General features: G+C 37.7%; 3 protein-coding genes and 1 non-coding gene across 8 annotated transcripts; 2 read left to right on the plus strand and 2 right to left on the minus strand.

The window, feature by feature from the left end:
* Positions 1–10,356: 10,356 nt before the first annotated feature.
* Positions 10,357–10,447, minus strand: trnar-ucu (transfer RNA arginine (anticodon UCU)). The gene is given in 2 exon segments: positions 10,357–10,392; positions 10,411–10,447. It is a non-coding gene; the product is annotated as a tRNA-Arg (tRNA).
* A 226-nt stretch (positions 10,448–10,673) lies between these two features.
* On the plus strand, positions 10,674–23,113 carry alpk1 (alpha-kinase 1). Of its 2 annotated transcripts, XM_056764281.1 has the most exons (14): positions 10,674–10,885; positions 15,487–15,584; positions 15,897–16,051; positions 16,121–16,319; positions 16,424–16,483; positions 16,552–16,638; positions 16,727–16,803; positions 16,899–16,994; positions 17,073–17,180; positions 19,315–20,875; positions 20,940–21,087; positions 21,160–21,322; positions 22,066–22,252; positions 22,442–23,113. In XM_056764281.1, exons 2-14 carry the CDS (start codon positions 15,488–15,490, stop codon positions 22,636–22,638), a joined length of 3,135 nt encoding a protein of 1,044 aa, XP_056620259.1. In that variant the 5' UTR covers positions 10,674–10,885; position 15,487; the 3' UTR covers positions 22,639–23,113. The 2 variants fall into 2 exon arrangements, with proteins under 2 accessions (XP_056620259.1, XP_056620346.1); XM_056764368.1 differs by lacking the exon at positions 10,674–10,885 and having other exon boundaries at positions 15,525–15,609.
* Positions 23,114–24,036: 923 nt separating this feature from the next.
* On the plus strand, positions 24,037–28,154 carry epdl1 (ependymin-like 1). Its single transcript, XM_056768389.1, has 6 exons — positions 24,037–24,195; positions 24,357–24,391; positions 25,277–25,411; positions 27,018–27,204; positions 27,660–27,747; positions 27,820–28,154. The coding sequence occupies exons 1-6, from the start codon at positions 24,120–24,122 to the stop codon at positions 27,932–27,934; spliced, it is 636 nt and encodes a 211-aa protein (XP_056624367.1). The 5' UTR covers positions 24,037–24,119; the 3' UTR covers positions 27,935–28,154.
* An 860-nt stretch (positions 28,155–29,014) lies between these two features.
* On the minus strand, positions 29,015–51,966 carry dctn1a (dynactin 1a). 4 transcript variants are annotated; one of them, XM_056763865.1, is made up of 29 exons: positions 51,793–51,966; positions 48,219–48,470; positions 47,315–47,396; positions 47,201–47,232; positions 46,009–46,026; positions 42,862–42,885; positions 40,859–41,008; positions 40,388–40,585; positions 38,825–39,029; positions 38,662–38,740; positions 38,398–38,557; positions 38,198–38,302; positions 37,868–38,059; positions 37,681–37,791; positions 37,450–37,602; positions 36,273–36,433; positions 35,933–36,101; positions 35,218–35,286; positions 34,929–35,141; positions 34,676–34,837; positions 34,461–34,592; positions 34,256–34,381; positions 33,930–34,072; positions 33,579–33,742; positions 33,347–33,444; positions 33,020–33,209; positions 29,971–30,044; positions 29,812–29,901; positions 29,015–29,734 (listed from the first exon to the last, which is right to left on the minus strand). In XM_056763865.1, the coding sequence occupies exons 2-29, from the start codon at positions 48,444–48,446 to the stop codon at positions 29,597–29,599; spliced, it is 3,666 nt and encodes a 1,221-aa protein (XP_056619843.1). In that variant the 5' UTR covers positions 48,447–48,470; positions 51,793–51,966; the 3' UTR covers positions 29,015–29,596. The 4 variants fall into 4 exon arrangements, with proteins under 4 accessions (XP_056619843.1, XP_056619696.1, XP_056619615.1 ...); XM_056763718.1 differs by lacking the exon at positions 51,793–51,966 and having other exon boundaries at positions 47,201–47,234; positions 47,316–47,396; positions 48,219–48,425; XM_056763637.1 differs by lacking the exons at positions 42,862–42,885; positions 46,009–46,026 and having other exon boundaries at positions 51,793–51,953.
* Between the last annotated feature and the right edge of the window lie 20,123 nt (positions 51,967–72,089).

The following is a 72,089-nucleotide window of genomic DNA, read 5'->3' on the forward strand; positions in this document are numbered from 1 at the left end:
TTTAAACCATCAATGTAATTTTTAAGCAAAAGTTGATTTAAATAAAACAACCCAGCATGTTGGGTCAAAGATTTAACCCAACTGGCTGGGTTAAAATAACCCAACGCTGGGTTTGTCCATATTTGACCCAATGTTGGGTTACCAAAATAACCCAAATTGGGTTATTTTAACCCAGCCTTTTTTTAGAGTGTAATAATAATAAAAAACAATACATTTTGTTTTATTTTACTGAAAAATATAAAAAAACTGCCCGAAAATTAAAGACATAATTCTGAACAAGTTTGTTTCAAATTTCAAGCTGATTTCACAAACAATTTGTTTCCTCGTTACACCAACAACTGCCACTAGGTGTCTTGTAAGCTCCAATGGTTTACAGCATACAAATGACAAATTAATTTATTATTGTATAAAAGACAGACTTTTTTTACCTTTACAGTAATATCAAAGTTTTTTGGATTTATTTTTAAATTTACAATAAAATATGATTATGAAAATGTAATATTTATAAAAGCACCAAATGGGCCCTCATGTAGGTCAGTGACATTTGAGAAAATTGCTTTTACTTTACTTATAAAATATACAATATAAAAACAACTTTCTTAGAGCTTTCCACTCATATATATTACCCTGGACAACAAAATCCGTCTCATGGGTTAAGTTTTCGAAATTGAGATGTTTACATAATCTGAAAGCTGAATAAATAAGATTTCTATTGATGCATGAGTTGTTAGAATAGGACTGTATCTGGTATACAACCGTTTAAGACAAAAAAATATGTCTTTGGTGGCAGGCCAACCACTCCCAAAAATAAAGTTTTGATATATTTAAGGTAGGACAATTTACAAAATATCTTCATGGAACATGATCTTTACTAATGATATTTGGCATAAAAGAAAAATGTATAATTCTATACCCCACAATGTATTTTTGTCTTTTACTAAAAATATTCCCATGTACTTAAGACTGGTTTTGTGATCCAGGTCACATATAGTTTGTAAGGATTACAATTTGATTATATTGCACAACTTCAGTGTTCCACTCGAACAGTTACGTTTAGCAGCATTTAACAATTTATATGCTCATTCTTGTCATAAACGAATATATAACTACTCCTACATAATTTATTTTTGTAAAACACTGGTCAAATATGTATTCTAGAGATCATTTCTAATGAAATAAAGTTTGTTGCGATTGGATAAAATTTTAGGTGTGAAATATTAAAGTAAACTTACACAGTAAACCCGGATAATTTGGCAATGCTAAATTTTTTTTGTTTAAGAGGTTCTTGGTTTAAGTATGCAGAACTTTCAAATTGTTGGTTTGAATTAACAATTGTTTAAATATGTTTTTTCCTTTTTATTAAAATAAGTAGACAGAACTAAAATAAATAATTTTAAGTTTACTAAACTAAATTCTTTCAGTTTCTTTTTTCCACATATTTCTTAGTTTTAATATGCATACATCAAGCACCTTGACATATGTAATCCAAAATAAGCAAGAAGAGACTGATCTCACATCTGGCATTAGCACAGTTAAGCGCAAGCTATAGTCGTGAGTATGAGCTAGACGCAGGAGCCTCTACACCACAGGTGTCTAACTCCGTTCCTAAAGAGCCGCAGCTCTGCACAGTTTAGCTCCAACCCTAATCAAACACACCTGATTCAGCTAATCATCTTCAGGATTAGTAAAAACTTCCAAGCAGGTGTGGTTTAGAGCTGGTTGGAGCTAAACTGTGCAGAGCTGCGGCACTCCAGGAGCTGAGTTTGACACCCCTGCAGTCTACACCGTAGGTTACGTATCGGTTTTCAGTTCTGCATATGCTACGCCATAGGTTTCGGAGTAGGTCATACGCACGTCTATATCTTGCGCTTTACAGCTCACTGGTGACATAACACATGTAACAAGTGAACTGAAGCTTCGCCGACCCTAAGCACATGCACCTCTCTTCTAAACAATGGTAACCACAAAACTGAAAAACATTCAAACTCTTCTAAAAATCTAAGAGAAGTGAACATTAAACACTAACAAGTCTTTAACTTCACTAAAAACATATAAAATTATCATATTTTTCGAATTTACTCTCCTAATGCAGTCTGACGCAAAGCATTCAATAAATTGAAAACCCTTCTCGACCAATTGTGTTGAATTTAGTAAATTGAATAAGGTCTTTGTCTAACTCAAACTTCACGGATCACTTACTTTCAAATTGAAATTTACTATTTTTTACAGCATAGATGGTCAAGTATGAAGAGACTGGTGGGCTCTGTTAGCATTAGCACAGTAACTGCTTGGTAAAATAAATAACACACTTATAACACACAAATAACACACTTCATTACTGATATTGCGCACGAGGCACAAGGACCTCTCTTCTGAACAACGGTAACAATAAAAAAAATAAAAAATAATAAAAAATAATGACAAAGCTCTCCAAAATCTCAAAGATAAATCAACACAAAACACAAAGAAGTCTTTCTTATTTCTGAAAAACGCTTAAAATGACAAGTTTGACAAAAAAGGACAGAAAAACTTTCGTACTAAAATGTATTCTAAATATAAGAGAAAAGATAGGAACAGTTGAAATAACACGTACGCCAAAATCACCAGTCTCTTTCTTTCCTTCTCTCTCTCCTCTCTCTCTCTCTCTCTCTATCTTTCTCTAGGACACAATGCATGTCAGGTGGCCAAGACCGCAAATGTAGTCTCAACACAAAATAAGTAGGTAAACTTAATTTGACCTTAAAATAAAAAAAATTAAGATGGATTTAGTTAATAATTTGTTCAATTAAAATTACTCTAACGAAGTATTTAAGTTTTATTCCCAAGATTTTTACATTATTTTAAAAAAAAGTTTTTGGTTAAAAACAGGAACATAATTATATTAGGTATATTTTAATAATTTCTTTTCCTAAAATCTACAAAGGCAAAAGTTTTTTTCAGTGTACATCTGAGAAGTACATCAAAAGTGTACTTTAAGTTAAAAAGAATTGAATAAGGCTTCACTCACCGAGCAGAATCTGGATCTGAATCATCGTCAACGTCATATCTTCTGGTGGTTCTTCACTGAAATCTAGGCTGTAGTCTCAATTAAAATCTTATATGTGAACGATACATCGTAACCTTACATATCTGAACCATTACAGACACAATGTGCCTCTAAATGAAATCGTTTCAGTCAAAAGTGATTGAATATTTTGATTACATTTCACAAGTGACAACAATCCCTTAAATATTCTCCTGCAATACTCTACTAGAAACCATTTTGAGCTTCAAAAAACACCCAGTCATGAGATATTATACACTAAAGTAAATCCTTTACCTGCAACGATAAACAGAGCTGGAGCTTCAGACAGACGCCCGATATGTTGTTCCTCTTTGCAAACTCACTTTTGACTCCACATATATTTGTTTGACTTGCATTAAGAGTTGCGCAGGTATCACATTTTATGCAAAACCTTTTGTGTGGTATATGTGAGACAGAGACTGATTTACATTTCTTAGTTTACTGGTAACGTGAGCCTTTTTACTCAAATGTCATTTTTTAAACAAAAAATATTTGATCAAATTATGTTTCGAAATGATGGAAATGATCACAGATTTCCCATCTCCTGCAGGATTTGATGCACTTCGGTCAATAAGTCAAGCCCGCGAGTGAAATTGTCAGTTGTCATTTGTCAATTTGACAAATGTTTAAGGTTCGCCAGTGTTATGGAAATGTTTGGAACCGGAGACCACTGAGAAAAACAAAGATGACCTCACCTCAAACCGACCCGCCATTACCATTCAAAGCAACTTATGAACTGTGATTGACTGTATACGCAACAAATACTTTTATTTTGAAAACCGTCAGAAAAAAACTGTTTGCTGGGCAGTTCTAACTAGTTGAACCTTGACCCCTTGGATTTGACTCGGTTCTTATGTTTAGCATGACCACTTAAGTCACGTTTCCCTGAACTTTTGCATAAGCAAGAAAATATTTGTGTAACACCATTTATCACCATTATACAAATAATTCTCCAATGGGGTGGAAGTAAATTGTTTAGATAGTGCTATGCAGCAAATTATAGGCTATGCCAATTTGAGAAAACGGTGTAAATGAGAACTGTATTGAATTGTAAAAGCACCAAAAGTCAAAATGATTAACTTAAATAAATAACATTATAGGCGAGGCAAGGCAAAGCAAGTTTATTTATATAGCACATTTCATACACAAGGGCAATTCAAAGTGCTTCACATAAAATGATTGACAGAAAGAAATAAAACGTATCTTTAAAATGCAAATGATTTAAGATCACAAATACTTAAGATGTTAAGAAACAATAAAACAGCAATAAAATGTATTAAAAATGTGAGTGTATATATAAAAAGAATAAGAGCAAATAAAAATAAATTAGAAATAGAAGTGCAGTTGATGTAAACCAGCACAGTGCTCAGGTTGTGAATGCACAGCTAAACAAGTGTGTTTTTAATCTGGATTTAGAAGTAGCTGCTGTTGGTGAACATCTGATGTCTTCTGGAAGCAGATTCCAGCTACAGGTGGTGTAATGACTAAACGCTGACTCGCCCTGTTTTGAGTGAACCCTTGTTATCTCTAACTGACTTGATCCTGATGATCTGAGAAGTCTGTTTGGTTTATATTCAATGAGCATATCTGAGATGTATTTGGGTCCAAGACCATTAAGCGATTTATAGACAATTAATAATAATTTGAAGTTGATTCTAAAAGTAACTGGTAACCAGTGTAAGGACCTGAGGATTGGAGTGATATGTTCAGATTTTTTGGTTCTGGTCAGAATCCTGGCAGCAGCGTTCTGTATGAGCTGCAGCTGTCTGATGGTCTTTTTGGGAAGACCTGTAAAGAGTCCATTACAGTAATCCACCCTGCTGGTGATGAAAGCATGGAGTAGTTTCTCTAAATCTTGGCTTGAGATAAAACATCTGATTCTGGCTATGTTTCTGAGATGGCAGTATGCTGATTTGCTTATTGCTTTGACATGACTGATGAAACTAAGGTCAGACTCTATAATGACACCAAGATTTTTTACCTTACTTTGTGTCTTTAGACCTCTTAAGTCAAGGTATGTGTTTACCTTGTTAGTTTCATCTTTGTTACCAAAAACAATGACTTCAGTTTTGTTTTTATTTAACTGAAGGAAGTTTTGACACATCCAGCTGTTAATTTTATCAATGCATTGGCAAAGAGAGTCAATAGGCATGTAGTCATTGGGTGAGAGGGCTAGGTAGATCTGAGTGTCGTCTGCATAGCTGTGGTAGGCAATTTGGTACTTTTTGATTATTTGGCCAAGTGGGAGCATATATAAATTGAAGAGGAGCGGAGCAAGAATTGAGCAATGGTCATGGTCATGGGTGTCCAGTCAGATTCGTGGTTCCTTATGCTCACATAGTAACCTCTCCCTTTAAGGTATGACCCAAACCAATTAAGTACCAATCCAGAAAGCCCTACCCAGTTTTCCAGCCTATGTAGGAGTATAGTGTGATCTACCGTGTCAAAAGCAGCACTGAGATCTAGTAAAACCAGAACTGATATTTTGCCTGAATCAGAATTCAATGGAATATCATTAATTATCTTTATGAGCACTGTCTCTGTGCTATGATGCTGACGGAAACCAGACTGATAATTGTCCAGGTAACCATTTGAGTTCAAAAATTTGGTCAGCTGATTGAAGACAACCTTTTCAATGATATTGCCTATAAAAGGAAGATTTGATATTGGTCTGTAGTTTGACAGTAAGGTTTTGTCTAGATTGCCCTTTTTAGAAGAGGTTTGACAACTGCATTTTTTAGGGACTCTGGGAAAGTTCCTGAGAGCAGTGAGGTATCAACTATTTTTAGGAGATCTGCTTCCAAACAGTTAAACACTCTTTTGAAAAAGGATGTGGGAAGTGTGTCAAGGCTGCAAGGTGACGCCTTAAGATGCTGTACTGTTTCCTCCAGGGTTTTGAGATCAATTGTCTGAAATTCAGACAAAGTTACTAATTTCTGATGTACTGTAGTCAGACTGACCTGACTGCCGCATGGAGCTTTGCTGATTTCCATTCTGATATTACTGATCTTTTGAAGGAAACAAGTTGCAAACTCATTGCATTTGTCATCAGACACCATTTCTCTTGGAACTTGACTAGGGGGATTTGTTAGTCTCTCTACAGTTGCAAAAAGGGTGCGAGTGTTATTTATTTTGCAGTTTATAATGTTAGAGAAAAGTTCTCTCTAGCTTTGCCTTGGTCAACATTGAAGGCATGCAGACTGTCTTTATAGATGTTATAGTGAACTTCAAGTTTGGTTTTTCACCACATACGCTCAGCTTTTCTGCATGTTCTTTTCATGCTTTGTACTGCTGGTGTGTTTCTCCAGGGTTTTTCTGTCTTGTCTACATGAATATTAAAATCTCCAGCAATAACAAAGCAGTCAAATTCTGAGGAAATAGCTGATAGCAGTTCTGAAAAATCATCAACAAAGACTGAGGAGTATTTGGGAGGTCTGTAAATAATTGTAATGTAACCGGAACGCTCCGCACCGCTCTAAGCGGGCCTCGAATCGGGTCGGTCCGGCATGAGAGTCGGCGCTCTAGCGAGGAGGCTAAAGACCGCAGTCTCTAGCGTCTGTCGCTAGAGCGTCCTTGAGGCCGGGGAGTGAGGTTTACATACTGCACAGTACTTCACTAGCTTGCCTCCGTTACACTAAACAGAATGCGTGGTGCACCTTTTAAAGCAATACTCAAGTATTCAAAGGACAGGTAGTCACCAAGTAAAACTTGCTTGCGGTCAAAGAGATCTTTAAATAGAGCAGCTATTCCTCCACCTCTCCTTACAGCTCTGCAAACATTTATAAAAGTAAAGTTTAGGGGGGCAGATTCATTGAGGATTGTAGCACTACAACTATCATCTAACCAAGTTTCATTTAGAAACATGAAGTCCAGTTTGTTACTGGTGATGAGGTCATTGACCAAAAAGGATTTGTTTTTTAGTGAACGGATGTTTAAAAGTGCTAATTGAATAGTAACTGTTTTTAGTTTTTTACCCCTGTCATTTTCAGAATGACGTCTAAAAGGTATTAGATTAGATAGCTTTGCCATACGACTGAAAGGGCATTAGTTTTGCGTTCACTTATCAGGACAGATATAGGGAGAAATAAAGGAACACTGGGTTCTCACTTGTTCTGTAAATATTTGAGATTGTTGCTGTTATCATAGCAGGGACACAATTCATATAATTTACCAGTCCTCTTTGCAGTCTTGTTTAGTCCATCTCCAGCAGATGGGGGTTTGTTTGATCCCTGGTGTTGTGGCAGAGGCCGGAGAGCTCTTTCAGAGGGAAAAGGCTGCCCAGGTTGACCCGGTGGCTGTGGGGTCCGTCGCTTTTTAGTTGAAACCTGTGGACTCGCGACAATAGAGTGGGAGAGTTTTGTTCCATCAAATACTAGTTCCTCCATTTTCTCTGAGAAGCTCAAAAGAGATGATGTAGTAGAGAGGGAGAAAGTGTGTAGTGAGAAGGGCGAGTCTGGCGTTTCTGGAGACTGAAGTATGTTGTTTTGGCTCTCCCGGTTGTTACCCACAGAAACGTCCTTGGGTGTCGAGTCCTCATCATCGTCCAACTGATGTGATGTCACTGGGCAGGGTACAGCCTGAGTGGTGTTATCCAAATGTCCATCCAACTGCTGAGGTGGGTCACTATTGCCAGGTGTATGTGTGCCATTTAGGAGTGGAGTGGCACACTCTACTGATGGGTGAAAGAGGGAGAAGAGGATATTGTCCTTTAGCACTCCTGAACCAAGTTTGTTTGGGTGGAGGCCATCTGTTGTAAAAAGGTGTCTTTGACTCCAAAAGAGATTAAAGTTGTCAACGAAGTTCAGTCCTCTCATGTTGCAGGTGTTTTGCAGCCATATGTTCAGACTGAGTAGCCGAGAGAACATATTCGTTCCCCGAGCTGGGAGAGGTCCACTGATGAATGACTGAACTTTTAGCTTTCCAAGCATTTCAAAGAGTTCATTAAAATCCCTTTTTAGGAGCTCTGACTGCTCTTTTCGAGTATCATTTTTCCCCACATGTATGACAATCCGATTTACAGATTTATGTTGTTTCAGGATGTTTGAGAGTTCCTTGCTTACTTCAGCAATCATTGCTTGAGGGAAATAGTATGTACGTATAGCCCTGCTACGAATGTTTCTGATAATAGAGTCCCCCACTATCAGAGTATTTGGCTCGGCTGCTTTCTGAGCAGAGTGCCGTTGCCTGTTTGACACAGAGCGTCTGCCAACTGTAGTGTCCACTTTTGATTTTTGCCTGACCACATTTGGGGATTCTTCACCCATATTCAGTAGTGCCTCAAATCTATTTTCAAGATGTATAGGGGGTGGCAGAGTACCAACATTGTCTAGTCGAGTCCTAGTCATATCTGGGGTAGATGAAGCTAATGCGGCAATTTGTGAAACTCTTGACAGTCTGATATTACGAGCATCTTTAGGTCTTGCGCCCTTTTTCTGACAACGGTTTGTGTCCTCAGCTACCTTTGTTTGCATCTGTACAGGTTTGTCTGAGCTAATTATAATCTGATGAGAAGTGCTGGGTTCACAGAACTCACCGGCTGTATGCTGAGGGGGTCCACAGTGAGTATCAGCTGTGTGTTCTTGCAGGGAAAGCAATATTGTGAGTAGCTTTGTTTCGAGAACTGCAATCTTTTGTAGAAGTTTGTGTCACTTTGAGCAGCAGGTGGTTGTTGATCCAAAAGAAGGCATTTTCACACCAGTTTGAAAGTGGGCAACGGAGTTATCCTTAAGAGTTTCAATTGTCCGCAGTAAGCTGGTAGACCACTATCCTAAAAGAAATCCTGGTTGCTTATCAAAGTTTTTAGTCTGAGCACTGTACTGAACTGCTGGTGTTTAAATAAGATAAAGCATAAAAGCAGAAGCGCAAAGCACGGAGCGCTAGTAAATAGGTCCGATCAGTATAGCAAAGCCGGAAGCAAAAAAAAAAAAAATCTTATACATCTTAACATTTTCATATATTAACATTTAACGTTAATATCTGAAATGGCACTGTCATACAAATTAAACATTCATGTGTTACTGCTAAAGTTACAGCAAAAATAAATAGGCTAGCAATCAAAAGCAGTAAAACAGTGGTTCCCAAAGTGGGGGTCGCGAGATGATTTACAGAAACTTAGTAAAAAAAAATTGTATATGTTAAAAAAGGTTGTAATGATGCGAGTATAAATTTAGGATAATTAAAATAAACTGGAAATAAAACTTCCCGACCAATATGACTGGATAAGGTCACCATTTAATCTAAACACGGAAAATAATCTGGCGTCAGATATGGAAGATGCGCTGATAGAACTTTCATCCGATCGAATCCTGAGGCTGGCATTTGACAGCAAGACGCTGGATGAGTTCTGGGTTTCTGTCGCGCTGGAATATCCACAGTCGTCGAAAGCCGCGTTGGATGTACTCATGCAAATTGGCTCAACGTATTTATGCGAAGAGACATTCTCCGCGCTGATTTACATTAAGAATAAACACAGTTCACGGCTTAACGTGGAATATGATCTGCGGGTGGAATATGATCTGCGGGTGGCGATCTGCTTTGCTCCGCGCACAGCGCCCATCCATCACATTAGGCGGTTTTTTCTGAATACAAAGTCATTGTTGTATGCGTGTTACAGGCAGCTTGTTCGTATTCTGTCTTTATTTCACAGTTATGGGATGTATTTGTTTTTGTCCATAATTTGTTAATAAAATAGCCTGGTTTAGAGATTGTGTTCCTTTTTGTTTTAGCTCTGTCAGTATGTAACCAACATAAAACACAAAGAGGAGAAAGGAGGGGGAGGAGGGGGGGGTTCGCGGGTCGTCAGCAGTCCAATATTGGGGGTCGTGGTCTGAAAAGTTTGGGAACCCCTGCAGTAAAACACAAATTCTAAATATGTCTGATACGGCTAAATAACGTTCGGAATAAGTGACATTTTTTGCAAACTCTGACAATCCTGAAAACAAGACGAATAAACAACTGCTATAACCTTCAAATATCAGCTTTTCTGAGGAAAAAAAATCAAGTAGCGAGGCATGACGAAAAAAAAATATATGTTGACTGTGAGGTTTGGAAAAATGGCCGAGAATACGTTGATGAAATCCTTAAAACACTTGAAACATTCATTTATTAGCCGTTAGCTCATCTCTCCGAGTCGGACGGATGTACGTTTTCATTTCATGTGCTATATTGAAGAGAGTGTGACAGATTCTCCTTCCTTTAAGATTTCAGTTTAAACAAACACTTGAATCTGTTACATATACTAGCGATATATTTGCTAGAAACTGAGCAAAATTGCTATGCAAGAGAGAAAAGTACGACTCCGGTGGGACTCGAACCCACAACCTTTGAATCACAACGCTAGATGTGCCTAGAAGTCCAATGCGCTATCCATTGCGCCACGGAGCCACCTGTTGATTTTCATTGAATATTACATATATAACCAAAAAATCACATTTTATTTTCAATGAGTAGCGTTGTTTATATATAGAAAATGAACATATAAATACAAACGACGATTACTATATTATTTTTGCTTCGCGTTGTTAGCTTTCAATCGTATGTTGATTTTACTTCAGCTGGCGAGTGTCGTACGCGATTCAGGGATTGGCTGAGACCATCTGACGCGCGTGACGCCACACGGAAGCGAAAAGAAATCCAAACATGTTTCTGTAACTTCTTCAAACACATTTAACGTTTAATGACTAACGTGACATAACATCATAAAATCACATGCGGAAGTATTTTGCTCACAGCATTTCTGCAAAGCTTTAAAGGACTTCCAGAGGAAAGGCGGATTACCAGACTTCTGTTTTTATTGTGTTTTAGTTTGCCAGAGTTCATCAGGTACAGACAATTTTACATTCCACTTATTACCACGTCTGTTAATCTATATTTAGTTTAAGGTAACGTTCAATGTAAGGAAGTAACGGCTTGTGCGGTTTTCGCCCTGTTTACCATGGTAACGTTAAGTGTTTTCACAAAGAAATCAAAAAATCACGTCATGGTCTCAGTCTATACACTGTGATTATATCAAAACTGTGTAAATATAAATGATAATTATCTACCAGAATCACGGTTACTAGGGAGCCGCAGAGATGACGTATTTTTCTACGCAAACCCCGGAAGCGAGTTAGCATTTAATGAGTAGAACGTCTCTGTAAGAAATATATTTTTTTCTATCAGATACAGACATACACAAAGTATAAACAAACAATCTTCTTTTATCAAAGATGAATACAATATTAAAGACATCATGAACAATAAAATAAAACAAATGGTCGTGGGAACCCTGCAGCGCTAACTTCCGGGTTGGCATAAACAAACTGCATTTTCCAAACGGCATTTATGCGCCCTTCGCTTCTGCCATACTGATCTTGATTTTTATTTTAAAACCATATTAAAAATAAAAACACAGAATAAGAAACTTGGGGGAAAATTAATTAAATGCCCTTTGTTTTATTTTTTATTTGTTTGTATTTTCTTTCTTCTTATATATTTTGTATTATTATTTAATTCGTATGTTGTTATTCATCTTTCTCTTGTATTATGTATTTTTTTGTTTATATTGTATAATTACTGTGCTTTTGATACTTGTATTGATCTTAAATAAAAAAATATTATGAGGGTTCATGCCATGGTCACTTCAAGCAGGTGAGTTTCGTTTGTGATCACGTGATCTTGGATTAGGAGTTCTGGGGCCCGTTTCAATAAGGAAATTCAACCAACACCGATTTAAAATCTGAACTCTGAGTTGATTTACTCAGAGAATCTCTACTCTCAGTTTTTAGTTTCAGAACAGCTGATTTGAGTTCAATCCACTCTGAGTAAGTTCACTCTAGGTTACGCGCGTGCAGCATGGCGATGAAAAGCCATCATCAATTGAGTGAAGATAGCACGATTCACCATGGCAACGGCACGTGACAAGAAGAGCTCTGTTCAGTTCTCGCAAATCGAATTGAAGGAACTGTTACAAGTGTACAGTGAATATGACACATATTCATATAAAGAGCAACACAGCCACAGCAGCAAAAGAAAGAGAGTTAGCGTGAGAGAAAAGTGCTTCACGTGTTAATGCGCATGTTTATATGTCAATCACTTTTATATTTATTTTGTTGAAACTGTGGAAAAAACTCTCTCGCTCTCATGTAGGTGATATCCTTCTGCAATAGAAAGATCTTGGCAGCAGCTGAATATGAAATATACGACGGGGTTGAAAAAAAAAAAAAAGATTTCGAGAATAAAGTCGAAATATAAAGTCGAAATGTTAGATCGTAACAGTCGAAATATAAAGTCGAAATGTTACGAGAATAAAGTCGAAATGTTACGAGAATAAAGTCGAAATGTTACGAGAATAAAGTCGAAATGTTACGAGAATAAAGTCGAAATGTAAAAAACACGTAATATTTTGAGAAAAATCACAGAATTGCTAGAAACAATGGCTGTGGAGGATTTGGTTAAATCCTACTTTAGATTATGATTTAGCAATAAGGAAAGTCTTTGTCTTTTGGCGCATCATCACGGAGTTATAATAGTAAAAGGACACTGCAGCAGTTATGAAGAAACTGAATTTATTCAGAATAAAAAATCTGACATGAACTAAGAACTAACTCACTGATTCAGATGACGTGCTTAAACAAAACTTAAACTCTTAAACTACAACTTTCACGAAAATAAAATACGTATTACGACGAGTTTATTCTCGTAACATTTCAATTTTATTCTCGAAACATTTAGACTTTAATCTCGAAACATTTAGACTTTAATCTCGTAACATTTCGACTTTATTCTCGAAACATTTCGACTTTATTCTCGAAACATTTAGAATTTAATCTCGTAACATTTCGACTTTATTCTCGAAACATTTCGACTTTATTCTCGTAACATTTCGACTTTATTCTCGTAACATTTCGATTTTAATCTCGTAACATTTCGACTTTATTCTCGAAACATTTCGACTTTATTCTCGAAACATTTCGACTTTATTCTCGTAACATTTCGACTTTAATCTCGTAACATTTCGACTTTAATCTCGTAACATTTCAACTTTATTCTCTTAACATTTCGAATTTAATCTCGTAACATTTCGACTTTATTCTCGTAACATTTTGACTTTATTCTCGTAACATTTCGACTTTATTCTCGTAACATTTCGACTTTATTCTCGTATCATTTCGACTTTAATCTCGTAACATTTCGACTTTATTCTCGTAACATTTCGACTTTATTCTCGTAACATTTCGACTTTATTCTCGTAACATTTCGACTTTATTCTCGTAACATTTCGACTTTAATCTCGTAACATTTTGACTTTATTCTCGTAACATTTCGACTTTATTCTCGTAACATTTCGACTTTAATCTCGTAACATTTCGACTTTAATCTCGTAACATTTCAACTTTATTCTCTTAACATTTCGACTTTATTCTCGTAACATTTCGACTTTATTCTCGTAACATTTCGACTTTATTCTCGTAACATTTAGAATTTAATCTCGTAACATTTCGACTTTATTCTCGTAAAATTTCGACTTTATTCTCGAAACATTTAGACTTTAATCTCGAAACATTTAGACTTTAATCTCGTAACATTTAGAATTTAATCTCGTAACATTTAGAATTTAATCTCATAACATTTCGACTTTATTCTCGAAACATTTCGACTTTAATCTCGAAACATTTCGACTTTAATCTCGTAACATTTCGACTTTATTCTCGTAACATTTCGACTTTATTCTCGAAACATTTAGAATTTACTCTCGTAACATTTCGACTTTATTCTCGAAACATTTCGACTTTATTCTCGTAATATTTAGACTTTATTCTCGTAAAATTTTGACTTTAATCTCGTAACATTTAGACTTTATTCTCGTAACATTTAGACTTTAATCTCGTAACATTTCGACTTTAATCTCGTAACATTTCGACTTTATTCTCGTAACATTTTGACTTTATTCTCGTACCATTTCGACTTTATTCTCGTAACATTTCGACTTTATTCTCGTAACATTTAGACTTTATTCTCGTAACATTTAGACTTTATTCTCGTAACATTTCGACTTTATTCTCGTAACATTTAGACTTTAATCTCGAAACATTTCGACTTTATTCTCGTAACATTTCGACTTTATTCTCGAAACATATGACTTTATTTTATTTTTAACGGGGTACTTAAACGCCGTCGTAGAAATACAATAACATCATTCATTCAGGAAAGTTTAAATAAATAAAATGCTCTTGCTAGTAGGATGCCTGATTGGGAAATGTTAAATACTTAAACTGGCCTTAAAAGTTAAGATAAACGTCCAAACGGGGCCTCACAATTCTCTACCGACATAAATATAATACTCTGCGAATTAATTCAGCTTCCTCATCTATGGGTTCCTGAATAAACGAACATGACATTTTAAATTCTGTGTGACTAAATAGATCGCGATTAGGAACACGAATCAATAAACAAATGACAAATGCAATGTAAACACCGCTCGCGCTTCGAAAAGGGGGCGGAGATTGTAACAAACCCTGGGTTTGCGGAATAAAACCTGCTCCAGAACAGGTTAGGTTCACTGAGTGTGTTATTCTGGTTACTCACTCGGAGTATAAAATACCTCGATTTCTGAAATGGGCTTGACTTACTCTGAGTTTGCACTTACTCTGCTTTCTGAAACGGGCCCCTGGCAGACATTATGAAACAACTATTGTGCGGGATTTAGACGTTACCTACAAATATGATCACAATCAATTAGTTTGTATTTGTTTTAGACTATTTTTGTCAGTGATAAATAAGATTTAATATGTTTATAATACCATATAAAATCATTCTGTTTATAGGAAAATATGTTTAAAATAGCTACTTAGGTTTCTTTTATCATACACTTCCTTTATTAATACCAAGCGGAGTGAACACTAAACACTTCACCAAAACGTTGAAATAAGACATAATTACTCAATACTTAACAAGAAGTTTAACTGTTTTTATTTTATTTTCAACATACAAGAGCTGATTCAGAAAGCCTGTTCTGCGTTGTCAAGGTAACATTTGGCACGTTATTCCATTTGTGAGGGGAGTTTCAAACACACACACGAGTATGTTATGCCATATACAAACAGTTCACTTCAACGGCAACATAAAGTATAATATAAATAATTGAATATATAATAATAATGAATAATATAAAGGTCTTGTTTTTATTTTATAATTACATTTTTTTTCTTGAATTTTCTTTAAAAAAAAATGTGTACCTTGCTCCCCTGGTTGTAATCTGTATATTGTATGTCTCTTTGTTCTAAGCATCATAATAAAAATAATTTAAAAAGGTTCACTTCTAGGGCTCAGCCCTTCGAAGGGAGTAGGGCATAGGGATGCTCACTTTCGTTTGGAGATATCTCTGCGGCTCCCTGTTGACATCACTGTATAAACACATTACCGAATGCCTTCTTCATGTGCAGAATGAGCGAGCAGCAGGTGACACCGTTACTGCACGAGTGTCTCCGGTGTGCAATCGGTGGACCAACTGAAGCAGCACACGAGCTCGCGCACCCCAGCGGTAATGACAAAAAGTGTACATACCTGTACGAACAAACATTAACAATGTTAATCTTGTCAATAATGTCAATAATGTTTACAATGGTATAAATGGGAAGAATGTTATTTTTTGTGATCTCATCGAGCAGATTTAAATCTGTTTTATTGAAGTACATCTGTGTAACAAACTGACCTCATACACGCATCACAAACGCATCGATCTCAAAATGAAGAATGCTCAAACATCTTTAGCAGACGCTAGACACTTCTGAGATGCAAATGAGCAAATAGTTTACAGTTCTCACTCAAGTCTGTATGCTGCATTCTCTCTCAGGGTTCTTTCCGGATGACCTGAGTGCGCTCCTGCAGGAAGCTGTGGACAGAAAGTGGCCCTTCGTGGAAGAGAAATGGCAATACAAACAGTCTGTGACGTCTGAGGACAAAATCAACTCGTCCGACCTCATCAGACGACATTTACCACGGTTACTGGTGAGAATCTGGTGCGCGTGAGAAAAGAACGTCTTTCAACGTGTGATTTCGAATGCCTTGTGTCTTCAGATATTCCTCAGAGACAGCATTGTAGCCGATGAGCCCGAGTGGGCCGTCGCCGTAGTCTTCTTGGTGGACCGTCTTCTGTACTGGATGGACAGTTCTCACATCCTTCTGAAGATTGCTAAAGCGTTGCACAAACGTTATCCAGCGATCCCCATCGCCCCTCAGATCATCATCAGACAAGCTCGTGTGTACCTAAACAGCGGTGAGTTCACCCCCCCCCCGGAAGTCTTTTCTGGAAGTCGACCTTGGAAGTCGACCGTGCTCATCGGGATGTTTCATTCGATGGTTTGTTTTGTTTGGACGCAGGTAAACTGCAGAAAGCCGAGGTCATACTGAGCCGTCTGATCAATCGGAACGCTTCGACAGGTACTGTCAGTTATATTCCCCTCCGTTGTCCTCGTGTGGTTTCTGACGGCCGCGTGTTTTTCATTCAGGCTCATGGACGTACGTGAGGGTCAGTGAGCAGACGCTGGTGCAGGCCGTGAGTCTGCAGGTCAGAGGTCAGGTGTTGCACAAGTTAGGTGAGTGTTTCTCTTTCTTTTTTGGGGGATTGCAGACGAGACAAATCTGAGCTCAGTCGTGACAGACTTGACGTGTGTTTTTCCTCAGGTCTGTGGATCGATGCGTTCGAGCTGATTTGGGCGTCTCTGGTGGGGTTTTACGCTCTTCCTGAGCCTGATAGAAAGGTTTCATGTTAACGTCGATGCTGTGCACTGGGACTCATTCTGCAGCTCATCGGCGTTTGAGGACTGAATCGTGTTTGTTTTCATGTTGTGTTCAGGGCATCGGGACTTCTCTTGGTCTTCTGGCACAAATACTCATCTCTATGAATGACCAGGACTTTGACACGCTTCGGAAAAAAACTCATATCGACTTCGTAAGACGGACTGAAATCTGTGAAATCGTTGTTTTTGCTTTGAGATCATCACTTAAGGTCTTTCTCTCTCTCGATTAGAGTTTACTGGGAGAACATCATCATCATCGTCTGCTGTCGGCGGCTCGAGCTGCTCAGATGGCTGTCGTGTACAGTCAATACGGATCTCTGTATGTTTTGACCAACGTGGTGCGTTTTCTTACAGTTTCAGAATCTTATAATAGTAGAAACATCTCGAGTTCTGTGAATCGACAGCGGACGCAAGCACAACAAATACCTTGTTTTTAAAGGGTTTGTCGTGTAGCGTCCCGCCGCATCCAGTGTGGACAAAATGTCAAATAGTTATTGCCGCTATCGTCTTTTATTGTGTCGAGTCGCGTCCGGTGTAGACACGGGCTAAAAGTTATAGCACCAAAATGTGATATTTTAAGCAATGCAAATAGATTCCATATAAAAAAAGAAATTGCTTTTATGTTGTTCGACTCTTTTGTAAACTTGTAAACATGACTTTGTAAAGTTGACAAAATGTTATTTTCTCTCAATTGTAAGTTGTCGGTATAAAAGTACATTTACAAGTTTTTTTCAAACTCATTGTTATAATACTAGTGCATCTACGGTAAAGCTGTGAATCTGCTTTACAGATCAAGTTACAATGCATTTTAATGCATGAAATATTGCAGCATTTATTGAAAGTAGTTAATCATTGCTCTCTTTTAAAAAAAAGTGTGCCCTCATAATCTTTAGTTAAAATCTGAAAATGCACTTCTGCCCTCTAGTGACATCCATCTTTAATGACGTATGTTAGACGGCTGGGCGGGGCATCCGTTTACTCCTCCCCTTCAACTGCCATTTCAGAAATGAAACGGCTGTTTTTATACATCAAATCGCAGGAAGACTCAATCAAACTTCCATTTCACTCAGAAATGCGGCAAAATACGAAAGTCAAAATGAACACAACTGATAGAGCGTTCCCACCAAATGCGACTTACGCAAATGGACGGTTAAACATTTTGAGTTTACTTGCTTCATTCGCGCGTGAAATTCACTTCACAACAAACGTGAATTCTGGCTTCTGCCAGGCGGCTCCGGTCTCGTATATATAAATATATATAGCTCAAATTGAGTGAAGAACCTCCTCACTCACTCAGCAAGATCCTTTTTTCCTGATAAAAGTAAGTCGATAAAAGTAAGATGTATCGTACAGCTCCTGGTATCCACATAAAGCAACAAAAATGTTATCCTCCATTGTTGTTTTGGATTTTTTGCTTCTGCTAGTAATTCATTTCTTTTTCAGAGTAACTTATCCAACACTGCTTAGAGATGCACTGATTTGACAAAACAAAACCAATTTTAATTACAACAAAAAATTACCCAACGATAACCCTTGGCTGTTCTAGACTCGCTGTAAACCACTGATTCTTGGGACTTAAATGCTCGAATTGATCATTTATGTTTTTAGGCAGGTGTCTGGCAAACTACTCTACATGTATATTTTGCACAAATCTCATTTTGTTTTGGCAACTGTATGATTATTTTACCCCCTACTTATTTAACCGACATTATAATCTTTTCACATTTAACTACTTATCCAAAAATGAACTATAGTTTTACTACAGTAAAACTTTCCTGTAGCTAAGTGGTAAGAGCATTGCCTTAACAACGCAAGGTTGTGGGTTCGATCCCAGGGGATTGCAAATACCTATGTATAAATGTATAGGATAAATCAATGTAAATCAAATGCATAAATACAGTAAAAGTTTAATTATCATGTTTTTGGTAAACTGCAAATACCACGATTACTGTACCAAAAGCATGAAGTCAGATGAATAAACTGTTGGGTTGTTATATTGGCTCCTTCTGTCACGGTTGCAAAACTTATCCCAGACGCAACAATAGGTGAGGGGTTAACAAAAACAGTTTTATTTAGTAAAACAAAACAGAACAGGGGTATAAAACACGACGGGTCAACAGGACAATAGACTAACTTCACTAGACTAGACTAAGCACAGGAACTTAACCATACAAAGCAAAATGAACAAGCACAAGACAAAAACACTGGGGCTTAAATAGGGAACCAAATCAAGAGGGGAACAGATGCAGGCTATGAAATAATAAACAATAAATAATGAGGAAATGAGAGGGCGGGGTCGAAGACGAGACAAGAGAGAGCGTATGGCACACCAAAATAAACAATGCAATGTCTCACACACTAAACACATGGGTCTGTCATGATCCTGCCACAAGACTAGAAAATCATGACCAAAAGGGGGAGAATCATGACAATTGATGATGAGGATGATAGACATTTGTCTTTTCTTTCCAGGTCGCCCAAGGAACCTGTTTGCTATCCTACAGTTTCTCTGACAAACGTTCCATCGAAGATCAGAATCGGTATCTGACTTTAGCCAATGAAGCCTTCGAGATTGGCCTGCTGACAAACACAAGTGACACAGTCACTAGTAAACTGGAGTTACACACTTTACTCAAAGCGTCTTACTGCTTAACCCTAACTCACAGATGGATGAAGGGTCAGTCTGAGAGCATCACAAAAGCCATGAGAATGTGTCACGAAGCCTTGACATTATTTTTTGAGTATTCCAGCAGTGCAGACTTCAGTCTGTCTACTGACATCACTGCCCAGATTCAACGCATCAAGTCATTGTTGAACGTGAAAAGCTTCAGTAATTCCGATCCGCACTCCTTCGTTCCAGACGGCTATCGTTCTGTGAAGTTTGGACCTGTGAGGTTTGCACTCCACGATTTCGCAACGCTCATCGACAGTTTTGGAAAGCACCACAGATCCGTGTGCGAGACATTTGAGATGAGTGCTCTTATGAAAAGAGAAGATCCTGCCTCAACCTGCTGTATAACAGCATTTCAGATCGACACGGAACGCTCCGAGAACCCTGAACATCAACGAGAAACGCTCGACGGCTGTCAGGAGCGCACCAGCCCAAATCAATATGGCAATGATGGATTTATGGAGCAAAGTCTGAGAAGAAAGTCCAGTGACATGTTCTCCTCTAGGCAGGATTCATCTGGGAGCGGATCTTCTTTTGTTCTGGTCAATTCAAACTGTGGTACTGAGATTAGTGATGATGAACGGAGCAACAGCGTTGGTCCTTCAAAACCTAACGTAGATCAACAAAAGACACGCAACACAAAAGGATTCCAGAGAGGACGTAATCTGTGTACGACTGAAGATGAAACCGGGCCGGGGTCTGTCACCAATAACAGGAACGACATTGGCAAGAGTCTGAGAGTAAGAGCGTCAGGTTCTTCTGGCAGTAGCTTGGACTCTTCATATGAGCATATACCAGTCCAACCTCAAAGCAGCATAGAGACCGTAGAGGACATCCTAGACCTCCCCCAGTTTGATTGTGATGTCACTTCCCTCTCGGTAACCAATCAAGATGCAAAGGTGAAGACTAAAGATGGCAGCGTATCCTCATACTCTCTGGCCGACAGCTTTGGCTCGCGCTCGTCTTGGGAGAAATTGTCCGTTAGTCCTGTAACCAACACGTCTGAGTTACCACAGACGAATCATTCACGACAGAGGTCATCTCAAAACGTTTTGAAAGTACGAGAACGCGTGAGAGCGACCATGTTGTCAGCTTTATCAAGCACGGAAACCGATCCGTTTGAAGAACTGGGATTTGAGCATCTGTCCGTCCCTGACCACCATCAAGAGAAACACAGACGCTTCGGGACCATCTCTGAGTCGTGCAACCTATGTTTCGAGGACTGTATGATGGGCAGTGATATTCTCACAGAGCGGGACTACAGATGTCTGTTTGCAGGGGTTTGTCACGGTTGTTTGCTCAGAAGGCTGCCGAACAAACCGCTAAAATCTCTGGACAGCAGACGTCATAGCCGGGCGTACGGTGAGTGTCCTACACACTCTCTTTGAGCTTCAGTCTGTTTGTCATCACATTTTCCATTTCGCAGATGCCGTCATCCTGAAATACTCAAAGGCTTCCGACGTGTGGACGGCCTTGGAAAGCAGCGTTTTCATTGGAGAACGGACCGGTGACTGTGGCACACAGAGACGAGCTCTGGAGGTGCTGTATCTTCACCAGGAACAACTGCTGAGCAGGTAACACCCGAATGCACCTCAGTCTCCGTTCATCACACACACTAATGCTTAATCCACTTCTTTAATCATCAGATACGTGGGTAAAGAGTATCTGAAGGAGAAGGGCCTTCACGCACACCTGCATGATGTGGAGCGTCAGATGAGCGCACAACACTACGTCACCGAGTTTAATAAACGTCTCTACGATAGTAACATCACAGCTCAGATCTTCTTCATCCCCTCGGAAGTGCTTCTGGTATGAATCGAACTGTTTAACTGCAAGTATTTCACACACAGAATTTTATTCTCATTACTGTGCGATACATGCCGGTATATTAGGTTGATTGACTAAAAAGATTGGATAAACAACAGATCAATTGATGTCAAATGTATTTATTTTCTTGATGTTAAGTGCTCCTGTTTATTGTGAATGATTCAGGGAAACATGAGACACTTATGGCTTCATTTATAAAAAGCTGCGTAGAATCCGTCAGATCTATCCGATCATTTCTCAAAGGGTGTTTGTGATTCACAGAATGAACGTACGCACAGAAAACGCGTGTATGCCGTCTATCAGATGTGAAGTCTATAAATCGCAAATTATGGGGAAAATTGCGCTCAGCTGCACAGTTTCAGATCTCTGCATTTTAACAATGTGTAATTATTGTCATTGATATATGAACGAGCACCTGTCCACGTCCAAATCCTTTCTTTACGAGCGACATGAATGACTTATTTTCCCACAGCACTCGTACAAGCAAAAGTGCGTATGTCTGCTCAGACCCTGATGTGGCTATAGGCGCTTTGTTTTTCAAAGTACATCAAAGACGTTTATAAATATACCGTTCCCGTAGATGGTATATAAATAAGGTTTTATAAATGAGGCCCCTGATCATGTGTTACGAGGTAAGCGAAACACATGTCTGGCGAAGTGTAACACTCCAGCTGAAACTCTCGATGTTCATATGTTTTCGTGTTTTCCGCATTCATTCCTTTCAGATTCTGGAGAGGGGTCGTATCGAAACATGTTTGTCTGCAGAACCGTACATGTCTGGAGATTTCTCCAAGCTCACGAACAACACCAAACGTACAAAAACTGAGCATGCTGCCACAAAGTACGCCATCGCATTCGGTCATTTCACCTACGAGTTCTCCAACCATGAGGAAGTCGTGGTTGATCTTCAAGGTGAGAGATAATACAATTTTTGATTGAATTAAATTCACTTGATTTGTTTGCGATAATAGCTCATGAACTCTGACCATGCTGTTGGTGTTCCACAAATTTTACTTCAATGTCTTATTTCAACACTTCAATATAAATAGAGAAATATTCCAGCAATGTTCTCAGACTTTCTTGCTCACTTTTTTTTGTCAGGTTGGATCACGAGTAATGGAAAAGGTTTGACGTATCTGACCGATCCTCAGATTCACTCGCTACGAAAGCCCAGATTGAGCAACTTCCAACAGACGGGCATTGACAACTTCCTTAAATATCAACATGGAGATGAATGTAATGAGATCTGTCGAGCGGCTGGACTAAACACAATCCACACAATAAAATCACGTGTATAATGTCCTTCAGTACAATGTCAAGTATTATACTGTAGCAAGGAGGGCGGGACGGGAGCCATGGGGCGGAGCCGGTGGAGTGAGTGATAGTGCTGTACGCGCACCAGTACCGGATCTCCCACGGAGGAGTTCAAGAGCATTAAAGGACGAATCGACAGGACTTCCGGCAAGAGTTTTTGTGGCTGGCAGTTGCCCGTGAGGTGGCTGCAAGTCTTTTTGTTTGTTTATTTTTGATTGAAGTTTGTTTGAATGTTCGCCGCTTCGCGCCTACTTTCCTCCTTTTATTGAACTTTATTACAAATACCATGGTCTTTTGAATACTGGATTCTGGTTGGAAGTTGTTTATTAAAAGCCTGTGACGCATGGATAGCTCCAGTCAGTTTGATTACATTTAAAATGACAACATAACCGTCATTTTCACCTCTTTGATCTAAAATGACAAAGTAAACGTCAATAAAAGCTTTAATTTGACAAATAACCATGGTGTCATTAACTGTTCATTTGACCGTCTTAGATGATCCTAAGAAAATTCAGAAAATACCAACCAAAAAAACACTGAAAGTTCTGATTAATATAAGCAAAAGCCATGAGGAAATCAGTGGTGTTATTGAATGAACATGTGACACTGAGGAATCTGAGCACAGAAACCTTTGAACTGTTAAAATGTGAAATATCTGGGTCACGGGTCAAACGTCTTCACTTATTTATATCCCATCAGCAATTGCGAGAGGATCATACGATGGTGACATGTGACTGCAACCAGAAGATCTTCATTCCACATTTAAACAATAGCGGGTTTCCATCCAAAGTTGCGCAATTGGTTTTTGCTCAAAAATGAAAAAGCAGCTTTTTTTGCGAATGACGGGTTTTTAATGCGACATTTTGCGTTTCCGTCATTCGTTTCTTCAAAATGAGAATAAAAGCAGAGTGAAGGAAACCCGGATTATGTCGCTCACACTCTTGTTTGTTTTTCTGTATTCATGAGTCTCGTATGTTTCTGTTCCTCAAAATGCATCAAAATCTCATACGATCACGTGGACACGATTAGTTCTAACATCCATGTGAGGTTAAATATATATCCAGCTGATTTATAAACAGGCTTTCCTGTTAATGATCACTTCAAATGTCCTCACATAAGCCGATGCAAAGGCCTTAAAAATGTTAATGTGAATATAAACATTTCTTGTCATGAGAAAAGTAGCAACAGCATGATGACGACATAATAAAACAGAAGTTTATCTTTAATGAGGGGAAATATATGTGAAGATGCATTGTTTAACATTTTGGGATCTCTCTGTTGTGTTGACGTGTTATTAGAGTTCAGCTCTCCAGAGGTCACACACACACACACACGGAAACCCCGGCGAGTGAAATCTGGAATGAACTCACTTGATAAACAAGGAAGTTTGTGTGTGTGTGTTTCAGTGACACACAGAGCTGTTGAAGTTCTCAGAGCTGCTTAGTTGAGGGATTGACTGGAGATCATGAATTCACTGATTTGCTTTGGTCTGTTAGTATTTGGAACAGGAGTGGGTTTGGGACAGAAGCCTCATCCATGCCGTAAGTGTGTGTTTATTTGAATGCTGTAGCTGATCTTTATTCCTTCAGTTTTCCTCTTCTGTTCTTCTTCATCTTGTTCAGTAGTGACAGAAAAAGTACAAATATTCCATGTTTTCTCCGAAGAATATTAACAGAATGTCTGTTTTGATCATGATTGACAGGCAGTCCTCCTCTGCTCTCTGGAAGTATGACTGTGGTGAGTTACACAACACATTAAAAAACGACCTCAGTTACACAACAGTTGAGTTCAGAAGTTCAATGTTTCTCGATAGTTTTCATTATGACATACGAGCTCGGTTAAAGTGATAATTTGGGTTGTTGCAGGAGCCAAAACCGTGTGTATTTGGTGAACTGTTGCGCAACCTATAATAATTCTGAAGAGTGAGGTCACTGTTACTATGACAACGGAAGCACGAGCTAAGCTTTGACGTGGAAAGTGAATACATAATTATTCTTCTGATTGGTTAAGTATCATATTCATCGTGTAATTTTAGTGCTTAAGGACATTGAAAATTATTTGCGTACGATTATGCATAGTACAAATAGGAAAGCTGTCAAAACTCTGAATTTATTTAATGTATTTTAGACTGTATAATTTTTATGTATTTATTTGTTTAATCTTTTTTTGTTAAGTTATGTTTTTATTTTAGCATAAAAATAATTAAAAACATGAGCAAAGCTTTGAGTCAACTCACATATGAAGAGTGTTTGGTCCCAGAATCTATGACGTTATGATGTTTTTCTTGTGCTTTATTGTAGCTTGCAAGCTGTGTTTTTTTTAGTTATTATGGCTTAAATCAAAACAAACCGACTGCAATTTGAGTGATATTTGGAATGGACGATAAGAAAACATGATTTTCATATTCTCAAACTCTTCATATAGTTCCTTGTTTAAAATATCTGAATGTTCTTCATTAGTCAGTAGTTTTCCGTTGAATTCATTTCAACTGAATCATTTGCTAATTAAACTCACAGGGATATAATGTTACTGATTTATTGTTTTCTTTGACATATTCTGAAACTCACATGGCAAAAAAAACATTCAAAGGTAAACATTCATGTCTCTCTCTCTCTGTCTCAGACTGCTAAAGATGGTCATGCTTGGGTCTTTGCTAAATATCGCTATGACGCTTTCGGCCAGCGCATTCGTTTATGGGAATTTGGAAAATCTGACAGCAAAACATTTCACCTGAATATGCTGTTCCTCTTCCGCGAGGTAAAACCACACACACACACACACAAACACACACACACACACACACACACACACATTAAGAGGAACTGAAGCACAGTTTATTTTTATACAAAGACAAACACTAGTTACATTTCTAAAAGCAAATCATATAACTGTAAATTGTTCCCCCACAAAGGTAATAAATCTTTTTTAACTTAAAAAAATCGGTGCTTTTAATTCATTATAATTTTAGATTTTATTCTTAACAACTGTACTTTATTCATTTTGTTTTATGGTTATGTCATTTTTACTTCATCATTTTATTTCAACCTTGTGTAGCACAGGGGTCAACCTTAGTTGTGTTTATTTGTGCTATATAAATAAAGGAAATGAAATAATAAAGTAACTTGAACTTATTTTTTTAAGTAGAAGAAGATTGTATTATTTTCAGTATGCTGAACAATGAGTCTAAATATGGTACCAACAAAGATTCTTTTGTGGTTAGATATCTAAGTGATTGTCCAAAGCGCGTCAAGAAGTTTGACCAACTTGCCAAACTGTGTAATCTCAATTCTAGTGTTTGAAAGTTCCCAGCATGCATTGCAGAATTTTCAATTCGCCGGTTAATTTGATTAAAATGATTGCTAATTTAGTGTTTGCTGGCAATATTTTTTTTAGTTGTCATTGTAAGTTACCTTTAGTATTTGGAGTTCCTTTTATAACTATATCATGTTTAATGATGTTTACTGATTGCTACAATGATTGAGGCTCATGTGCTCAGTGTTGAGGTTTTGAAGTAAATGACGTAGATATGTCACTATTTAAATGTTTAAAACACAAACAGCTTAAGCACTAATTAAATAGAGTGTGTATATAATAATATAATAATTATATATTAACGTTATATAAGACATAATCTTATGAGTTGGTTCAAGTAACTCTACACTTGAGTAAACTCAGATATCTGATTGTTGCATTTTTCATTTATTTAGGATGGTTCAACAGTTTTTGTGACATAACGCAGTTAAATGAGTTAGGTGAAATTGGCCATAAATTGAGTAAACTCAAAAAAAGCTGTGCTGTGAGTTGCTGCAAATATTTCAGTTAAGTCAGCTTTTAATTTTTTACAGCTTAACTTGAGTCATCTAAACCAGGGATTCTCAACCATTTTGATTTAAAGGCCTCCCGCTATTCAAAGGCCACCCTCCCATACACAAATTTCTACCCGATAATTTTTTTAGAGCTTGACATAAACCAGAATAGCGTTAATTCATTAAAACATGCCCAAATGATAAATAAATATATAATTTTTTATAAAAATTCCTGCTCATTTCGTCTATTTTTTACTTTTTAGTCATCTTGAGGCCCCCCTGACCTAAACAGAGAGTCATAATTGCTGTCAAGATCTCACCTCAAACTATATGATCATCTTCATATATTAAAACACTTTCACTTGGTTTCACATATGAAAGATCACTGTGAGAATTAACAGAGGTTAACAGCTATTTGATGAATAATAGGAAAGTTCTGCTGCTAAATTGTGATGTCACCCAGCATGCATTGTTGCACGGAGTTCTGTTACCTTCAAGATTGGACACCTACCACGGTAATACCGCGGTCTGAATGACTCTTCATCGGTTATTTTTAGGGCGTGGTTTACAACATCGACTACAGAAACAAGACATGTCAGAAGAATGTTCTCCACTCGACCTTCCACCCGACTGAGATTCCACGCAATGCCTCGCTGCTGTCACAAGTGATTCTGGGCGGTTCCTCTGCGCCCGGTGAAGGTCTGCTGGTCAACACCTGGACGGGTGACTTAGATGAGACTCAAGGTGAAGTCACGTGACTTTATCAACAAAGTCTTTGCATTGACTTTGTATTATTACTCACGCAAATTAATTCGCATTTGCTGTGAACCCAGTTAGTTTCAGGTTTTCTGTGACCTCTGTGACCGTTGAAGCGGTGTTCTTTGTTTTTCCACACTTTAATGTCGATGCCCGTGAGCAAAGCTTTTCCAGAGTGACATTGAGTTTATCAGCACTTTTGCGTCAACAAACAGTGTTGACATTAACTTTAATGCGCAGATCAGTGACTCAGACAAACTCAACAAACACCTGCTTCATATCAGATCATATTTACCTTGTTTACACACAGAATTCGAGTGAATTGCACAAAGACTTTAACAATAATCTAAGAAAATGTAATAGACACAACAACATTTGACCTGCTCGAGTCTTAATGACATTTTTGTTGTTTTAATGATGACTAAAGGTTTTTACATGTGCAGGTAAATATATGGCAACAGTAACAGAGTTCGGCTGCATCCCCGTCTCATTATTATACTACACACCAGAGAAGGGCTGGGTCGTCACCAGGTGAGAGACGGAAAATGTACAATAAAATAAAATAAAAATCAATAATTTCATCAAATGAAATTTTTCTTTTAGCTATTTCAACGCAGTAACAGGAATCGAGGACCCCGAGCAGTTCATTCCTCCATCTTTCTGCACTGACATACAGACAGAAGAACAGACTGTTGATTTCTTCAGTGCGTTTCTCTAAAGAAAAAGCCTGTTTAACTGACATAAACCTTGATTTAGACTAACAGACACTTGTTGTATTCTAGTCAAATGGTGACGGTGGTCTTGTCTGATTTTATAATTTAGAGATGAACTGTTTTGCAGCAGTTTGACCCTAAAATAATTCTCTAAAGGGAAAAAAATATTTAGCATTTGTTAAATCATTCTGAAGGGAATAAAATATTTTCTCCAAAACTGTGAAATGTTTTCAGTTATTGCTCCTTTATTTATAGGTAGTTATCATAGACAGTATAAAATATGGACGTAGTGTCCGTGACGTCATCCGTAGGTTCGTAAAGAGTACAAATGAAGCCCAAGTACACATTTATTTTATGATTGTGGTTTTAACTAGACAATTATTGAGTGTCCCATTGGTAGAAATATTGGAAAGAAGTGAAAAAATGATCAAATTTAATTTTAACAGGCATTTTCAAGCAACCTTTAATGCAGATGCGATTCAGAAATGTATCAAATGAAAACAAAGAATTAAACAGAGCTCATCTCATACTAAGGAACAGTGCATAACAAACCATTAAAGACAAAATAAGCGTTTAATATCGAAAGCATTGAAATTGTGTATTTGTGCTGTAAACCCAAGTGTTGTCTGAACCAGAGCCTTTGAAAATGAGAGTTACGACACTCGATCTCGCCGCCGTGTGGTCACGTGCTTCACGGAGCCCTCAATAGTTCCAAAGAATGCTTTGAACACATTTAAATGGATTTCACACAACAGCATCTGTATTGCCATTAAATTTCGCTAAATATTAGCACATCGTGTACACAGATTACTACATTTTAAGCCACATTTTTTGGAGAGTAATATGAAGATCTTTGTGTTTAATTTTAACATTTAATTTAAACTGCCAAGTTGTTAAAATGTCAAAACCCGCAGTTATTTCACCATCTGGACAGCAAATGCATTTGAGAGAACCTGAAATGAATGGGCTTCAGTGCAATGTTATGAACTATGAACTTATTTCCGTATCCATTCTTCCTATGGAGGTCAACGGGAGTGTCGTAACTCTCATAATCAAGAGCTCTGGTTTGAAGCAAACAGCCTCAATAAAGGTTTCCAGGTCCATTTATTATATTTAATTAATACAGCGATTCATTGATGCAAATCTAAAATACAGTCATGTGTTTTATCATTAAGACCTAAGTGATCTGTAAGCATCAGAGTGAGGACGTGTGTCAGACCTCTAGCTCCTTCACTAAATCATACAGATGTTTTTAGGAAATTGCATAAGAATGTGAAATGAACAAACGTTTCTGCATATAATTCAAAAGACTGTCAAATGTTAACTCTCAAAACAAACACAGCGGCAGAGATATTTGTGAAAGTGTGAGGTGTGTTTCTCCAGGGATGTGATTAAAGGAACAATGTGTCATTCATTCAAATGATGTTTATGTGAACAACACTTGTGACAGGGGTTTTCAAATTTCTGTTCTTAAAAACGTGGCGTGACACGGGTTTAAATGAAGTGAGTAAATAAGACACGCTTCATTTCTTTCTATGACTGATCATCAAGAGTCGAGCGGCTTTAAAGGAAATCTTGTCTTTGGCAGTAAAAGTCTGAAGGGTTTCCTGAGTGATCGGTGGAATCTGATTGGAGAAGGCCGCTGTCGCTCACTGCCGTGCACCGGATTATGTCATCAGGAGGCGGTGCACGCGCTGCAGCTGCTGCTGCGACAGGACGAGGCAATGCGTCTGCTCATTGCCACGGGAACAGGGAATCATCACCTTGCCGACCAGCACGGCGCCGCTTTTCTGTTCTTCTTTGGCCTGAAGGAGAAACATACGAGCGATTATTGAGACGTCAGTGTGAGGATTTGCAGACATGTCGAGTTCGTGTTTCATACCTTGAGGAATGAGGCGGCCGGGAACGTGGCGAAGTCGGACGGAACGCGGGCGCCGGGCTGCTGAGAGACCACGTGCTGCGACACTTCGGCCTGAAATGAGAACATGTCTTCAAGACACCGCAGCAGACTTGTGTTATTATAGGATGTAATCAGACTGACCTTCAGTTTATCCAGCGTCTCTTTAAATGAATTCAGTCTCGCCGTCTGCTCCATTAACTGAGCGCTCGCACTCGCTGCAGACAGACACGTAGATATTACAGCACGTTAGACAGAGAGAAAGAGAGACAGACATGACTTACCAATATATATATATATATATATATATATATATATATATATATATAAAGAAAGAGAGAGAGAGAGACAGACATGACTTACCAATATATATATATATATATATATATATAAAGAGAGAGAGAGAGAGACAGACAGTCAAACAAAGGGTCGTGAAGAATTGGCAATTCAAAATGGAGAAATATGGAAAAGTAATTTCCAAACATTGTTTAATAATACAGACAGACACAGACCGTGAGCAAAATCAAACTATTAGAAAAACGATCAAAGATAATCAAAACCCATTAGACTTTCCAATAACTGAAAAAGAACTTGAAGACAAAATCAAAAACCTTAAAGCAAAAAAAGCATCTGGACCTGATGGAATTATAAAGGAAATGATAAAAAATACAGACAGTCAATTCCAACGGGCCATTTTAAAATGATTTGATGTGATTATGAGTGTAGGTCACTTCCCTGACATCTGGAATCAAGGTTTGATAACACCAATCGTAAAAACTGAGAGAATTTGACCCAAACAACTATAGAGGCATCTGTGTGAGTAGTAACCTGGGAAAATGATTCTGTAGTTTAATAAACGCTCGACTCTTAGAGCACACATCTACATAACCACACACATGTCCTGAGCAGAAGTCAAATAGGATTTTTACCAAAATACCGCACAACTGATCATATTTTTACGCTTCATACTCTAATTGAAAAACATGTGCTACCAAGATAAAGGTCAAATATATGCATGCTTCATTGACTTTTAAAAAAGCATTTGACTCAATTCGGCACTAAGGACTGTTTCACAAGTTTATTGAAAGTGGCATAGGTGGTTAAACTTATGACCAAATCAAATCAATGTACACCGCGAGTAAATGCGGCATAAAAGTCTGCACAAAATGTTCTAGATATCTTTCTCAGGAGCGTGAAGTGAGACAGTGTTGCTGTTTAAGTCCAATATTGTTTAATATTTACATCACTGAACTGGCAACTGTTCTAGAGCGATCCACAGCCCCCGGTCTCACTCTCCATGACTCATAAATCAAATGTCTTCTGTATGCAGATGATCTGGTTCTGTTGTCTCCCACACAACACGGCTCACAACACAACCTGAACCTGCTAGAACAATACTGTCAGACCTGAACCATGACAGTCATCCTCATATGATCACCTTTCAGAAAACACCCAGATCCCAACTATCACAACACACTAGGGCTGCAACAACGAATCGATAAAATCAATAAAAATCGATTACTAAAAAAGTTGTCAACGAATTTGATAATCGATTCGTTGTGTCGCGCGACGCAGAGACGTTTGATTATTAAAAAAAACTTTATTTGAGTGCGGAGCAGAGCGGAGCGGAGTGGAAACACTCGGTCTCTCTCGTGCACTGATGCTAGCAGAGTTTGGCGCGTTATAGACGGGGCGGATCAAAAAAAAAAAAAAAACGAGGAAGATACATGGCGGAGTCAGAGAAATCCGCGCGACCCAACTCATCCAAGGTGCGGGAGCATTTCAAACTAAATAAACAGAAAAAGTGCATGAACTGCAAAATATGCAAAAGCGACATGACACGGGAGCACCACGGCAATGATCCAGCACCTGAAACACAAACATGTTTGAGTCTTTGATGAGGAGTTCAACAGCAGGTTAAGTCATTACAGAATTCTACTTTTTTTCCGTTTTGAAGTGTAGAACGTGATGTCCCCGGTGCTGGTGTTTACTCGTTATCCAGCTTGACAAGTTAGCGTTAGCTGGTTAATTACAGTAGTAAAGCAGGGGTGGTATAGTTACTTTGCATTTTGCATATCAAGACTAAAAACACGTTTTAATTCACTCGCCTTTTTTGGACCATTCATTTATCAATTTGTTGTCATGTATAGCTACACTGCAAAAATTACTTAGTAATTTTGTCTAATTTCCAGTCCAAATATCTAAAAAATCTTAAATCAAGATTACTAGACAAGAAAATTAAGTGATGCTTAAAACTTCTGTTTGAAATTATATCTCATTAAGATTATTTTTCGTACCCCATTGGCAGATAATTTTGCTTGTTTTAAGCATTCAATCACTTAATTTGAGGTGTTTTTTCAGAAAACAAGACATAATTTCTTATGCTTTTTCATTTATAACAGCTCAGGGATGTTCAAGGAGAAACATGTTTGTGCAGTTTCTAAAGATTTTAGTTCTGTTTTTGAATAAAGGGTTGGAAATGAATGCTTTTCTTGGTTTTTGTTTTTATCCGATTCATCGATTAATCGAAAAAAATATTTACAGATTAATCGATTATTAAAATAATCGTTAGTTGCAGCCCTACAACACACATTTACATATGACCTGGGTTTAAAAATCACATCCACAGGAAACTTTAATCCCGCAGTAAACGAACTGAGAGGTAAAGCACGCACGGCCTTCTATACCATCAAACGTCAATGTCCCATAGAAATCAAAGTTAGAATTTGGCTGAAAACATTAGACTCAGTGATTGAAGCGATTGCCCTCTATGAAGTCCACTGACAAATCCAAATCAAGATTTTACTAAATGGGAAAAACATCCCATTGAGAGCCTGTATGCAGAACTCTTTCAGAATATCTTACAAATGCGCCGGCACACATCAAACAATACAAGCAGAGAAGAATAAGGCAAATATCCACTGATCATAAAGATAGAAAATAGGGCGATCAAATTCTGGAAACATGTAAAACACAGTGACCCTCACTAATAACACCGCTATAAAGAGAGAGAGAGAGAGAGACAGACAGAGGGAGGGAGAGAGAGAGACAGACATGACACACCGATATAGAGAGAGACAGACAGACAGAGGGAGAGAGAGAGACAGACATGACACACCGATATAGAGAGAGAGAGACAGACAGAGGGAGGGAGAGAGACAGACATGACACACCGATATAGAGAGAGACAGACCTGGTGTTTTGCCGGTGATGTCCACTACTTTGACTCCAGCGCTCATCTTCAGCAGGTTGTTGAGCACAAGATCTGTTTTACGGTAAAGTGAACCTGAAAGTGTGTCTGATGTGATTCCGTCTCTCACCGCCGTCACACTGGACACTCTGAGAGGAGGGAGAGACGCCAGCTGATCGCGCATCTTCTCAGCCTGTTCACACAGTGACACTCGCGTCAGCACCTCTCAATGACCTCCTTCACACTCACTCACACACTCACACACTCACACACTCACACACTCACACACTCACACACTCTATCCTGAGCGTTAACTCTTTAAAAAAATACCTTCAGTCTGTAATTTTCAGTCTTCAGATGTGTGATAGCGAGTCGCTGCATGTCGATCTGTTGTTTGAGGAGAGGAGAATCCACCACTTCAACTACACCTGCACACACACACAGAAAGAGAGAGAGAGAGAGAGAGACAGAGAGAGAGAGAGAGAGAGAGAGAGAGAGAGAGAGGTCAAACTCCTACACGACACACCTGATGACATGTATCTCTGTGTGTTTGTGTGTGAACCTGCTGCCGTTCCCGTGATGATTGAGGCAATGCCAGATGCCTGCGGCCCACGGTAGACATCAGCAGCTCGTGATTGGTTGCTGATTCTCTGTTTTAACTCCACCTTCTCCGATTCCAACTGATCGATATCCGCCTGCAGCGCGTCCATGGTCTCCTCGAACTCTCTGACGAAACACACAGAGCGTCCGAAAACCATTCACACAGTTTCAGATAGAATTCAAATTCCTCTCCTCGTGAAAAAAAAAACCATTTGTATTTAAATGTCTTTGTTATCTTCAGCTGAGACAAAGATCTAAAACTTTCATTGAACAAAAAATCCAGCATAAAACACGTGCGCACACACACACTCACTTCTCTTTCTTTTTGAGCAGAGCGAGAGCGTCGTCTAGTTTGCTCTGGATCTTCTCCACACGCTCATCTGCGTCTTTGGTGGAGGTGTCCAGTTTCTTCTCCAACAAGCTGAGACGGACGTGGGCCTCGCTCAGCTCCTCTCCCTGTTCCACACAATGACATCATGATTTATTCTCAATAACGGCACCGCGTGTCGACTGCATCGCAACACTGAGCTCAAAGAAATCTTAACATATGCACATCAACTACGGTAATGTTTGGTGTCACAGCTGCATCTGCGTGACTGATCTAATGCTACAGAAGAGTGAAAATATAAACGCGGTCACCTTGATTTTGAGCGATTTTTTCAGTTCTTTGATGACAGTTTCTCGATCTTCCACTTTATTGCCCAAACCTTCAGCATCTGTCATCTCAGCTCGCACTGCAGCCGCACAGATCTCCACTGGAGGACGCTGCACACACACACACACACACACGTGAGTCTTCAGGAGATGTGATATGCGTGAGGATGAGGAGGATGCGAATGTGTACCGTTTGCTGAGGCTTCTCGGCATCATACTCGCCCTCCTGCATGGCGGTGGCCATCTTGTTCATGGTTGCTATGACAGCAGAGCAGGACTGACGGAGACACTCGTAAGGATTGAGCTCGTGAGAGCCGTACACCTGTCACACACAATTGACTCTTTTATTATTAACCTATCAATGTGTGATGTGTTTGTATGTGTGAGTGTGTTGCGTGTGTGCACCTGCTCCACGGCTTTAAACATCGCATCCTCCACTTTAATTGCGTTCAGGCCCTCGGGTTCAGCCAGCGGGGCGATCATCTGAGCGCCGGCGGCCGCCACTTCCTGCAGGACCGCCACCGCACGTGTCAGCTGCTTCCTGCAGTCTGCCAGCGTCTCGCTCACCTACACAAACACGCACATGACATCACGTCCTGTACACCGCATACTGTAAACGCATGGTCGCCGCTGCAGCGACGCTTTGTGTTTCTGGTACCTCGGGACTGAAGGTGAGAGCTGCAGGTATTCCAGGCGCGTCGGTTCCGGGCATCCTCCTGCGGATCTTCTTACAGAACTGACCAATGTCGCCACGGGAAGTGTCCAGGTCCTTCAGCAGCACAGAAAGCTCCGCCCCTTCCTGTCCCGCCTGCAGAAATGCCCGCAGACGCCCAGCCTCCGCCCCCATGCAGTCGAGAGCGCTCTGAGTAAACTACAGGGGACAAACAACGGCAGGATTATTCTCTCTCTCTTTCTCTCTTCATGTGTGTGTGTGTGTGTGTGTGTACCTTGATGTGATCAGACAGTTGTATGGTGCAGTCTTCAGGTTGCTCAGAGAGATGAAAGCTGTAGAGTTGCTGCGGAGAACACACAACTGTCAGCTTATTGACTCATGATGTCATTCAAAAGAACATGTGTGTGTTTGCATGTGTTTGTTTGTTTGTGTGTGTGTGTGTGCATGTTTTTGTCTGTGTGCGTTTTTGTGAGTGCGTGTTTGTGCATCTGTGCATGTGTGTGTTTGCATGCATGTTTGTGTGTGTGAGTGAGTGTGCGTTTGTGTGTCTGTGCGTATTTGTATGCGTGCATGTGTACAATTTTGTGTTTATGTGCGTGTGTGTTTGCATGTTTGATTGTCTATGTGTGTGTGTGTGCATGTATGTTTGTGTGTGTTCATTCTTGTGCATGTGCATGTGTGTGTGTTATTGTGTGTGTTTGCATGTTTGTTTGTGTGTACATTTTTTTGTGTGTTTATCTGTGCGTGATTGTTTGTGTGTGCTTTTGTGTGTTTATGTGTGTGCGTGTGTGTTTGCTTGCGTGTTTGTGTGCATGAGTGAGTGTTCGTTTGTGTGCCTGTTTAATGTGTGTGTGCATCTGTGCATTTGTGTGTCTGTGTGTGTTTGTGCATCTGTACGTGTTTGTTTGCATGTCTGTACATGCGTGTGTGCGTTTGTGTTTGAGTGTTTGTATTTGTGTTTGCATCTGTGCGTTTTTGTGTGTGTGTACCTGGTAGTATTTGATGGCTTTAGTGAGCGGCTCCACTTGAATGGTCTCGTCCAGCTGATCTTTATGAAGCAGATCAATGAGAAAGTCCAGAGAACGCTCGTGAACGCTCATCTCAGAGTACAGCGTCCCCATCCGCTTGTACACCTCCACATCACACTGACTCAGAGCTCTGACACACATGACCACAACGTGATTTCAGAATGTCTCGTACGTACACTTTCATGAACACAGTTTTCTGTCTGAAATCATCCATGTACAAAACATTTTTACATGCACACGGATGTTGTTGGAGTTAGTGTGTAATGATGGTCATGATGACGTCACAGTGACGCAGACGTACAGCTGATACTTGTGCAGCGTGGCCTGCAGCAGACTCAGAGAATAAACCAGACCAGACGCGAAACTCAGCTGCTCTCCGGCCGGCCCGCGGAGTCCAGCGCGCTCTCCTGAAGCTCCGTTCAGATCAAACTTCTCCTGAGCCTGTTTACTGATCAACTCCGCCTGCAACACAACGTCACATCATCACCGTGAGCTCATCACCACTGACCTTCATCTACACTAGAACTGCCACGGGGTGGACGTTTTTCAAATGTAGAAAGTGTACGCCTGAATCCCACCTGCAGGACCCTTTCGGAGGTCCGTCTGTGATCACGTGATCTTGGCTTACGAGTTCTCACGACCCATTTTGAAGCAAATATAGAGCGATTTCGACAGTTAAGGCTAGAAAGGATACAGCTACCTACACTGGGCATGCGCACTTTAATACTGCATACTTTTTGTCACACTGAAAACAGTTAATAACTATGTTTTATGGACAGGTTTAGGGTTGGGCTAGGTGTAGGCGTTAGCTAATGTCATTTATTATAATTTTATGGCAAGATATTGCATCACCCCCGGCCGTAGCTGTATCCCTTCTAGCAACAACCGATTTTGACGTTACATACAAATGTAAGTACAGTAAATGTGTTTGTGTGTGTTTCACACAATTGTTTTCGGTGATAAGTATGTTTTAAAGCTACAGTTTGTAAAAACCGCCGCTAGAGGGCGCACGATCAAAACAACAACAATGACAAAGCTTGATGACGCTGTAAAGGAGCGTAGCATGACTGTCTTAACTCCACCGCTGATGGCCATCAATCAGACGGGAACGCAAAATCATGTAATGTAGTGACGTTTTTTAAATGTTGCTTATAATTGTGGTCCATAAATAAGTGACTGCTCGAAGCAGGCTAGCGGCTTGCTAGACGCTACTTCCGCATTCGTCCACGACACTGTTGTCATACGGTTTCTACGTCAGTCAAGGCGGTAACAAAGGGGAACGCGGATATGACACCGTCTAAAGGCGGCTGCACAGACCCGTGAATGCTGATTTTCACATTTTAGATATTGTAAGTACTCAGCTGAACAAAACATACAACACTATCCTAGTGGTTTTTGGTTCTAGTGTCAAACTACAATATGAGCTTTGTAGCTTTAGCGTTGACGTTAAGAACGGATTGAGCATGAAGCTCTGTTACCTTGCATATGAGTCTGGGGATCAGCAGCAACACAAGGATGCAGTCGTAGTCACCTCCATGTCTCAGGAAAGACTCGGGCATGAAGGATGTCAGGAGAGCCACCTGCCGGTTCGCTTGATTAACCTCCATCTTACGGAGCTCCATCTCAATGGCCTACACACACACACGCACAGTTGAGTCGTCTCCTGTGGTGAAGTCACATGGCAGGTAAAGACTGAAGAGCAGCTGTACCTTCGCGTAAGCTTTGGTCTCTGCAAACTTGATTTTAAAATCAAAGAGCTCCGGGGCTGGCTGCTGCTCCACACTGGTGCTCTGCTGATTGGTCAACTCTCGGTTCACTTCCTGTTAAGGAAAAGAAAAGAGTTGTAATTTGAATCGCGTAACACAATCGAACAACAACAAATCTCTTCTCGCTGACCTGGAGGTGCGTGGTGAGTTCTCTGTATTTGTTGATAGTTTGCTGATAGTCGGCCACTGTCTCTTGGGCCGCCTCTACTCTCTTCTGAGCTTCTCGGACTCGTGCTCCACCCAGGTCCAGTTGCTCGCGGAGCTCCAACTCGGTCTCGCGGGCATTCTCTTGCAGCTCATCATTCATCTCGTTTATGGCTTCCTGTGATGCAGGCCAGAGTTCAAGGGTTAACCCCAGTGAGCTGCCGCCCCTTATACAGTCTTCCTCTCTTGTGGTTCTCCGTCTGACACCATACATTTGCCAAACATACTTGTTCTGATTCTGAAACGTGTGTCTCACCAGGTCACTGACTGTCTCTCGGAGTTCTCGCACTTTCTCCTCCAGGTCTAGATTTCTCTCCGTCAGCGTCTCGACCATCTCCTCGGCCCCAAGCGCGGCATCCACCTGAAACACGCACACGCATGTGATGTAAAGCTATCATCATACATGTTCATCAGAGTTATAACCAGTCACTGTGATAAGAGATCTCTCACACACACCTGCTCTTTGAGCTCATCTATGGTGTCTTCAGCCTGCTTCATCTCTTCCTGCTGTTTCTCTTTCTGTGCTCGCAGTGTCTCCAGCTCAGAGTTCTTCTTCTCCATGTGTTTCTGAAGCTTAATGTGCTCCTGCTTCTCAGAGGACGACAGATCTCTCATTCTGAACACACACAGACAGCACAGCGGTGAAGCCGTGAAGATCAAGTCTCATGCTCATTTTTTAGCTAGTCGCAGGAAACAGGAAGTGACAAGTGAGAACTTTACCTGACCAGGGCTTCTTTCAGCCGGCCGTTCTGTTCCTCCAGCTGTTTAACTTGGTAACTGGACGCGGCTCCGTCAGACCCTGCAACGAGACAGACGGGTCAGCTGGTCACGTGACCGGTCGTCAGAGCTGGTGTCGGTGTGTGTGCTCGAGGTGTTCTCGTACCGTTCTCCTCGATCTCGTGCTTGAGGATCTCCAGATCCATGGTGAGCTCCTCCACCTTCTCCTTCAGACTTTCCACCTCCTGCTGGAGCGACTCGCCTTTCTCCTCCGCCATCTCTTTGTCCAGCGTGGCCATCTCAATGGCGTCTGCTGTATCTGCCATCTCCTCCATGTAGCGATCTTTGGACTCCAGAGCCTCACGAGCCTCCTGCTCGATGACATCAGCACACATTTACACCACACGCCAATTTCATTTCGACATAACCAACTACAACCAATTATTTATTAGACACCTTCACATTTACACATTACATTTACATTTACATTTAGGCATTTGGCAGACGCTTTTATCCAAAGCGACTTACATTGCTTTATTCTATACGTTTTACATAGGTATTTGCAATCCCCTGGGATCGAACCAACAACCTTACCACTGAGCTACAGGAAAGCTTATTAAGAGCAGAGGTTCAGAAAAAAGCTGTTCCTTTCCCAGACACAACGTGATCTGTCGATCTATAATCTCATTTGTACCATGGTCTGGTTAAATACTGTGTTCTGATTGGCTGGTAAGTGTGCATTAAAGCCGTTTAATGCACAGGTAGTTCGGCTTGATCAACGTTTGAAATTAACTGAGGAAAATAATTTTAATAAAAAATGAAGTCAATAACAGCTTTAACTTGGCAAATGACCATGGTATAAGCGGGATAATCCCCGGCTGGCCGTAAATGGATTTCCTCTGCTTCGCATCGGCTGGTTCTTGGCCTCGACGTCTGAATATGACATATGTAAAAAATAACTCACAGCTTTAATGCACAGCTAGCCGTGAGTTATTTCTTACTTATGTCATATTTATCCTGAAAGTATTCGTTAGGTCTGAGTTTTAAGACCATTTTGGCAATTCGATTCTTAATTATATGGTTTCAATTCGACTCAATTCAATTCAATTTTTATTTATATTGTTTAAACTCGATTAAATTCTATCTTCATTTATATGGTTTCAATTTGATTAAATTATATTATTATTTATATGTTTCTATTCAATTAAATACTATTTTTATTTATATTGTTTCAATTCAATTCTTATTTATATTGTTTCAATTCGATTCAATTTCGATTCGATGACGATTAGTTATCAGTATTTCATTTAAAATATTTGTTTTGCAGATATGAAATACATATTTAAATATGTAGTCTGGTAACTGAAACTATTTGGAAGCTCTTTACTTTAACTTTGTGTAACCCAACGTTACTGTAAAAAAACCCATTGTCAATGTGCAACATTGAAACTTGAAATTCATGAACAACTTGAAACATGTTGTTTAAGAATTAATACTAAAATGAAATAAACAATGGCGCCATCCTCTGGACTAGAGGTAAACTACAGATCCTATTCTCTGAGGCATGTGCATTCCTTTCTTTAAATTGAAGATCTATATTTTTTACCCAGCCCTAGTTTTCGTGTGTAGGTCAAGACGACTCGCAGCAGCCGGATGAGTCTTTAGCTGTTGTTCTCAGAAAAGTACAGACCTCAAAAAGTCACGACTGACCATTCAGAATTGAGTATACCTTCTTCGCCTCTTTGAGTTGCTTCTGCAGGTCGTTCTGTTGCTCCTGCATCTTGATCTTCCACTCCTGCAGCTGCTCCATCTGAATCTTGTGCTTCTCCATTTCCTTCAGCTTGACTTTATCTTCTGAGCGCTTCATCCTCAGAGTCTCCAGCTTCTCCTCCAGATCCTTCACCTGAGCTCGAAGAGACTCCTCCTCCTGCATACAGACACATTCATCATAGGGGAACATTCTCCACCTGTCTTCTTTTAAAAAAAGCAAATCGGCAAAATAAAATGAACATGAAACAAATCGATATTAAATATAGTAAAAGAGGAAAAACTGAGAAGATGACTATAAAAAAAAAAAAAAAACACTGTCGGCCAATCAAAATGCATTTCAAATGTGAAACTACAGTACATGAGGTGAGAATAAACATAGCGCTGATATAAAAACTTAGTTTTTGGTGTAACGGGATCAAAGGTCACTCACTTTGCTTGTGGTTGTGGGTTGGTGGGCACTGGGGGTCCCACCGGGCTGTGGTACGACAGGCGCTCCCAGTGCCGTCTGCGGTGAGGAAGTGGACTCCTTTTCTACCAACACGGACCCCGAGAACCCGGAACCGACAGATGGACGTCCGGCCTGCAACACAAGAGGATTATGAACCGATGATGAAACCACATCAGCCGACACACATCGTGACCCTTGATCTCACTGGACCCCGGAAAAGACACTCTGATGAGTTCTGTGCAGCAATTCCCAGGTCATGACTGTCTCCCGTTCACCTCCTGTGATTGGATTTCGCCTCTGATTTCACTGACCGCACCGAGAATCAAGCGTTTAGCGATAGTTCTGGCAGGTCACGCAAGTGTGTGAAAGTTTGGATTGACGCTGTCGCAGGCCCTTTTAAAGACGGATTTAAGTGTGAAACCTCTTTTTTTGTAAAGAGTTGAGTTGAATGACAAGTCAGTGACATCAGTGATGCTGTGTGACCCTCAGAACCGACCGACACCTGATGAGGGGGATCTGACACATACCATAATGAGAGAGGGGAGAGAGCTGGAGCTGGAGAGACGACTGGGAGGGTTCCACTGTGACACACAATGACATCACAGCTCAGGTGCAGGTAAACTGAGCGACATCTGATGGTTTAGACCGCATGTCCGTCAACGTGTTTTTACATGACTGATAATGTGATCACATCCACTGACGTAACGCAGTACAGAGACCTGATTTCACAGATACTGTTTCATAAACATTTTTTTATAATTTAAGGTAGCGGACACAACATTCATTACAGAGACGAACAGTCTATGACCAAAATGTGAACTTTGGTATTGTTTTTGTTGTACATAGATGAAGTGGGATGTTGTGGTCAAACTTTAACATTTTCTTTGCTTTTATGTGCGCTATACATAATATTACATATGTGCAAGAGCTCAAATTGAGTAAAGAGCATTTTTTAAAATACTAATGATGCTTTTCGGAAACGCAGCCCTTGTAAGTTGTAAAAAATGTTTTTTTTAGCTATATAGATACAGCACATATTGAGACTGCAAGGTAGCTAAAGCCACCATATAGAGCGTATTCGCTGTATTTTACAACTACTTTCCCGTGACGAGTCGATGTGTTTATTCAGAGGAAGTGTGCAGAAAGAAGTGTAAGAGATTGAGGGACAAAAAAATTGATCTCACAGAAATAATAATGATGCCAATATGTTGTGTAGAATTAGTCACCGTATTTTAAATTGGTCATGATAACAATGCTGTTCGAATGAATTCCTACGTTAAACCGTATTTTGAGAATCGGCAAGTCCCGCCCCTCTTGCACTCTGATTGGACAGTTGCATAATGAGTGCGAGCATTTCAAGTTAAACATGTTTGAGTGAAACACACATAGACGGCTCAGCAGTGAGTGTGTGTTTAAATGTGCTCGCTTTTTATTACAAACAATCGATGCCATTTGACAACCTCGAGAAAAAAACACATTGACGGACACGCGAGCTCATTTCAGGAAACCCAGAAGAAACGAAAACGAATAGTTGGTTATTTAACAGCTGATTACATTTACATTTAGTCATTTGGCAGACGCTTTTATCCAAAGCGACTTACAGTGCACTTATTACAGAGATAATCCCCCTGGAGCAACATGGAGTAAAGTGTCTTGCTCAAGGACACACTGGTGGTGGATGCTGGGATCGAACCAGCAACCTTTGATTTACCAGTTCAGTGGTTTAACCCACTAGACCACCATCTCTCTGTGACAGCTTAAGGTGACAGCACACAGAGTACGAGAATTGTGAAGGTCAGATTGGGCACAATGCATTGTGGGATACAGTCTCTCCTGTTTTTGGCCATTATAGTAAATCAGGCTACTTTCAGTAAAAATTTGACAAATAACGTTGCATGATAACTCCAATTCAAACACAGTCATCATAGGTTACACCTGACATTCCCAGAATGCTTTGCTTTGCTGCAAAGTGTGTTCAGGCTCACCTTGGTACTACGACGCACAGCAGTCTGAGGGACGGGCAGAGGGAGGAGAGGTAAGCAGAAAAACACACACAACGCAAAGAAACCAGACAAAGGAGACCACACATCACAGGAGATATATCAGGATAAACAAAGAGAACATTCCGGTGAGAAAGAATCACAACTCCAATTTACAACATCGTTCATAAAACAATCACAAAAGATGCTGATGCCAGGGTGTTATCATTGGAAATCTTTCTGGATTTTTATTCAGAAACTTCATCTGAAGAAGAGATTCTGTCTGAATTGACCCAATGAACCAATCAGCATCTTTCCTGACTGCAGTGATGCAGGCAACATCCAATGAGAAGACACCGCTTGGTCGTGCAAACGTGCTGTATGAGTATTTCAGTGAGATGATGACATGCCACACCATTCCATTCAAACCAAATTCACACCAACGAAGGAAAACCCAAAAGTAAATAGAAACACGAGTTGTCTAATGAGTGAACTTCCTAGATCAGGGGTTCTCAACCTTTTGCAAGCTGCCCCCCCCCCACACCACCTTGCATAGATAGATAGATAGATTGATAGCCCTAGGCTATTATTTTTAGGCCCACATTATTATTATTATTATCACCAGTATAGGCCTATTATCATTACTAGGCTATTGTTATAATTGGCAGTAGAACCAGACTTCTAATGTGAGCTTGTAGACATTATTAGTATTATTATGAGTAGTAGTATGCCTATCATCATTACTAGGCTATTGCTATATAATTATAGGCGGTTACATGCTTTATTGTTGTTATTGTTGTTATTATTCTTATCATCAGTATAGGCCAATTATCATTACTAGATTATTGTTATAATTGGGAATTGGCACCAGACCTGTGATATTAGGGTCAATGACAAATAAGAAAATGTCAGGTGGTGCGACCATATATTAATTTAAAATAATATACATTTAATGTATTTAGCACTGAGTATTTTTCCCCTCATATATAAGAAATTTAACACAAAATCATGCCAAAATATTTTATTAAGAATTTTATTGAGAAAATTAACATTTATTTCTCAGTTTTGTTCTCTGTTTGTATGTTCGGACGGTCGCACCACCTGACATTTTTGGTCTTTCAAACACCAAAACTCAAAAAATCTATTGAATTTCAATAAAATGAAAAGGGTTTCTTATAAAGGACATATTGTAGATCCATTTGATATATGACATGTATTTATTCAAATTCTTTTTAGGAAAATAATGAATTTGGACACAAAACACGTCATTGACCCATTAATGTATGCTTTATTATTGTCATTACTAGGCCTAATAGTAGGTATCATCTGCATTTTTTTACAGAGGCTTGCAGGTAGGTGATGTTAATGTGAGACCTGAGCCTGCTTTGCCTTGCAAAGATCCTCAATTCTTGGCTCAATGTTTGACAAACATGGCCTCAAATCTCAAACCGGCAAAATGAGTCTCAGCGATTGTATGCGGTTTACCCAGTTTACCGATTCTTTTGGCCACTACATACGATGCCTCCAAACACTGTTTAGACATAGTGCTGTGCACTGAAATGGTTGCCTGTTGCTGATGGAGGCCATCAAGCTTTCTTTTAAAATATTCAGCCGGTTTATTTTTAACGCCAGCATGCTTTGTTTCGAGGTGCCTTTTTAATTTTGCAGGGCTTCATACTGTCTTTTGCCAGCATCTTGGCACACAGGACACAATAAGGTCTCAGATCAGCCGTGACTGTAAAGCCAAACTGCAGGTATGCTTCATCGTACCTCCGAAGCTTTTTTGCAGCTGGTGGTGCGTCGGTTGGCTTGTTGGTCCTCACAAGAAATTTCTCCGTTTTTGTTATGTGTTTTCAATAAAGTTTAGGCGATATGTAACTGTGTGTGTGGCTGTGTTGAGAGACGTATCAGGGGCTAATCAGTTGGGACTTAGGCACGATCTTTAATTAGGCAAACAAAATAATTATTTTGCAGACAATTCAGATTTTATTTTAATACTTAACTATTGTAGTGTGTGTGTGTGTGTGTGTGTGTGTCTTAGTCGCGTGGGTAGTTTTAGCTAAGTGTAGCTACTGCCTAGCAGCTAAAAAAAATGACTGGCCATGGGTGAGATTTGATCTAATCTTTACCAAGAATGTTTGTGGGTTTAGTCTTTAAAAAGACTGTTGGGGGTTTGTAGTAAAGGTCTATGTAAATCAAGATTGACAACAGACTAGTGAGAGCTGGCACAAGCAAACTTGGCAAGAGACTAGACTAGAGTGAATGCAGAGCTATGTCTTGAGTCACTTTAAATGCAGTGATTTATTTTTGTGTGAGAGTGAGTGAACATTTACATTTACACCTCGCTCTGTAAGCCAGGGCGGGAGCGGCGGCGGCCATGCGCATGCGCGATTCATTTGCAGCCTGGACGCCTAGGGGTGTGTGTCTCCACTCTGCTCTGACTGCTGCGTGAGGCTACTGAGAGACTGACCGCCTGTGAGTGCTTTTGGACGGAAGAGAGTGATTCGTGCTTTCGAGTCTCCAAACACCACAAAAGTCTCAAAAGACACCAGTAAAAGTTACTGGATTTGTCGCTTTTGACAAAAAAAAGTCGCCAGGAGGATGATTTGTTTGTGTTATAATCAGTGCTTGAAGTGGGGGGAAAGCTGGCGGTACTCTCTTTGCATTGGCAAATCATTAAAATTTTACAGTGAAAAACAAAACGTGGAGATATTGCTGTTACAACAATTTATTGTTATTTATTTATTAACAACATAAATGTATTTAAACATCTGTCTCATTCTTGATGAATCGGACGTTTGAAAGTATCGCTTGAATGAACGACTCAATGACTCGCTTAATAAAACCGCTTATCACCTGCATTTGCGCTCACTATCCACAAACCAATCAAATTTGTTCAAAACTCTTTTTTTTTAAATCAGTCCAAACAAATTTGAATTTTCATTCAGGAGTTATGTATATACAAAACTATAACTTTTTATGACAGTAGTTTAGTGTTAAAAAAATGTGTAAAAATGTTTTTCAGGTTTTTTTCCCTCCCATCATGTAGCCTACTCGCGCCCCCCCAGGAGAGTGTGGCACGCCCCACCGGTTGAGAACCACTGTCCTAGATAATAAAAAGTGACGTGTTGGACTCATGTACTGATGTTCTACCTTCTTGGCTGCTGGAGTCTGTTCATAATGTTAGCAAAGAGTCAAAACACACACACAAACATATAAGAAACAACACAGTTGAATACGCAAACACTGTGATGATTTGAAAATGAAATCTTTCTATTGGCCCCCAGAATCATGTGACATTGTCGCCTCCTCCCCCATTTACGTTCAGGAGACATTTAAGTGAACAGAGGTTGTAGCTCTACATGTTCGGTCACAACAGGTTTCCATACCAAGATAAACATGATATGCAACTACATACTGAAAACAAAACCCTGTAGAACATCTTTCTTCGCTCAAGTCTTCTGTCAAAACAAGTTCATCTAGAAAACTTTCCGACGCCACAAACAACTGCAGGGCCATATGATCTGTGCGATGTGGGAAAACATGGAAGGAATCAAGAAAGCGCAATTCTACTACGTTATTTAAATATGTCCTCTGCTTGTTCTATGTGTCTATGAGTGAATGAGCTGAGCACTTTAACATGTAACAAGCTTGTGACTCGTGGATTTGTCTGCATCTTACCATACGAGGACATAAACATATGAGCTTCATCCAGAGAGCTGTTTTGAGTTTATTTTACAAGCATTTCACTGTTTGAGTGAAGCTACCATCAAATACACTGTGCCACAACCCGTCAAAATAAAAGCCAGCTCACTTTGAACAAGATGTAGTAAATTTTAAAACTGTAGTTAACACTATAGTATACTTAAACATTTACTATAGTAAGGTTGAAATAGATTATAGTAAACAATAATTTAACCACAGTTTACTGTAGTAAATAATATATTATAATGCAGTACTTTTATGGACAAATATATTTACTACTGTATAGTAAAGCACTGAAAAAACTAATTATCCATTTGTATAACGTTAAGGTCCTTTTCAAGTATCCTGTTTATTTATGCGATGACCTGCACTTGTGTTTTTTTTCAAGATGCTAACAGACGTATACTTGTGATACAACTGTTCGGCCTGCGCTACGAAGCTTTAAACCTCTGTAGCACCCTTGCAATGTGCAAAAAAGTTAACGTACAGCCCTGCATAAAGTCCATATTACTTTTTGTCAAAAGAAGAGAAAACAAAGTTATTATTGGTTTAATAAAAACAGTGTAAAAGACTGGACATCAGACGTGTCAACCGACTGAGCGCGAGTGAGAAATGAGTAAAGAGTGGATAGTCATCATACCTGCTTTACTCCTTTCCCTATCTCCTGGATCTCTGAAATAAGACAAAACAACTGTGTGATGTTTCTGTGATGACTAAAGAAGACGTGGATATGATTGAAATAAGCCACTCTTACCTTTTTTGGGCAGTTTGGACACCCCCGAGTCAGGTGTTTCTGGAGACGTGGCGGAGCTCCCTCCATCATCCATGAGCTGAATCTGAAGAACCAGATGAAGAGATTCATGAGCCGGCCAGTGGACGATCTCAGCGACAGGATAACAATAACTGACTGACTGAATCATGGGTCACACCTGGTCCATTGTATGAAATGAATTATACCAAGGTCTGTTTGAATAATGGATTGAATACTGGATTTGTGCATTAACTCCTTCACCGCCATTTACGAGTTATCTCGTCATCTAAAAAAAAACGGTTCCCCGCCAAAGACGAGTTATTACAGCAATCAGTGTTTGTACTGTTATACAGCAGGTGGTGCTATTACACACCTTTGGGAAAAAGTACAGGATCCCAGAACCTAGAAGGTATGTTTCTTATTGGTTTTTAATGATTGTTCTGAGTGTTATCTGGGCAGAATCTTTGAAAAAAAAAAAATTATCTCAGCTGTTTAATCAAAGTGATGCATTTTTGAAGAAGCCTACCCACATCTACGGCGTGATAAAAACCGAATACGGTTTCTTTAGTTTAAAAGCAGAGACTCTGTTCTTTCATTGGACTTACTGTTTGTCCATATATTCTTTACAGAAAATGTCTGTGGGCTATTAAAATTTGGTGAAAATGTTTTTAAAAAAACGCATGCGTACATGCAACATTTTTGTAAAAAGGCTGGCGGGGAAAGAGTTAAAACCCTTTAACACACGCCTAGCTGTGGATTATCCATTACATAACGCTTTCTGAATCCTTTAATTTTCAAACATGATCACTTAAAAAAAGAGCTGAATAACCCATCTACAACAGTCAAAAAAAACATTCAGAGAGTGAATAAAGAACCATCTTCATACACGCTCGGTCCTCCTCCTCACCTGAGACTGTCTGACAAATATCCCATGATTCTCCTCGCAGGTGAAGTAGCGTTTTCCCTGCACCGTTCCATCGTTCTTTCCTTTAGGCTCGTCCAGAATGACGCCCACCCATTTCCCTGAGGCAAAGAGAGTGGCGCCGATGTACGCCACCGTCCCACGTTGACCCTTACCGATGACCTCCACCAGAGATCCCACCTTCACCGGCTTCCCCCCACCGTCAGAACTCATCCTGCCGATCACACTGCTCGACAACTGACGACACACACACAAATCAAATACACTTTTACTAAATCTGCAGTATGTACTGACATGATCAAAATACCGCCACGTTGTATAATGCAACAGTTTGCAATAACAGAATGTTTTTAATGCGTCAAAAAGTGATGCATAGTCAAATTTTGTCGCAGCCACATGGTGCGTTCCCTCCAGACGCGAATGAAGTTTTTAAGCACGATTAATTTAAATGTTAAGTGAATGTATAAACGCGAAAGGACATCCTGCAGCCCGAATGACGCGGTGCGAAGTGAGTGTTTTGGGCGTTTGCCGCACGTAATGACTGTGGTCATATTCTATCGCTGTTCTTAAAAACCTTTTCGGGTATTTTCATGATAATAAAGTTGATTTATATTAATGATGATAGACGAGTGTTGCTTTTTCAAATACACGTTATAAACGACTCGATCTCATCGTGATTTTAGATCACGCAGTATTTCCTAATGATCAAACAGTTGTAGTTCACGGAAGAGCTGTGCATAAAACATCAAATCGATTTCAGAATCGATTTAGAAATGTATAATTAGCGTGAATCCCTAACCAGGACTGGAAATCTTTTAAATATCGGCACCACTGATCTGAAATCAGTCTCGATGAACAAACACGGTCGTCTTATGTTCGATCTCCGGGAGAGCAGAACGAGGCCTCAGGGAGATTAAATCATGCGCTTCATACAACAGAAAAAACACGCTGTCATCACATGCTTCAGGAAGCTGGACCTTCTGTATAATCACAGACGTACAGAAGAGATGTACGTTTCAGCTTCACGCTTCGAGACCATAACACTCAAGTTCGATGCTGTTGTTGCTCTTGCACACGCTAAACATCGGATCATTCAGCTTTCTGGAGGACCACAAGAGAAAAAATTCATCTCTATGATCATTTTTTTTTATATGACAAAAATATCTGATGAAGAATGTGGCAAAATCCAATAAGGTTATACTGACGTATATTAACGGCGTCTACAAACGAAGGAGAATTTGGATTTAAACCTCAATATTCTTCAGGTGCCACTATGAAACGAGGTGTCGAAATCAGGAAAAAATGTAAAAGCCGTGACATGTCTATTAAGCGTGAACACAGTTAATGTATATCCACTCACCCGAGGAGTGCAAGAGTTTCTCCGTGACATAGACATGTTCATTTAGATTCTTCTGAATTTTCAGAAACAAACCCTTTCTCATCTGCTGTGAGAGCGAGTGTATTTACTTCTGCAGATGGAAACACTGAACGTTCTGTCATATGACGTCCTGAAGCACATGATGAGACCGACGTAGTCTGTTTTCTACTGATGTAGAGAAACCTCTGTTACTGAATGTCTGACAGAAAGTCAGTTCATAAAATGTGCTTTTTTTACACGAAATACGAGTTGAAATTAGAGCTGGGCAATTCCGTGAAAATGTCAACTTTACCACGAAAAAAGTATGTTTTTACCATTTTTACTATGGCAACAGCACAGATTCTTTCATTTGGTTGGTCAAATACCCATGTGAGATCTCTCTTCAAATTTGTAAAGCATTTGTTTTATTTTTACTGCATGATTTTTCATAGTCAGGTAAGGTCATTTTCAGGATTGTCACATCAATAACACTTCATATTCCTCATAAATGGACACATGAATATGAATATAAAGTAACTATTTTAAGTTCTATAAAGAGGCATCACTTTTCCATTCATTGGGTATTATTGATTCATGATTGTGCTTTTTATTTTACAGAAATCCTTTTAAAGTTTATTGTCTCCCAAAAACCACATCCTTTCTTTGTCACATCACATATAACGCATGTTTATTTTCCTTTTTTAAGTAGATATTTTTTTCATAGACTTACATTTTTTGTTGTTTAGAAATATAAACAGATGGTTCCATATAATCGTGTCCAATTAATTCTCTGAGTATTTGTATGTCACGTCCATAACGCAAAATGTCACGTTCATAATCCTGGAATGCCCAGCTGCAATATAACGATGACGTGAAAAATTCAATAACTTGAAATCTTGAAATTTAAGTTATATCTATATATTATAAAAATAATTATATATACAACATTGCACTCTTTCAGGAAAAGGCGCCAGTACTAGCGCTGTCGCAATAATTGAACAATCGTCTCATTGCAACTATTTGACATAATTGTAATGATTTCAGATCATTGACAACAATCATTGACAACAGCAATGATTGTAAATCCTTAGAAAACAAGAGCAATGTGCAGCATTTTACATCCACCGTCCTTGATCTCCACTCACGGTTAAATTCAAATGTCATTTCCTCATAATTTAAATGTTATTAGATTTGTATTTTTTGGTGTATAATGAGTTCTCATAAAATTAACACATTAGCTTCATCTACAGATCGAGCTACATCATCCTCATATCTCAATTATTTTCTATTAAGGTCACTCTATAAGGAATGTTACTAGTTATTTTCAGAATTTCTTAATGTACCTATATTTTTTCATTGAATGAATTTCATTAATCGTTATAATTGTTGAAGCCTTTAAACGGACAATTAATCGCCATGATCGCACGTTTTTAATTGACAATTAACCGTCAGCCAAATGTCATAATCGTAACAGCCCTACAACTTCTAAACGTGTACAGTATAAAACCAAATCTGACAAACCCTTGCTTTTTTACAGTATATATTATGAAGCCTTACTACGAGTTTACAACATAAATAATGAATAAAAAGATTAACTAAAACTTTTTAAGTTGAACTGAAGAAACATTTTTGACATCAAATAGTCTCGCCGAACTGTTTGCATAAATCTAAGTTACATCTGTGAGGAAAAAAATGTTGAGATGTTGTCAGATGATTTAATTAAAATAAAGAAAGAAACCTGACAAAGACAAATAATTACTTCCGATTTGATGCACCTTAAATAAACGCTTACATTATGATAACAAGAAAAACATCAATAAACATCGATACATGTAGCGTAAGAAAACAAAAAACCCGACGGGTAACGTTAATATAACGATCAGATAACATATATCGTCAGTGCGTTGTATTAATCATCGGCGGTTGAACGTGAGGCGTTTTTTTTCATTTCTGAATGTGTATTTACTATTTAGCTTTAGCTGTAATGCTAACAGATCGCTTTCCGTCGCTGCGGTGAAAGTCTTAAGTAGACACGTCAGCAGCAGTCTTCAGTAGAGAAATAAGAAGTGTAATTAAACGAGGCCATTTGATGTTTATTCCCGTATATATATATATATCTCAGGCAATCGCACAAAGGCGTTTCCTCGGCAAAGGCCACTAGTCACGGTTGCCAGGGAGACGAGCGGTATAACCGCGACTTACCTGAAGACTTCGTTGAACTGTGTGACTGACAGCTGCTGCACGCGAGGTGACGCGCCGATGTTTGTGTTTTTCAGCTGAAAATCGACCGTTTGCGATGACCGCGGGGAAGACGCGCGTCGCTGACCTGACGCGGAGGAAGTTTTCGCCCTCGTCGTCACTCCTTGCTACTTCCGGGTCAGAACACGTGACCACGTGACAACCGCAGCGAGGAACGTGACATAAAGTGTGTTTATTCAATCAATATTTAATCACACACAAAACTAAGGAAGCGTCACATACAATTATTCATAGACTCTCCCCCACAAGACATTTCATAATTAAATTAAATTAGATCCGAATTGCACTTTTTTGTTAGAATTGCTTAGAAACTGTGATTGGTTTATACTGGTACTGCTCGTTTGGGAAACCTTTTTGGGGAAATGTTTGTGATTTTATTATTAAGAATGTTGATAGAGATTTTGTGTTATTTTGGAAACATATACGTTTTGGTGTTTTGGAGAAAAAAGAATTGACCACTGGCTACTAGAAGTTGTATAATTGTGATTAAATCGATCCGTTTGTTAGCAAAATGTCATTTACACAGATGTGTTGATTCAATTTGATTTCCTTTGACACAAAAGCCACTGAAAACTTAGTAATTTCTTTGATATCTTTTTGTGAACTCCCCCTAGTGTTTTGTTTATGTCTGTGCTTTGAAACTACATTACTGTCAATAAAAATAAATAAATAGTATGTTTATTGAATTTAATTCACAGTTGAGTAAACATGATCCATTGAGTCTTTTTTACGTTAAATATCTACACCGCTAATTCTTGACTCAGAAAGGCCATTAAGAATAGCATCACATATTATGTCATCTCATTAACAGTCACGGGAATCTTATATCGTTGACCAAAAACGTTTCCTTTTTAATACTTGATTCAATAAATTAGGGTACTTTACTCAGTCTCGGACATAATGTAGTGTGCGACAGGTGATGAGATGCGTCTTGACGTATGGCCATGGCTTTAAAAAGGAGCGATATTAACAATCCTACAGGATTTTGGTCCAATCAAACGGGGTACATTCCTGCAGAAGTCCTGTAGGGTTGTTCCATGTGACTGTGTTATGTTCTGCAGTCAAACTCCTGCAGGAATTATTATGGATTTATAGGATTCCAGTAGATGTCGAATAATATAATACGGACATCCTGTAGGATCGATGATTATAAATTTATGGCGTGATCTTCTCATACTTTTAATTAAAATTAAGAAATTATGTTCAAGTATCCTAAGTCTTGCTTGGTTACTTTGTTGCTTGCGCGCACACTCGAGGAAACATTATTGAGCAGAAACAGTGCAATTGCGCCAAGAATTGGTGAATCGGGAAAGTAAAACTTAATTTTCCTTTCACTAAAATACTTGAACGTAGAAAAGACACCCTAGAGCAATGGTGTAGTGAAAACATCGAAAAAATACCGATACACAAGAGTCTAAACACGACCACTGACTTTATTTGCGTACAGATCAGTTTCCGACTGGAGTCACGCCATCTGCGGTTCGGATAAGTGCGGTCACGCTATCTACGCTATAAAATAAAGTGCGCGTCTACACGGCGTTTAACGGTAACGACCGGTTAGGACCTGGTTTTACAGTAAAGATTATGTGAATTAATATGAAGTTTTCAGGCTGTTAACCTGTTTCATTGTGTAATAATTGTACCCCAAAGTCACGACTTATACTAACAGACACATTAAAAAAATCATAAAAATATTAAATCAAATTGTTTTCTACAAACTCCACCAGATTATTCTTCTACATCTCCCATAGTACCACTGTGGTGATTTTTGTGTTATTTTACTGTGTCATTGTGTAATAATTGCACACCAAAGTCTCAACCAATATTAACTTACAGACATATTTTAAAAATTCATAAAAATATTAAATCAAATTGTTTTCTACAAATTCCACCACATTCTTCTTCTACATCTCCCATAGTACCACTGTGGTGATTTTTGTGTTATTTTACTGTTTTATTGTGTAATAATTGCACACCAAAGTCACAACAAATACTATCGTACGGCATATTTGAAAAATTCATAAAAATATTAAATCAAATTGTTTTCTACAAACTCCACCAGATTCTTGTTCTACATCTCCCATAGTACCACTGTGGTGATTTTTGTGTTATTTTACTGTTTCATTGTGTAATAATTGCACATCAAAGTCTCAACCAATATTAACTTACAGACATATTTTAAAAAATCATTAAAATATTAAATCAAATTGTTTTCTGTAAACTCCACCAGATTCTTGTTCTACATCTCCCATAGTACCACTGTGTCGATTTTTGTGTTATTTTACTGTGTCATTGTGTAATAATTGCACACCAAAGTCACAACAAATACTATCGTACGGCATATTTGAAAAATTCATAAAGATATTAAATCAAATTGTTTTCTGTAAACTCCACCAGATTCTTGTTCTACATCTCCCATAGTACCACTGTGGTGATTTTTGTGTTATTTTACTGTTTCATTGTGTAATAATTGCACATCAAAGTCTCAACCAATATTAACTTACAGACATATTTTAAAAATTCATAAAAATATTAAATCAAATTGTTTTCTACAAACTCCACCAGATTATTCTTCTACATCTCCCATAGTACCACTGTGGTGATTTTTGTGTTATTTTACTGTTTAATTGTGTAATAATTGCACATCAAAGTCTCAACCAATATTAACTTACAGACATATTTTAAAAAATCATAAAAATATTAAATCAAATTGTTTTCTACAAACTCCACCAGATTCTTGTTCTACATCTCCCATAGTACCACTGTGTCGATTTTTGTGTTATTTCACTGTTTAATTGTGTAATAATTGCACATCAAAGTCTCAACCAATATTAACTTACAGACATATTTTAAAAAATCATAAAAATATTAAATCAAATTGTTTTCTACAAACTCCACCAGATTCTTGTTCTACATCTCCCATAGTACCACTGTGTCGATTTTTGTGTTATTTCACTGTTTAATTGTGTAATAATTGCACATCAAAGTCTCAACCAATATTAACTTACAGACATATTTTAAAAAATCATAAAAATATTAAATCAAATTGTTTTCTACAAACTCCACCAGATTCTTCTTCTACATCTCCCATAGTACCACTGTGGTGATTTTTGTGTTATTTTACTGTTTTATTGTGTAATAATTGCACACCAAAGTCACAACAAATACTATCGTACGGCATATTTGAAAAATTCATAAAAATATTAAATCAAATTGTTTTCTACAAACTCCACCAGATTCTTCTTCTACATCTCCCATAGTACCACTGTGGTGATTTTTGTGTTATTTTACTGTTTAATTGTGTAATAATTGCACACCAAAGTCACAACAAATACTATCGTACAGGCATATTTGAAAAATTCATAAAAATATTAAATCAAATTGTTTTCTACAAACTCCACCAGATTCTTCTTCTACATCTCCCATAGTACCACTGTGGTGATTTTTGTGTTATTTTACTGTTTAATTGTGTAATAATTGCACATCAAAGTCTCAACCAATATTAACTTACAGACATATTTTAAAAAATCATAAAAATATTAAATCAAATTGTTTTCTACAAACTCCACCAGATTCTTGTTCTACATCTCCCATAGTACCACTGTGTCGATTTTTGTGTTATTTCACTGTTAATTGTGTAATAATTGCACATCAAAGTCTCAACCAATATTAACTTACAGACATATTTTAAAAAATCATAAAAATATTAAATCAAATTGTTTTCTACAAACTCCACCAGATTATTATTCTACATCTCCCATAGTACCACTGTGGTGATTTTTGTGTTATTTTACTGTTTCATTGTGTAATAATTGCACACCAAAGTCTCAACCAATATTAACTTACAGACATATTTTAAAAATTCATAAAAATATTAAATCAAATTGTTTTCTGCAAACTCTACCAGATTATTCTTCTACATCTCCCATAGTACCACTGTGGTCGATTTTTGTGTTATTTTACTGTTTAATTGTGTAATAATTGCACATCAAAGTCTCAACCAATATTAACTTACAGACATATTTTAAAAAATCATAAAAATATTAAATCAAATTGTTTTCTACAAACTCAACCAGATTCTTGTTCTACATCTCCCATAGTACCACTGTGGTGATTTTTGTGTTATTTTACTGTGTCATTGTGTAATAATTGCACATCAAAGTCACAACAAATACTATCGTACGGCATATTTGAAAAATTCATAAAAATATTAAATCAAATTTTTTTCTGCAAACTCCACCAGATTATTCTTCTACATCTCCCATAGTACCACTGTGGTGATTTTTGTGTTATTTTACTGTGTCATTGTGTAATAATTGCACATCAAAGTCTCAACCAATATTAACTTACAGACATATTTTAAAAAATCATAAAAATATTAAATCAAATTGTTTTCTACAAACTCCACCACATTCTTGTTCTACATCTCCCATAGTACCACTGTGGTGATTTTTGTGTTATTTTACTGTTTCGTTGTGTAATAATTGCACATCAAAGTCTCAACCAATATTAACTTACAGACATATTTTAAAAAATCATAAAAATATTAAATCAAATTGTTTTCTACAAACTCCACCAGATTATTCTTCTACATCTCCCATAGTACCACTGTGGTGATTTTTGTGTTATTTTACTGTGTCATTGTGTAATAATTGCACACCAAAGTCTCAACCAATATTAACTTACAGACATATTTTAAAAATTCATAAAAATATTAAATCAAATTGTTTTCTACAAATTCCACCACATTCTTCTTCTACATCTCCCATAGTACCACTGTGGTGATTTTTGTGTTATTTTACTGTTTCATTGTGTAATAATTGCACATCAAAGTCTCAACCAATATTAACTTACAGACATATTTTAAAAAATCATTAAAATATTAAATCAAATTGTTTTCTGTAAACTCCACCAGATTCTTGTTCTACATCTCCCATAGTACCACTGTGTCGATTTTTGTGTTATTTTCACTGTTTAATTGTGTAATAATTGCACATCAAAGTCTCAACCAATATTAACTTACAGACATATTTTAAAAAATCATAAAATATTAAATCAAATTGTTTTCTACAAACTCAACCAGATTCTTGTTCTACATCTCCCATAGTACCACTGTGGTGATTTTTGTGTTATTTTACTGTGTCATTGTGTAATAATTGCACATCAAAGTCACAACAAATACTATCGTACGGCATATTTGAAAAATTCATAAAAATATTAAATCAAATTTTTTTCTGCAAACTCCACCAGATTATTCTTCTACATCTCCCATAGTACCACTGTGGTGATTTTTGTGTTATTTTACTGTGTCATTGTGTAATAATTGCACATCAAAGTCTCAACCAATATTAACTTACAGACATATTTTAAAAAATCATAAAAATATTAAATCAAATTGTTTTCTACAAACTCCACCACATTCTTGTTCTACATCTCCCATAGTACCACTGTGGTGATTTTTGTGTTATTTTACTGTGTCATTGTGTAATAATTGCACATCAAAGTCTCAACCAATATTAACTTACAGACATATTTTAAAAAATCATAAAAATATTAAATCAAATTGTTTTCTACAAACTCCACCAGATTCTTGTTCTACATCTCCCATAGTACCACTGTGGTGATTTTTGTGTTATTTTACTGTTTCGTTGTGTAATAATTGCACATCAAAGTCTCAACCAATATTAACTTACAGACATATTTTAAAAAATCATAAAAATATTAAATCAAATTGTTTTCTACAAACTCCACCAGATTCTTCTTCTACATCTCCCATAGTACCACTGTGGTGATTTTTGTGTTATTTTACTGTGTCATTGTGTAATAATTGCACATCAAAGTCTCAACCAATATTAACTTACAGACATATTTTAAAAAATCATAAAAATATTAAATCAAATTGTTTTCTACAAACTCCACCAGATTCTTCTTCTACATCTCCCATAGTACCACTGTGGTGATTTTTGTGTTATTTTACTGTGTCATTGTGTAATAATTGCACATCAAAGTCTCAACCAATACTATCTTACGGACATATTTGAAAAATTCATAAAGATATTAAATCAAATTGTTTTCTGTAAACTCCACCAGATTCTTGTTCTACATCTCCCATAGTACCACTGTGGTGATTTTTGTGTTATTTTACTGTTTCATTGTGTAATAATTGCACATCAAAGTCTCAACCAATATTAACTTACAGACATATTTTAAAAATTCATAAAATATTAAATCAAATTGTTTTCTACAAACTCCACCAGATTCTTGTTCTACATCTCCCATAGTACCACTGTGGTGATTTTTGTGTTATTTTACTGTGTCATTGTGTAATAATTGCACATCAAAGTCACAACAAATACTATCGTACAGACATATTTGAAAAATTCATAAAAATATTAAATCAAATTGTTTTCTGCAAACTCCACCAGATTATTCTTCTACATCTCCCATAGTACCACTGTGGTGATTTTTGTGTTATTTTACTGTGTCATTGTGTAATAATTGCACATCAAAGTCTCAACCAATATTAACTTACAGACATATTTTAAAAAATCATACAAATATTAAATCAAATTGTTTTCTACAAACTCCACCACATTCTTGTTCTACATCTCCCATAGTACCACTGTGGTGATTTTTGTGTTATTTTACTGTTTCGTTGTGTAATAATTGCACATCAAAGTCTCAACCAATATTAACTTACAGACATATTTTAAAAAATCATAAAAATATTAAATCAAATTGTTTTCTACAAACTCCACCAGATTATTCTTCTACATCTCCCATAGTACCACTGTGGTGATTTTTGTGTTATTTTACTGTGTCATTGTGTAATAATTGCACACCAAAGTCTCAACCAATATTAACTTACAGACATATTTTAAAAATTCATAAAAATATTAAATCAAATTGTTTTCTACAAATTCCACCACATTCTTCTTCTACATCTCCCATAGTACCACTGTGGTGATTTTTGTGTTATTTTACTGTTTCATTGTGTAATAATTGCACATCAAAGTCTCAACCAATATTAACTTACAGACATATTTTAAAAAATCATTAAAATATTAAATCAAATTGTTTTCTGTAAACTCCACCAGATTCTTGTTCTACATCTCCCATAGTACCACTGTGTCGATTTTTGTGTTATTTTACTGTGTCATTGTGTAATAATTGCACACCAAAGTCACAACAAATACTATCGTACGGCATATTTGAAAAATTCATAAAGATATTAAATCAAATTGTTTTCTGTAAACTCCACCAGATTCTTGTTCTACATCTCCCATAGTACCACTGTGGTGATTTTTGTGTTATTTTACTGTTTAATTGTGTAATAATTGCACATCAAAGTCTCAACCAATATTAACTTACAGACATATTTTAAAAAATCATAAAAATATTAAATCAAATTGTTTTCTACAAACTCCACCAGATTATTCTTCTACATCTCCCATAGTACCACTGTGTCGATTTTTGTGTTATTTCACTGTTTAATTGTGTAATAATTGCACATCAAAGTCTCAACCAATATTAACTTACAGACATATTTTAAAAAATCATAAAAATATTAAATCAAATTGTTTTCTACAAACTCCACCAGATTATTCTTCTACATCTCCCATAGTACCACTGTAGTGATTTTTGTGTTATTTTACTCTGTCATTGTGTAATAATTGCACACCAAAGTCTCAACCAATATTAACTTACAGACATATTTTAAAAATTCATAAAAATATTAAATCAAATTGTTTTCTGCAAACTCTACCAGATTATTCTTCTACATCTCCCATAGTACCACTGTGGTGATTTTTGTGTTATTTTACTGTTTCATTGTGTAATAATTGCACATCAAAGTCTCAACCAATATTAACTTACAGACATATTTTAAAAATTCATAAAAATATTAAATCAAATTGTTTTCTACAAACTCCACCAGATTATTCTTCTACATCTCCCATAGTACCACTGTGGTGATTTTTGTGTTATTTTACTGTTTAATTGTGTAATAATTGCACATCAAAGTCTCAACCAATATTAACTTACAGACATATTTTAAAAAATCATAAAAATATTAAATCAAATTGTTTTCTACAAACTCCACCAGATTCTTGTTCTACATCTCCCGTAGTACCACTGTGTCGATTTTTGTGTTATTTCACTGTTTAATTGTGTAATAATTGCACATCAAAGTCTCAACCAATATTAACTTACAGACATATTTTAAAAAATCATAAAAATATTAAATCAAATTGTTTTCTACAAACTCCACCAGATTATTATTCTACATCTCCCATAGTACCACTGTGGTGATTTTTGTGTTATTTTACTCTGTCATTGTGTAATAATTGCACACCAAAGTCTCAACCAATATTAATTTACAGACATATTTTAAAAATTCATAAAAATATTAAATCAAATTGTTTTCTGCAAACTCTACCAGATTATTCTTCTACATCTCCCATAGTACCACTGTGGTGATTTTTGTGTTATTTTACTGTGTCATTGTGTAATAATTGCACATCAAAGTCTCAACCAATATTAACTTACAGACATATTTTAAAAAATCATAAAAATATTAAATCAAATTGTTTTCTACAAACTCCACCAGATTATTCTTCTACATCTCCCATAGTACCACTGTGTCGATTTTTGTGTTATTTCACTGTTTAATTGTGTAATAATTGCACATCAAAGTCTCAACCAATATTAACTTACAGACATATTTTAAAAAGTCATAAAAATATTAAATCAAATTGTTTTCTACAAACTCAACCAGATTCTTGTTCTACATCTCCCATAGTACCACTGTGGTGATTTTTGTGTTATTTTACTGTGTCATTGTGTAATAATTGCACATCAAAGTCACAACAAATACTATCGTACGGCATATTTGAAAAATTCATAAAAATATTAAATCAAATTTTTTTCTGCAAACTCCACCAGATTATTCTTCTACATCTCCCATAGTACCACTGTGGTGATTTTTGTGTTATTTTACTGTGTCATTGTGTAATAATTGCACATCAAAGTCTCAACCAATATTAACTTACAGACATATTTTAAAAAATCATAAAAATATTAAATCAAATTGTTTTCTACAAACTCCACCACATTCTTGTTCTACATCTCCCATAGTACCACTGTGGTGATTTTTGTGTTATTTTACTGTTTCGTTGTGTAATAATTGCACATCAAAGTCTCAACCAATATTAACTTACAGACATATTTTAAAAAATCATAAAAATATTAAATCAAATTGTTTTCTACAAACTCCACCAGATTATTCTTCTACATCTCCCATAGTACCACTGTGGTGATTTTTGTGTTATTTTACTGTGTCATTGTGTAATAATTGCACACCAAAGTCTCAACCAATATTAACTTACAGACATATTTTAAAAATTCATAAAAATATTAAATCAAATTGTTTTCTACAAATTCCACCACATTCTTCTTCTACATCTCCCATAGTACCACTGTGTCGATTTTTGTGTTATTTCACTGTTTCATTGTGTAATAATTGCACATCAAAGTCTCAACCAATATTAACTTACAGACATATTTTAAAAAATCATTAAAATATTAAATCAAATTGTTTTCTGTAAACTCCACCAGATTCTTGTTCTACATCTCCCATAGTACCACTGTGTCGATTTTTGTGTTATTTTACTGTGTCATTGTGTAATAATTGCACACCAAAGTCACAACAAATACTATCGTACGGCATATTTGAAAAATTCATAAAGATATTAAATCAAATTGTTTTCTGTAAACTCCACCAGATTCTTGTTCTACATCTCCCATAGTACCACTGTGGTGATTTTTGTGTTATTTTACTGTTTAATTGTGTAATAATTGCACATCAAAGTCTCAACCAATATTAACTTACAGACATATTTTAAAAAATCATAAAAATATTAAATCAAATTGTTTTCTACAAACTCCACCAGATTATTCTTCTACATCTCCCATAGTACCACTGTGGTGATTTTTGTGTTATTTTACTGTGTCATTGTGTAATAATTGCACACCAAAGTCTCAACCAATATTAACTTACAGACATATTTTAAAAATTCATAAAAATATTAAATCAAATTGTTTTCTACAAATTCCACCACATTCTTCTTCTACATCTCCCATAGTACCACTGTGTCGATTTTTGTGTTATTTCACTGTTTCATTGTGTAATAATTGCACATCAAAGTCTCAACCAATATTAACTTACAGACATATTTTAAAAAATCATTAAAATATTAAATCAAATTGTTTTCTGTAAACTCCACCAGATTCTTGTTCTACATCTCCCATAGTACCACTGTGTCGATTTTTGTGTTATTTTACTGTGTCATTGTGTAATAATTGCACACCAAAGTCACAACAAATACTATCGTACGGCATATTTGAAAAATTCATAAAGATATTAAATCAAATTGTTTTCTGTAAACTCCACCAGATTCTTGTTCTACATCTCCCATAGTACCACTGTGGTGATTTTTGTGTTATTTTACTGTTTAATTGTGTAATAATTGCACATCAAAGTCTCAACCAATATTAACTTACAGACATATTTTAAAAAATCATAAAAATATTAAATCAAATTGTTTTCTACAAACTCCACCAGATTATTCTTCTACATCTCCCATAGTACCACTGTGTCGATTTTTGTGTTATTTCACTGTTTAATTGTGTAATAATTGCACATCAAAGTCTCAACCAATATTAACTTACAGACATATTTTAAAAAATCATAAAAATATTAAATCAAATTGTTTTCTACAAACTCCACCAGATTATTCTTCTACATCTCCCATAGTACCACTGTAGTGATTTTTGTGTTATTTTACTCTGTCATTGTGTAATAATTGCACACCAAAGTCTCAACCAATATTAACTTACAGACATATTTTAAAAAATCATAAAAATATTAAATCAAATTGTTTTCTGCAAACTCTACCAGATTATTCTACTACATCTCCCATAGTACCACTGTGGTCGATTTTTGTGTTATTTTACTGTTTAATTGTGTAATAATTGCACATCAAAGTCTCAACCAATATTAACTTACAGACATATTTTAAAAAATCATAAAAATATTAAATCAAATTGTTTTCTGCAAACTCTACCAGATTATTCTACTACATCTCCCATAGTACCACTGTAGTGATTTTTGTGTTATTTTACTGTTTAATTGTGTAATAATTGCACACCAAAGTCTCAACCAATATTAACTTACAGACATATTTTAAAAAATCATAAAAATATTAAATCAAATTGTTTTCTGCAAACTCTACCAGATTATTCTACTACATCTCCCATAGTACCACTGTGGTGATTTTTGTGTTATTTTACTGTTTAATTGTGTAATAATTGCACATCAAAGTCTCAACCAATATTAACTTACAGACATATTTTAAAAAATCATAAAAATATTAAATCAAATTGTTTTCTACAAACTCCACCAGATTATTCTTCTACATCTCCCATAGTACCACTGTGGTGATTTTTGTGTTATTTTACTGTTTAATTGTGTAATAATTGCACATCAAAGTCTCAACCAATATTAACTTACAGACATATTTTAAAAAATCATAAAAATATTAAATCAAATTGTTTTCTACAAACTCAACCAGATTCTTGTTCTACATCTCCCATAGTATCACTGTGGTGATTTTTGTGTTATTTTACTGTGTCATTGTGTAATAATTGCACATCAAAGTCACAACAAATACTATCGTACGGCATATTTGAAAAATTCATAAAAATATTAAATCAAATTTTTTTCTGCAAACTCCACCAGATTATTCTTCTACATCTCCCATAGTACCACTGTGGTGATTTTTGTGTTATTTTACTGTGTCATTGTGTAATAATTGCACATCAAAGTCTCAACCAATATTAACTTACAGACATATTTTAAAAAATCATAAAAATATTAAATCAAATTGTTTTCTACAAACTCCACCAGATTCTTGTTCTACATCTCCCATAGTACCACTGTGGTGATTTTTGTGTTATTTTACTGTTTCGTTGTGTAATAATTGCACATCAAAGTCTCAACCAATTCTAACTGTCCCTGTATACAGACATTCTCCTTGTTTCCCGTTTACATTTTTGGTCTTTGGGGTAAATATGACCCCATCATTTATAAAGGGATAAGGGGTTGTTAAGAAAAGTATAAATTTTTAAAATAGAAACAATGTATTCTTTCTTCCATTTATTTCCACATCTGTACATTTATGGTGTGTTTTGGGGGACATTAATTACTTTTTTATCAGTAAACTGCAAAATTCCTCAACTATACCATAAGCATCCATATTAAATATTTCATTTTCAGGAAAAAAAACTCTTCATCAAAATGAATTTTTTTGAAAGAAAATCTTTTAAATAGTTGTTTCTGAATATTGATATAGGTGATATTTACATACTTCTGCCATCTCCTGGTTAAAGGGAAGTTTACAGTTCTAGAAAATATGTGTAATTATCGTATACAACCAGCAATGGCGCTTTTGAAAACCGTTCATTACAAATTTGTTAAAAACTTTTAGTGTTAAAATCCATGCATTTCGACCTACTATAAGTTAATGAGCGAAATCGACTGAATCAGAAGTTAGAAATGCCGAAAAGGCGACAAAATGGGTGAGTTCTTGCTTATTTATTATACAAATTATTGCCTATTTCCAATACATTTTACTCTGATGTGCTTGCTCATATGTGCTTCTTTGCTAGTTAATGTGATTCTTAATATTTTGTCCATTAGAATATGACAACAGATTATATAGAATTAGATTCAACTTTGTTGTCACTATGCAAAGTAGTATACATTTAGTTTGCACTCGATGTACAGTTGGCTATGTACATTTTGTAATTATGTACAGTAATTAAACAGGTGTTCAGTCTGTCCAACATACAAATAGTGCAAATAACAGGTCCAGTGAAGTACTGAAGCAGTGTAGGATGATTATAATATGGAACTGAACTTTCTTCAAGTGAAGAAAAACATTAATTGTGAGTTTTAATATACATTTACATGTAGAATTGTCTTCAAAACATTTGGAAAGGTAAGAACAATACTTCAATGTTTTATTTTAATGAATGTATTTTAGCATTTTTAACATTTTATTAAGTTTGAGTTAAATGTAATTTCTGCTTTGTAATAGACATGTAAAACACACTTATGTATGTCTACCAAAATACATTTTGCAGTCCAGAAAAATATATGTATCTTTTGAGGATATTTTCAAGAACATCCAAGAGCTTGCGAAGTCATTGTCTGATCAGAAAACATGTCTTCTGCAAGACAACAAGTTCTGGGCAGAACTCTGCATAGTTTTGGGTGTACCAAATACATCCCCAAATAGATATAAACTAAAAAGGACATACAAAGATGAAAATATGACAAATGTCCAAACGGAGGAAGATGAAAAGGAAGATGCTCCAGAGGCTGAAGGTGCACAAGCTGAAGAATTTACTCAAGACCTGAGAGATTTTCAAAAGGAAGATGGAAAAGAACATACTAAGAAGAAGGACATCGTAAAAGATGAGGAATGTTTGAAAGCAGAAGAGGGAAATAAAGATTCAGAAAAACCTAAAGAGTTTGGGCAGGAAAAAGTAAAGAACTTGGACTCAATGGAGGTGAAGACAGTGCTAAAGGAGAAAGACGGAGAGAAAGATGTACTAGAGGTTGAATGCGCAAAGGAGGAAGAAGTTAAACAGAAGATGAAAACATTAAAAAAGATGTTGATAAAGAAAACATGAGCGAGAAGGACTTTATACAGGAGGATGAAGATTTAACAGTATACACTGCACATGAAATGAAAAAGGTCCAGCAGGAGGAAGATGTAAGTGATAAGATGATAGTACTTACTTTTAAACGTATACACATTTACTGTGTACCACCAGTATGAGCTGTTTTAGACAACTAACTAAATGATTTATATTGAGAAATTATATGGAATTGTCTTGAATGAATGAATCAATGAATACTTATTCATTTGTAGGTTCACAACAGAGATTCCAGGATGGAAGACAGTGACAGTTGTAGTTACAGCGTTCATGATGTCAGTCTTGACAAAGAAAATGAATTCTTTACAGAGAGTGTTCCTTCACCACATTCTTTTTTTTTTTATTCCTCAAACTGCCTGGAAAACACTAAGAAAAAAAGATCACTTTAAGGGATTGCAGTGGACCAACATTATCTCTTCAGGCATTCGCACAGTCCATCCATATTGCAGTTTTGCCTTTACAGGCCACAGGGTTAAAATACAAGGATCAACCAGGGACGCAACTGTTATTAAATGCTCTGGCTATTGTATGTTTACTGACTGTCCAGTAGAAGTTGAAGTTCTTGTTCACAGTGAGAAAACACTTAAAGCACATGTGTCCTTCAGAGGTGACATGTCAGTGCACAATAAAAGAGAGCTCCAAATACGACCTGTAAGAGCTGATGCCCAAAAGGAAATAAGTCAGTGTAGTAGAGTAGGCGGGGCGAGACCGTGGTTCGAGGCCGGTAAGTGATTGTTAATTAGCGCCAGTGGTGCGCGCACCGGCCTCGCACCACGTAGGAGATTGGGAGCGTATAAAGAAACAATGGCGACCGGACCGTCGAAGAGAGAGGACCGGGCCCGAACTTATGTTATGTTTGTATTTATATTATGTTTTGTTCGCCGGCGGTAGTCCGTGAGGGGCCGCCGGCTGTTATATTACTTTATTAAATGTTTAAATGTTTGCCGGTTCCCGACTCCTTCCTTCAGTTTTATTGGGATTTATTACATTGGTGCCGAAACCCGGGAGGAAGGAGAGACATGCTGTCGGAGAGCCCTCGCTGCTGAGGGGCATCGCGGTGCTGAGGAGTTCGGGCAGCGCGGACGAGCGACGTCCGCCAGTGGCTGCCCGAGGCGGTGGTTCTGGAGCGAAGATTCGGATGGGACAGAGAGCTCGCTGCCGTGCTCCTGGGCCGAGGTGGGATGGCGGCCGTCCAAAAGGGAGGGGAGGAGTCAGCGCCGTTGGCCGTGAGCCGGAATCCTGCTGCCAACAGCCATGATGGTGAGGAGCAGGAAACGGCGGATTGACTCGCTGCCCCGGTGCCCTAACACGGAGGAGCCATCGCCAACCGCCAGGAGGCGGAGGAGGATCGGGCCGTCCATCGAACGTCCAGCACCACCGCATAGCACCGCGAGGAAGAGCCTCTCGGCTGGTTGAGGAACGAGCGGCAGCATGTCAGGGAACCGGACTATAATTTTTTTTTTACCTCTCTCCCCTCTCTCTTTCCGGTCGCTCCGAGAGCTCCCGTCCCAGTTTTCTCGTCTCGTCGCTGCATACCCCCCACCCCCCCCCCCCCCCCCGAGGGAGGGGGAGGGAGCTTGCACAGTCGCGGGGGTACCCCCCGGCCTGTGAGGGGTGATGGGGGTATGTAGTAGAGTAGGCGGGGCGAGACCGTGGTTCGAGGCCGGTAAGTGATTGTTAATTAGCGCCAGTGGTGCGCGCACCGGCCTCGCACCACGTAGGAGATTGGGAGCGTATAAAGAAACAATGGCGACCGGACCGTCGAAGAGAGAGGACCGGGCCCGAACTTATGTTATGTTTGTATTTATATTATGTTTTGTTCGCCGGCGGTAGTCCGTGAGGGGCCGCCGGCTGTTATATTACTTTATTAAATGTTTAAATGTTTGCCGGTTCCCGACTCCTTCCTTCAGTTTTATTGAGATTTATTACAGTCAGCAATTGCAAACAACACTACCAAGGGCACTCTACCTTCAGAAAATAGAAAACCTTAAGGAATCTGTGGTAGAATCTGGCTGTCGAGATGAGGCACCTTCGCCAGCTGTTTTGAAATCCATTTCCTGGAGACAAAGAATGAAGGACAGGAAACATAGAAATGAAACTGTCAGTCTCCAGATGATGGTAAATGAAAAAAGAGATGAACCGGATGAGGTAATCCAGAAAGTTATCCTTCATCCGAAGGGTGTGATGCTTTGGTCCAAGAAAAGCATTGACATATTCCACCAAAGATCTAAATGCGACATTGTCTATCTTGACGCAACAGGAAGCATTGTGAAGAAAAGTAAAGACAGCTCAGGTCCTTTTTACATATATGAGCTAGTGGTCAGAAACCCAAATAAGGGTTCCTCTCCTTTTCCAGCAGCTACCTATGTGACCTGTGACAACGCAACCTCATCAATTGTGTATTTTCTGAGTGCTTTCCAAACAGATCATGCCAAGCAATATGGTCACAAAAACATCAGTCCACTTATGATCATATGTGATGGATCCTTGGTGCTCATGCATGCCATTTCACTCATCTTCTGCCAAACCAACCTCAATGCCTTGCTCCAAAGTTATTTTAGAATTCTGACAGGGAAAGGCACTGCTGAAGACTTTGATCTGCCTATACTCCACCGCTGTCTTAGTCATATCATGAAAAATGCTAAATCCCTGTGCAAAAAGCAGTAAGTTAAATCTCACTTTTTTTTAAAGTACATAACCATATTAAGGACAATACATCATTTATGATGACTTATGATGAATATTTAATTTTTTTGTCTTTCAGTGCACCAAAAAACTACAAGCTGGCCATGCATATTTTTGGACTTCTGACCACAGCAAGGTCCATTGCTGAGTTTGATGATATGCTCCTGAGCTGCACTGTCATCTTCTCAAGCCCATGCAGCTCAGAAAATGTTGAAAAACACTTCAACAACATTCAGGCTTTGTTGACCACTGTAGGAGAGTCAGTGGTTGATGACAACAGCATAGTTTCTGTGGACCTCGAGTTACACTGTAAACACATTAAAACATGTCTTGAAATAATGTTTTCTGCTAACCTGGTTAGAACCACTAATGTAAACATCATGTAAATGTCATATTTTAGGACACCTTCAGTCAAACGCCTTTACAAAGGGATTTCATGGAGGTCATTGGCACTGCACCTCTCAACAAGCAAGGGGATCCTAATGTGTACTATACTGAGACATTAATCTCCTCATTGGCTGCACCCTTCTTGAGTCTTGCAGCTCTATGGACAGGCATTATGCTGGGTCAGTTACACTTTTTGTGATTAAATGAGTCACTCAGGGAAAGACTTAAACATATATTTACTTATTCACAATAATTTAGGGTAAAGTATTACTTGCCCATTGCCATGTATGGACAAATACTAGGAGCTTGAGTCAGTTATTAAAATGCTTGCTTCAAGGCAAATATTAAATATATTATTTAATAATATATTTATTTGTTTTGTCATGCAAAGTAATTTTTTAAGGTTAAGGTCTCCTACCCTTTTCTCTGCTTTTACATCTATAAAGCTAAAGTTAAAAACTTGCTTGATGTGGTGTTGTTCTAAGTTCTACACAGATATGGTGTAGCACATGATGGATGCAGATTATTAAACCAAATAAGTTGTAAACCTAATGTGTTTAACTGTCTCTTCAGGGGACCTGGGCAGGCATGGTGAAGGACCCCCATACCAGCTTTTCTCAAAGAAATTTTCCCAAATTTCTAAGAAAAAATGCCAGGTGTGATATAATTTGGATAAGTATATGCAATCTAGTGTTTAAATTTTTGAACCTATAACTTCAATCTGTACTGTACTGTAAACCCTTTTTATTTTTCTTATCAGAATTTCACACAAGACAACAAGACTCAAGGAATTATGGAAAAAAGTCAGTGGGACTTGAAGAAAATTCGCTTTAGAGGCAGACGACTGAACAGACTTCATGACTTCATAATGACCTATAAAGACACCCACACTGCACTTCTGAGAGAATTTAATGATGCGGAACGTATCACTAAACGAAAGGTATAACAGTTTATTGTACTTAAATATATGTAAGTGTTATGTGTCGAAAAATGTTAATATTTTACATATCGCAGACACGTGAGAAATTGCTCCTTTGGTATGAGAAGTCTAAGATGCATCGCCCCAGAGAAAGATATACATTAGCAAAGTAAACACACTCTAAACAAACAAATTTTGGTATTTTAGCTTAAATAAAAAGTATATATTTCTAACATACAGTATATATCAAGTTGCACAAATATATGTACAAATAATATGTACAAATGTTGAAGAATGTCACTACCATACGTGTGTAAATAAACAAATAAATGTTTAAATATATAAGAACTCCTATACATTTCATTTTGTAGGAGCACCGTATTTTAAAGGAGAAGTGGAGGCAGCGAAAGCAAAGAAGGAGAGGAGTCTATGTTACCGCCATCAACAAGCCCTTCCATTTTAAAAAAGCAGTGGTAACATGAAGCACATTTGGATACTTTAGTAAAACTAATTTCTTCAAAGATATTTCTAGTTTACTAGTTATGTCTTTCCCGAAATAAACCAGGTGTCTACAGCTCAGAGGACAACCGGCAGACCTTCTCCTGACAGACAAACACCATCAGTCTTAGCTCAAGAAGCAAAGACAGAGAGCCAAGAGAAAGATACTTTGGAGGTAAACTGAAAGGTACTGTCTTTTGTAGTGTGCACTTGCATTCTCAAAAGTTTGACAATCAAAATTCACCACAACAATACACATAAAAAATGTACAGATTTATGCAAAGATAATTTAACTGATCATACTGGTAACTAGTAACATACACTGACAACAGTGTTGTAAGGGAGTACTGTCTCTATATAGAGGAAGGGGAGTTGGAAATGCCTATTCAAGTATCACATTAAGTTAAATGTTTTTTATGGTGTTTATCCCACAGAATGGGAGGAAACCGCTAAAAGCAAAAAGACAAAAGTCCTATGGACCACTTTGGAGAGATCACTCACCAGAGAAATTAATCCAAGCCAGAAAATTGGTGAAAGAAGTAGTGATCAAAGAAGGACAAATGTTAAGCATCCTGCACCCACAAACTTGGCTCAGCAGCGATGAAATGGATGCAGCTTGTTTTTACATTTCTCAACAGTTCCCTCATATAGATGGGTTTCAGTCCAACCTCCTCTATCAGTGTCTTCACCAAGGGGGTGTGGTTGGGACACCACAGAAACCATTTGTTCAAAAATAAATTGAACATAAATGACAACCACTGGATCACAGCAAGTAACCTTTTCTGTGGACCAAACGAGGTGTGCCTATATGACAGCCTGAACACAAACATCACCAAGTAAACAAATCAAAAGTTGTCCTGGTTGATTCGTCCACAAGCCCCCCAGTTTAAGATAAAAAAACCTGCCGTACAAATGCAGCAGTCATCTAGCAGTTGCGGAGTTTTTGCATTAGCCTTTGCAACTGTCTTATGTGATGGAGTCAAACCATAAGAGTGCCAGTTTCAAGAAAGAAACATGAGACGAACACTGTACAGAGCTTTGAGGAACAAAAAGGTTCCAGTATTTACATATCAGACAATACAAGCAAAACCTGAAAGGCCCACATTCCAGGTGGACGTTCACTGTATCTGCAGGACCTCACACAACCAAGAGGTGATGGTGCAGTGCAGCAACTGCAATAACTGGTACCACCCCAACTGTGTGTCTGTCCCACACACAGCTTTGGACACCACAGCAGAAGAGTGGAATTGTGAAGTCTGCACTAATTAAAATGTACGGTATAGAGGTTTGGAGTTAATCTTATACTATACTAAATGTTTGTGCTGACATTGAAATGTTCAGGTACTTGGGATGATGTTGCTTAATATAGAATAAGTAAATGTAACATCACAAACAATGTTTTTCTTCAAATGTAGTCCAGAGATTGGAGAGCATTGGAAACAGGTTAGTGTTGAAATCAGTGTACATTGAAAGCACAAAGCGTGAGCATAAACAGTTCTTGGTTTGTTGCAGGTGCTTATGGGCGTGTAGTGGACTCTAGGAGAGGACTTTAACTAAAGACTGGCAAGAATCCAACTATAGCTGATTAAGTTATTCCATGTGGAGAGATGAGAACAGACTGTGTGTGTGTGTGTGTGTGTGTGTGTGTGTGTGTGTGTGTGTGTGCGTGTGATTGTGTGTTTGTGTGTGTGTGCGTGCGTGTGTGTGTGTGTGTGCGTGCATGTGTGTGTGTGTGTGTGCGTGTGTGTGTGTGTGCACACTCATTTCCTTATATCTGGTGCAATATATTTTTTGTTAAAGGAATATTCGATTGATTGTTTGAAAAAATTAACCTTGTTATCATAATAAAGATATGTTCTACAATGAACAAATTAATACAACAACGACCCCTTGTAATTAATAGTATTGGTTGAGACTTCGATGAGCAATTATTACACAATGAAACAGTAAAATAACACAAAAATCACCA

The sequence above is a fragment of the Triplophysa dalaica genome, chromosome 1 (assembly GCF_015846415.1).
Source record: "Triplophysa dalaica isolate WHDGS20190420 chromosome 1, ASM1584641v1, whole genome shotgun sequence".
Taxonomy (NCBI): Eukaryota; Metazoa; Chordata; class Actinopteri; order Cypriniformes; family Nemacheilidae; genus Triplophysa; species Triplophysa dalaica.

What these genes read in the sequence shown, in the direction of transcription:
- alpk1 (XM_056764281.1), top strand. Translation starts at nt 15,488, where the DNA reads ATGAGCGAGCAGCAGGTGACACCGTTACTGCACGAGTGTCTCCGGTGT. An exon ending in CGAGCTCGCGCACCCCAGCG is followed by an intron (nt 15,585 to 15,896) that starts GTAATGACAAAA and finishes ATTCTCTCTCAG; the next exon opens with GGTTCTTTCCGGATGACCTG. An exon ending in GACATTTACCACGGTTACTG is followed by an intron (nt 16,052 to 16,120) that starts GTGAGAATCTGG and finishes TTGTGTCTTCAG; the next exon opens with ATATTCCTCAGAGACAGCAT.
- epdl1 (XM_056768389.1), top strand. Translation starts at nt 24,120, where the DNA reads ATGAATTCACTGATTTGCTTTGGTCTGTTAGTATTTGGAACAGGAGTG. An exon ending in TGCTGTTCCTCTTCCGCGAG is followed by an intron (nt 25,412 to 27,017) that starts GTAAAACCACAC and finishes GGTTATTTTTAG; the next exon opens with GGCGTGGTTTACAACATCGA. An exon ending in AAGGGCTGGGTCGTCACCAG is followed by an intron (nt 27,748 to 27,819) that starts GTGAGAGACGGA and finishes TTTTTCTTTTAG; the next exon opens with CTATTTCAACGCAGTAACAG.
- dctn1a (XM_056763865.1), bottom strand. Translation starts at nt 48,446, where the DNA reads ATGAGTTCTGACGGTGGGGGGAAGCCGGTGAAGGTGGGATCTCTGGTG. An exon ending in TATTTGTCAGACAGTCTCAG is followed by an intron (nt 47,397 to 48,218) that starts GTGAGGAGGAGG and finishes CTGGTTCTTCAG; the next exon opens with ATTCAGCTCATGGATGATGG. An exon ending in TGTTTAAAGCCGTGGAGCAG is followed by an intron (nt 34,593 to 34,675) that starts GTGCACACACGC and finishes TGTGTGTGACAG; the next exon opens with GTGTACGGCTCTCACGAGCT.